At 47.8% G+C, this 58,760-nt stretch overlaps 7 protein-coding genes across 7 annotated transcripts; 1 reads left to right on the plus strand and 6 right to left on the minus strand.

Moving 5' to 3' along the window:
• Nucleotides 1-1,762: 1,762 nt before the first annotated feature.
• On the minus strand, nt 1,763-5,452 carry KCTD14 (potassium channel tetramerization domain containing 14; the record flags this gene model as incomplete). The annotated part of the gene is made up of 2 exons (XM_084225743.1): nt 1,763-2,434; nt 5,393-5,452. 2 exons carry the CDS (start codon nt 5,450-5,452, stop codon nt 1,763-1,765), a joined length of 732 nt encoding a protein of 243 aa, XP_084081869.1.
• Nucleotides 5,453-11,142: 5,690 nt separating this feature from the next.
• On the minus strand, nt 11,143-11,538 carry LOC311166785 (mid1-interacting protein 1A-like; the record flags this gene model as incomplete). Its single annotated transcript, XM_084226950.1, has 1 exon — nt 11,143-11,538. One exon carries the CDS (start codon nt 11,536-11,538, stop codon nt 11,143-11,145), a length of 396 nt encoding a protein of 131 aa, XP_084083076.1.
• Nucleotides 11,539-15,879: 4,341 nt separating this feature from the next.
• On the minus strand, nt 15,880-16,996 carry LOC311166441 (mid1-interacting protein 1A-like). Its single transcript, XM_084226405.1, has 2 exons — nt 16,543-16,996; nt 15,880-16,257 (listed from the first exon to the last, which is right to left on the minus strand). The coding sequence occupies exon 1, from the start codon at nt 16,960-16,962 to the stop codon at nt 16,561-16,563; it is 402 nt and encodes a 133-aa protein (XP_084082531.1). The 5' UTR covers nt 16,963-16,996; the 3' UTR covers nt 15,880-16,257; nt 16,543-16,560.
• A 6,536-nt stretch (nt 16,997-23,532) lies between these two features.
• LOC311166442 (mid1-interacting protein 1A-like) lies at nt 23,533-24,654 on the plus strand. Its single transcript, XM_084226406.1, has 2 exons — nt 23,533-23,992; nt 24,278-24,654. Exon 1 carries the CDS (start codon nt 23,573-23,575, stop codon nt 23,972-23,974), a length of 402 nt encoding a protein of 133 aa, XP_084082532.1. The 5' UTR covers nt 23,533-23,572; the 3' UTR covers nt 23,975-23,992; nt 24,278-24,654.
• Nucleotides 24,655-27,667: 3,013 nt separating this feature from the next.
• Nucleotides 27,668-30,005, minus strand: NDUFC2 (NADH:ubiquinone oxidoreductase subunit C2). Its single transcript, XM_084201400.1, has 3 exons — nt 29,775-30,005; nt 28,732-28,878; nt 27,668-27,903 (listed from the first exon to the last, which is right to left on the minus strand). Exons 1-3 carry the CDS (start codon nt 29,911-29,913, stop codon nt 27,854-27,856), a joined length of 336 nt encoding a protein of 111 aa, XP_084057526.1. The 5' UTR covers nt 29,914-30,005; the 3' UTR covers nt 27,668-27,853.
• A 2,336-nt stretch (nt 30,006-32,341) lies between these two features.
• On the minus strand, nt 32,342-43,376 carry ALG8 (ALG8 alpha-1,3-glucosyltransferase; the record flags this gene model as incomplete). Its single annotated transcript, XM_084226436.1, has 13 exons — nt 32,342-32,875; nt 34,122-34,194; nt 34,599-34,696; nt 35,377-35,516; nt 35,944-36,083; nt 36,369-36,489; nt 36,601-36,704; nt 37,293-37,419; nt 37,939-38,006; nt 39,330-39,439; nt 40,875-41,068; nt 42,359-42,437; nt 43,297-43,376. 13 exons carry the CDS (start codon nt 43,374-43,376, stop codon nt 32,644-32,646), a joined length of 1,566 nt encoding a protein of 521 aa, XP_084082562.1. The 3' UTR covers nt 32,342-32,643.
• A 6,043-nt stretch (nt 43,377-49,419) lies between these two features.
• KCTD21 (potassium channel tetramerization domain containing 21) lies at nt 49,420-50,324 on the minus strand (the record flags this gene model as incomplete). The annotated part of the gene is made up of 1 exon (XM_084226109.1): nt 49,420-50,324. The coding sequence occupies exon 1, from the start codon at nt 50,200-50,202 to the stop codon at nt 49,420-49,422; it is 783 nt and encodes a 260-aa protein (XP_084082235.1). The 5' UTR covers nt 50,203-50,324.
• Nucleotides 50,325-58,760: the final 8,436 nt, after the last annotated feature.

Genomic DNA, 58,760 nt, shown 5'->3' on the forward strand with positions numbered 1-58,760 from the left:
TCATCAGACTTGTGCTCCAAACCCTTCCCCAGCTCCACTGCCCTTCTCCAGGACACTCCTGGCCTTCAGTGTCCTTCTTGGAGCGAGGGGCCCCAAACTGAACCCAGGATTCGAGTGGGTGCCAATTAAAGTTTCTCATGGCTCCAATCCTGTAGACTTAAGAGGTTGTCTGGTGTGAGGCTTTAACTATTCAATACTGAGATTTTTTTTCTCCTGATATCTAATTTTCATCTCTGTTGTTGCGACTTAAGCCAGTTTCCCCACCCTTAGCATGGACAAAGTGAAACAGATCTCTTTAAAGCAGCCTTTTGTCTACTGGGAGACCTCCTCAATCCCTCTTCTTCCAGGCTGAGCACCACCAACCACTTGGTCAGGATCAAAAGAGCCTATTTCATAAACCTCTCAGGCACTGACTGTGTCCATTCTTACCAAGGTTATGAGTGTGAGAGATCTCAGAGTCCCTTCACACCTGCAGCAGAGCTGCCCTGCAGCCGCTGGAGTGACTCACGACTGTCACTGGGGGGAGGTCCGTGCTAGGATAAGCACATCTGAAACACAGCTTAATTAGGAATGGTTCAAATCTGTTACCCTAAAGACAAAACTTCAGGTCTTTAGAATTCAGGGATCTTGAGGGGAAAATGTCAGTAAATAAAGCACTTCTGCATAATTCAAGTTTTTTTTTTTTATTTATTTATTTGAAATCCCAGGGACCCTTCTATGATTCTATTGTTACTGTCCTTGACTGGAAGAAATCCATCTTCCAAGAAGTAAAGGAAATGTGGTCTTTATCAAATCAGCCATTATGATTCTGAGAGTGATTAAACCCAATCCATTTCCAGTATAAAAATAAACTTTCAAACTCTAAGATTTTTTAAAACACCTTGTAGAATGCAACTTGTGTTCAGTAAAAGAGAATCTGCAGGCTGTTGCTTCAGTACCACTTCCTTCCCACCAAATCATGGCAGGTTTTCCCAATTCTTCCAGGAGCTTATGTAGTTAGAAATAGCATCATCATAATAATGAGCGTCATAAGAAAAAGATTAAGATTGTGTGGTCTGAAAGAGGAGTGTGCATCCTTAGATTATAAACTCCTCACATCAGCGATTGTATTTTTGCCTTTTGTTGATCCTGGACCATAGCTGAGGTTCTCTGTCTTTCCTTCAGAACAAATAATAAATAATGGTAATAAATACACTGACTAGAGAGTAGGCTGTCTGCTGGAGAAAGAAGAAGCGATCATAGGACACTGAATCCTTCCTTTTAACCCAGATTATAGTGTAGAAAGGCAGGAGAAGAATAGCTTTGGCCTTCCCATTTAGAAACCAAATTTAATTTGAGTGTATGGTAATATCATTGTTTCAGTCAGGATTTCCAGATATGTGGCCTGTTCTCATCTGCACTGAGAGAGCAACTCTACATGTCCACAAGACATATTTGGGATTATTAATTTCCCTTAGGTTGAGTGAGGTTGGCTCAATTCACAGATCCATCTCTTTGAACTGAATGAATAGTAAACAACACTGAAGAGTAAAATTCCTCCTTTTTCTGGAGCCTTTTAAAACCTCTAAAAAGTTATCCCCTAGACCTCAAGTAAAGTGGCTCTTAAGTGTTCTTTGATATGGAAAACAGCCAAAGGAGATCATTTTGTTGGCCTGTGCATTTCTTCCTGTCCCTCTGGTAGCTCGTGGTTTATTCTCCACAGTCCAGGTTAATTTGTTCCAGTGATTGCTTTCTGATGTTCCCTATCAATGGTGGCACTTTGCTACCACCAGGTGAACAGGAACTTGTAGAAGAAGTCGTGCGATTTGAAGCGAAAACCTTTTTCAGCAATATGGGGCTGAAAGGATATTTTATACCCTTTGGCTTCAACATCCATTTGAATGCAGTCCAGCAGATCAGAAATACTGGGCACAGCCTTCCAGGGGCCAAACTTCACCACGGATTTTTTATCCATGTCCAAACTGTTCAGGGCATCCTGACACCTGGCTGCGTCCTCCTCAGTTCTGACCACGCATACGATGACGCTGGACTGTCGGGACGCAACCGCTTCCGCCCTCGCGATGCGGATCATCAGCTCAATGTTCTCACTGTAGTTGGGCACACGAGCCAGAAACTGCCTCCTCGCCACGAGCTCCCCAAAGATCTGTGGGGAGTCCTCAAGCTGCTTGATCAAAGGCTCTATGTCATAGAACAACGCCTCCTTGTAGACGTCCTGGATGCACTGGGTGGGCACTTGGTTACTGCGCAGGTACTCCAAGATGTATTTGAAGTAGGTGCCTGGCCTGTCGATGAAGAACCTCCCTTCAGAGTCAGTCCTGAGTTTGGGCTGGCCAGTGAACATCTCTGCCAGCTTGGAGCCAGGGTGTTTCTTCAAAGTGCTCAGTGTTGTCGTGTACATCTCCCCGCCAACATTTAACTCCACAATTGGTGACAACTGAAAAAAAAAAAAGGTGACAAAAAGCCATGTGCATTATCAGTCTGAGGTCATCAACATGGAAGTGTCAAGGAAAAGATAGATGATTGTGGTTGGATATCACCAAAGGGGTATCGGGTACAGCCAAAGGTTATAAAGAGATTCCATCATCAGAAGGCATGAAAAGACACTTTAATTTTAGAAATCTACAGTTCTTATAGAAACAATGGTGGACCTAAAAGCTGATTGCCTTTAGGAATCTTCTCTCACACTCTTGGTGAACTAGGAATAGCATATTCTGGAGAACGATATCTATAAACAATGGTTACAGAAAGGGAGATAATAATAGTTTTAATTCTTTCCTCTAAGTTTCCCACAGCTTCTAAAATCCTGGGAGAACCATGTCTCTCTCTGTTCAGAGGATATGTAATTACTACAGTTGGAGGATGGAATGATGGTGTGAAGAGCAGTATGAACTCCCATTTTATGGGTATCAGATGGGAACCTCCACCTGATTTATTGCAAAAAGCAGATGCAGAATGCTAATACAGCTCTCACCACCAGAGCAGCAGAGACTTGGACATTTCTAAATGGATAAGTCCTCACCTCATCTTTGGAATGTAGGAAAGTGTCATTTTCCTGGTGGGAAAGAGGGAAAAGAAGTACCCTGCCCAGGAAAGCTAGGAGTGACTACAGGATTGATCTCCTGAGTCACTCACAAGCATTGTCCCTGTGGGCCACCTACAGCAAGAGCAGTACCTGAGCTCTCACCCACCCCATGTGCAGAGGGACAAAGATAGAGGCCAAAGCTGTGCCACTTCATTTTTATAATCTGAACGGTTCTTTCCTCTTCTAAGGTGAAACTAAAGCTCTTTAAACTTTATAAATAGGTGGAATTGGCTTGCACTCATCTGGGAGTTCAGCTACAAACACTGAAGTAAGACATAAAAATCCATCATGTCAGAGGTGCAGGACAGAAGCTGTTTAGCAAAGCACCTAAATATGTATGATGGCTTTAGTTAGGATGTAAAGGAGATATTCCATGCAACTGACATGGACCTAAGAGGGAAAAATGTAAAGATTGTGTGTTTGTTTGCATTTTTTTAACCCTCTGTATAAACACCACTGTGTGAATTGAAGGAGGCCTGAATACCTGGAAAGCTGGACTTTTTAAATTGACCTTCCTGTATGTTCAGTTCTGAAAAATATTACTAGCTTCCCTTTGCACTTGGTCATTTTATGTAGTACTCAGCAGATGAGAAGAAAAGGGAAGAAAGAAAGACGTTTCTTTTCCTCCTGCCGGCACTACTGTAATTCAAGTCACAAGCCAGGCCAGGGCCACACCTGCCATTGGGAAGGCGTGAGTCAATAAACAGGCCTATTTTCCAGGAGCTCAACTGCACTTTCTTGGATCTGATCATGAAAGGAGCTGCCTCAGTGCTGCTGGTCACATGCTTCAGGTGAAGTGTGTACTTAAGTGCTTAGCTGGATCACATGGGTACAGACCCACGGGATGACGCGAGCTGATCTCACAGCACACACCAAGAGAAGGGGGGGCTCTTCTGCCCTGTCCTGTTCTTGTACCTTTCTGTGTGCTCTCTTGCCCACCTCATGCCAGCTCTGCTTTTCTTTCATCTTAGTGAGCTGGATTGGCTGACAGAGGATTAAACAAGTGCAGAGCTGACAAAAGGATGGGACTAGGAACTGACAGCCTCATCCAATGGGAAAACTTCCCTTTAAACAGGAGCAAACTATCAGATTTAGCAAAAATTTACTCAGACCCTAAGCAAGCCAGGGGAGGAACAGGAGATTCAGGCCAAAGACCCCACTGGAATATTGCTTTGCACTATTGTAGATAGTTTCATTTCAAGAGCAATCATTTACACTTGGGTCAAGTCCAAGACTGTCTTGTGATTTCCACCTACTGAAAAACACAGCCCAAAGCTGTTTCTGTAGTCTAGTCTCTCCCTAGAAGATTTGCTGTTAGTGCAAGAGCTACCAACAGCACTCCCCACCAGGGACCATTTGACAGGAGAGTCTCAGGCTTTTGAGCCTTTGCTCCTTTTTCAGATGGCAGGTCAGATGTTTCATACTGTTTGCCACTAATACAAATGGATAACATGTTATTCCTTAATACAGTAGCCCAACTAACTTCATGTTCTTGCATCTTGATTAATGGTTTTAGCCTGCCGTCAAAGTGGTTCCCAGTGGACTGGAAGTACTGGAACCAGCTGATTCCCAGATCTGTAAATAGCCAGCAAGATGACACTCAGGAAAGTCATTCCATCTATTTGTGCCCCGGTTTGCTAATCTATAAAACAGTTACTTCCATAGGGAAGCATTTTGCAACTTACATCTGAAAAGTGCAAGGTAGGAAGGTTGGGTTTTCTTAATACAGAGAAGTCTGCAGAAGAGATTGTTCAGCTTTAGCCAAGAAAACAAATTGGTTAGCAATAGACTGAGGGCAGAGAAGAGTAAAAAGAAATAATCTCATCACTGATTTCCACCTAGTAACATGCTGCTTGTCTGAGACTGCCATTAATTTTCCTTATAGCTAGAAAAACTGCTGGTCCCACCTGATGATCCTGCATGTCAACAACACAGGGCGGCTTTGGCATCATTAGAGACTCATAAGACTTGCTGAAAACCCCAAAACCTACAACAAGCTTATATTTAGAGAACTGACCAATTAAAGTTCATATTAATTGAATTCCATTTCTTGCCAAAGGTGAAGAACCTCTCTGGTAATTTACTGTTGTCAGATCTAGCATGTCTGTGAGAGACCTGGCTCTCCTGTAACACAACAGGTGTACACAGGCACAGCTTTTTAACTAGAATCTTCTTCTTAGGGATATATTTGGCGAGGCCTGGTGTCTTCAGATTAGCATATGGGAGAAAAAAACCCACTCAAATGTAGCCCAACAGGGGTGCTTTATCCTGCAGGAGGGAATTATGCCCTTGAGGACATACCTTACTCACCATATGCAGGCTGCCGGTGACCTGCTTCCCAAGGGGTTTGTGCTCCGATGAAATGCTCATCTTCCCCGGGAGCTGAGGACTCAGCTGTTTAGGAAAACCTGCTGCTCAGTGCTGGTGTCCTACCCCACACGCAGGATGGCTCCTAGCTGTGCTCCAATCCTCTTTTGCTTGGTCTTTCTTCCTTGGGTGAGCTTTCCCCGGCTCGCAGCCCAGCTGCTGCCACGGAGGTTCCAGTTTGTCCCAGGCAGAGTCCTGGTTCTAGCTGCAGGTGTAGGGAGAGGGGAGGGGACAGCCTGAAAGCGGAAGTATTTGCTCATTAGTTTTCTGGCAACCAGCAAGGTGCAGGGTGGACTCGGGCAGGCTGCCAGCACGCACCTCGTGTGCTGCTGTCTGAGCGGTGACTGAGGGCTGAATAATCCCTTCCAAGGGAGGCGCCTCCAATGAGCCCCGTGAGGTGTGCCTGTGTGTCCACCTCTGCCTTGACAACTGCTTGTATCAAAACCAGTAAACATTTTCACAGCTAGTTGGCCTCCATGCACTGCTGCTTTAAAGCACATTTTATCCCAAACAATTTCACCGATCCCATTTTTCACTCACACTGATGACAGATCTACAGGGTGTCTACAATCTGTCCGAGGTGGTGCCATTTTCGTCCTCACCCGTACAATCTCTGGGCACTGAGTAATTTGTGCAAGGTAAATAAAACCAAACCTCAATCTCTACTTGAGCATAAACTCTTCAATTGGCCATAAATATTTGATTATTATCTTTGCATGACATTGTTTTCTAATATCCTGTATCCACCAAATATAGAATGTGGACAGCACAGATTTAGTGGTTATGAGACTATCATAGAATCAAAACACTCACAAGGATGTAGTGAAGGTGAACTTGAAAGTACTTAAAGGGGGACTTATAAAAAAAGGAGAGTGAATTTTTGACTGAGTACATCATGACAGGACAAGGGGGAACAGCTTGAAGATAAAAGAGGAGAGATTTAGATTAGATATGAGGAAGACATTCTTTACTGTGAGAGTGATGAGATGCTGGCACAGGTGGAGAAAGCTGTGGATTCCCCATTCCTGGAAATGTTAAAGGCCTGGTTAAATGGGGCTTTTAACCTGTTCCAGTGGAAGTCTGTACCCCCATGTCCCTACTTATGACAGGGGTTGGGGAGGGAGGGTTGGAACTTTGAGTTCCTTCCCAGTCCAAACCATTCTGACCATTCTGTGATTCTATGATGGTTCTCTGTCTGTGTTAATTTATTAAACACAGAACAGCCTGTCTGTGTTAATTTATTAAACACAGATTTATTACATCAGATCTAGCCTAAATAACCTCTCCAGAACCAGACCACAGCCATTCAGGGTCTCCTTTATTTCATTCCAGATGATTCTAAGTTCCTTCCATGTATGTCTTCAGGGCACTCATCACTTCTGTGTCATTGTTTCATTCTGGCGGCAAAATTCCCATGGGCATGATTGTCCAGAGATGTAACTTAATGTTTGTAATGAGAGACAATATCTTTTATTAGATCAGCTGATACAGATGGATAAAATTATCCATGTTTTAGGGCACACGAGGCATTCCCATGTCTGTCAGATTCTGCTTCAGCTTTCTTGGGGTCTTTTTTCCATTTTTTTTCCAGTTTCTGTTGGTCTAAGAAAAGATGTTATCTCCTCTACTAACCTTGCCTCACTCTCTTTTGTTTCAAGATGCTTCCCTTCGCCAGAAACCAAAAGAAAAAGCTCAGACAAATACAACGCTTCTTAAAAATTTTCCTGGGGGAGATGTTAATTATGAAAATTGATGGCATGGTATATAAGGAAATAATTTGCACAAAATCTGCATTGTGCTCGTGGACACCAGCTTTCTTGCTTTTGAATACCCCAGGGGTTTTGCTGGATCTGTATCCTCTCAGAGGACAGCATTGATCTGAGCAAGAGGTTGAGGCACAGAGGGAAAAACAGAATTTAGATTGATTCACTTCCCTTGAACCCTGTCCTCGTGAAAGGCTCCATCAAAGCTGGGCCCAGACTTTGAATGCTTTGTGCATTTGGGTAAACCTATCCTTGAAGCCATCTTACATTTTGCTTTTGGTTCTCTTAAGCATCCTCAGGGATCCTCAATGATAACCTCTGTCTGAGTTATCTCTGCTGCTTTGAATAGAAGTGCTTGAATTTTCCCTTTACCAGACCAGCAGAACTGGTAGTGCTGGATGTACCAGTGAGGGACCCCAGGTGCTTGGGACCCCAGGTTTTGTGACTTGCAATAAATTTTAAAAGATTAATGCGTACTGGAAAACAGGGAGACCTGGAAGATCTGTGTGTCCTGGACACCTAAGGGGTGCAAATCCCATTCTTTGGTCTGGCTTATATAGATGTTTCAGATAATATCCTGGATATAGCTGACAGAGTTCACATCCACTATGTCTTCAATGCTGGAGGTGGTAACCTTTCCTTCTGCAGCTGCAGAACTGGAAAGATGGGTGGACCATCGCCTCTCTGCTCACACAAGCTTTTCACTCGGGCAGAGTGAAGGGCAGTAGATGAGTTTACCTTGCTCATCTGAGAGATTTCCCCAAATCAGAATCAAGGGCAGCTAATGGCATGCAATTCCGCAACAGAAATCCTTACCACTTTAGCAAAATGAATAGTTGCCAGCTCAGAGAGTCCACAACTCTCTTCTACTGCTACACCAACCATGGCTAGTCCTTCAGTGTGATGAACATACTGGTCTAGTTCCTCTGCCCACAGTAGTGTAAAAGGGATATTTCCAAGCCTGTAAGCTCTTTCAGGCAGGGACCATCCTTTCCCTGTTTTTTCATGAAAGAATTAGCCTGTGCCTGGACCTTGGATGAGCAACCACAATATGAATCATAAGAATAATCATAGTACTGCTTGGAAATTTGGTTTTGCCAAAGAAGAATAACTTGACAGTGACTTTGTGGGTAATAATTATGTGCTTTTTGAAAATTTTATAAGTATTTATATAGCATGAGCTGGAACATCTCAGTGCTGATACATTCATTTACTCAAAGAGCGATGAGGTACTGGCACAGGTTTCCCAGAGAAGTTATGGCTGCCCCACCCCTTGAAGTGTTCAAGGTTAGGTTGGATGGGGCCTTGATAAAACTGACCCAGTAGGTTACATCTCTGCCCATGGCAGGGGGGTTTGGTACTGGGAGATCTGTAAGGTCCCTTCCAACCTAAACCTCTCCGTGATTCTGTGACTGTGCGTCAGTTTGGAAAATAGTACTATCCATAAAAATATTTATAAAGTATTTATTTCTTTAATATATTGAATTGGCAGCCTCTGATTAAGAGACCCAGCAATTCAAGAACCACTCCTAAATCAAACACCATGTGCTGTGCAAACATTGTCAGCATTCCTAGCTGGTGCCTTCCAGCCATTTCTCAGCTCCACCCACATTCTCAGGATGAACAGCGGAAGGCTTGTATCTGAGATCTCAGCTGCCACAGTACATTCCACTGTTAAACAGCACAACAATTTTTCTCTTTTATTTTCTGTGCAATTAGAGTTTCACTAAAATAAAAGCAAGGCAGGAAGGTCCTGCTCTTGACTTCCTTTTACAGTGCTGTGGATCTTCACTTGCTGCCGAGCAATCAGGACCCCGCTAAAGGGGTCAACATGAATACATGAGCAAGGCATGGAGCTGCCTGGAGGTGAGTGGAGGAAAGAGGCATACCATCTGCAGAGCATCTGTTCATTTTAGATGGAGGATTTTGGAGCTGATGAGACTCAGATTTCAGCCTGAAGGATGTTATTTCATTTTTGTGATACGGCAGATTCAGAGAGCACCTGTAGCAACACGAACAACACAACCAGAACCTGCAGCACCAGGGCGGGGTGGCAATCCTCCTCTCACCACAGATGTTCAGAGATCTCCAATTTTATAATCAAAAGTGGAAAGTTGATGGAGAACCAGTGTTTGTTCAGCCAAAGGAGCACTATTTTAACAGCTAAGGTTTTTTTAAAATGTCCTGAACCGGCAAGGGGACACTTTCCTCTAGTGCCCAGCTCAGTAGGATTTCCCAAGGGTGCTGTGTCTGGGAGGGAATGAGTCCCTTGGAGGTGGGACTCAACCTGTCCTGAAGGCTCCAACCTGCTTGTGAAGAGCTCGCAGCTCCTGCCCACCCACCCAGTGAGGGCTTTGTCGCTGGTTTTCCCACAGTTCACAGGGATCAGAAGTGAGCAGAAGTGCCTTCCTGCTCCAGCTGAGCATCCCCACCTCCCCCTCTGTCCCCAGCTCTGGAGTATGTCATGGCCAAGCAAGGAGGAGCAAAATCTGTTTTGCTGGGGCTTGTGAGGATTCCAACAGGTTATTCACAGGAGAGGACACGGTGCTAGGAATCCAGGAGAGAAGGGGATGTTGTGGGAAGGAGGGAAGGATGCTGGGCGCAGGCTGGGATTCAGCTCCAAGCACAGAATGATGGCAGGATTACACTGAGGTTTTGCAAGGTGGGAGAGACAGAGAGCTGGGGGAACATTAATCTCAAAGCCCTGCCAAATAAACCCAGCTCATCTCCCTGCACTGAAGCCTGGCCTTGGTGGCCAAGATCCTTCACCCGTGTGTGCTGGGGGACGGTAGTTCAAGTGACAGCTGGTAGGAAGCACAGGACACACGAGGCTTTGCATTTTATTTACATTTCCAAAGAGAACAGTTTGGAGGGGTTTAGGCACACACAGAAAAAAGCATCGCTTCAAAGTTACAGATGCCTTTTACAAAGTAACTACACAAACCACTCATTTCTGCCCCGCAGAAATCCCCCTGGGACAGGAGGTAAAACGAAGCAGGAAGCTTGCTGGCAGGATAGACCACGGGACAAGTCAGATGGTACAGACAGCACCCAGCAAGCAGACTGCCAAGCTCTGTGCTGCCCACGAAGGACACTCCTCTGTGGGACTTGATGCAGGAGAAGAAGTGCCACTGGGCTTGTAGAACAGACCCTGTGGGGATAACGCACGCGGTCAGGATGTCCTCATTCCTGTCTGGGTGTCTTCCTAAATAAGGATAAAGTCCTGTTAATGCCCTCTGTTGTTGCTATCATTTTTCTATGCTCTTCATTTCACTGCAATGACCTTGGCCATGAGCCCCATCTCTGACGGATCACAGGGTTGTCTCCCCAAGGGGCCTCAGGGGATGAAAGTCCTACCAGCATGAAGAGCGGTTTTGCTTTTCAGGCTAGGGGAAGACTGAAGTGTATGAGCTATTTGCAGGTGGTGTACCAAAGTTATTTGGAAACCTTGAAAGGGCCAAACCTTGAAAGTGCCAAACTCCTCCCTAAAAATGACTGTTGCATTTTTTCGTCAGAGAAAAAAAGAGAAATAACTGGAGCACCAGTGTCTGGCAGCTCCTGGAGCCCAGTCATGGTATTTCAACCACTCATCCCTTTTGTCCCTGTGATCACTTGTGTCTGGCCAGCAGCAGAAAGACATTGCCTGTGCTGCAAACTTGGAGCCTTAGGGACAGTGTGGAGCTCACCGAGTTCCTTTGTTAACTGACACAGCTTGCACCAATGGCAATTGAGAAAGACAAATCCAGGAGGATGTTTCTGTTGAGCAATGAAGTGCAGACTCAGAACTCCTGGGATTTGGGGGTGTGATGCAAACATTATAACACCACACAGCTGATGGGGCATGAGGATGAAGTATGTTACCCCTCAGCCAGCTCTTCCTTGGCACTGTGTGTCCCCCAAGCTCTTACCTCAGAGATGGGAAGTGAAGGCTCAAGAGCTGGACTGGTCTTCACTAAGGTTGATCTGCTCCAGGATCTGGCTGTACCTCCGGGTCAGGGCTTTGGTGTTTTTGGTGAGGTCTGTCAGAACTTGCTGCAGGCCATTAACATGATGGGACAGGCGCTCTTCCAGATTGCTGTCTGTCCCCTCATCTAAGGCTGGGTCTGTGTCGGTGTCGGCACCGCTCGGGCTCTGGTCACCGACAGAGGCCAGGCCTTTCTCCACCATGGGCTTGATGGCCTTGAGGAGCTGGTAGCGCTCGTAGAGGTCCGTGTGGCTCTCAGCATCCGCGGCTGCCCCCTCCTGCTGCGGGAAGACCCCTCGCAGCAGGCTGGGGAACATCACCTCCTGCTCCATCTTCTGTGTGGCTGAGAAGTACTGCTCCATGGCCTTCTCCTGCAGCTCTGGCACTGCTGCTCTGGGCTCTTCTGACAGTGTCACCTGCTCCCTGTGGCTCTGCGGGGGCTTTTTATGCAGTGCTGGGGCACGTCCCTCCCCTGCCAGCCCCGGATGGGCTGGATGGCCACGGGGCTGCGCTTGGCTCCAGCCCAGCTGGGGCTCAGCTACACCATGTCCCTGGCTCTGTGCAATCTCTTCCGAGCCTCCCCGTGGCCTTTACCCGAGCTGGCTGGGGGTCCCACTGCAGCCCTGTGCTCTGAGTGTGGCGGTGAGGAGGTGCCTGGGGTCTGCCAGGTACTTTCCAATCCTGCCCTGTCACCATTGTCCTTACTTCTGCCGGAGGCCCACAATGGTGAGTTCAGCCCCTTCCCCCAGGGCAGACAGGTTGCAGGCAGCACCGTGGGCAAGCTGCCTTGATCTGGGCAGTTTTGAGGAGTGGAGAAGGTGAACAAGTTATGGGTTTATCCAGAGAAGGTGAATTTCTCAAGTGCTCTGCCTGAAAACACACCTTCTCCTGTGCTGGCCCTGGGGGGGGGGTCCCACCCAGCCCAACTGTGGCAGCTGGCCTAGAGAGCAATGCTGCTAAAAGAAGGTGATAATGAACAGGTGATACTTGTCTGAAGGTGCTTGCCCCAAACTGCTTATTAAAGGAGACTAATATGACCAGCAGCATGATTTAAAAGTGACTAGGGAGTTAGAAAAGGTTTTTTTTAAAATTCAGAAGTTGTCAGCCTGAGGAAAAGCATGGAAGTTCCAAGACTGAAGGAGGGTCCTTGGAGGGGCAATGACAGGAATCAGAGATGTGGGACCCACCCCAAAGCAGCCCTACTTTGAAGTATTCCAACCTCCATTGAGACCTGGCAGAGCATCCTCCTGGTCAGGTGCTGTGAGCAGCCTGCAGCCAGCTCCTGGGCTGACAGCAAAGGGGGCACGAGGCAGGGACAGAGACAGTGCTGGAGAGGCTGGAAGGTAGCTCTAGAGACAATCTGCTTCAACAACTGCTCAAGCAAGGTCAACAGTGGGACCATGGATATTGGATATCTCTGAGAATGAAGATTCCAGCCCCTTTCTGGGTAACCTGTGACAGTGTTTGAACACCTTCAGTTTTAGGGAAAAAATAAAGGTTTTCTCATGTTTAGATGGGATTTACTTTGTGTTTCATGTTGTGCCTGTCACTCTTTTTCTGCCCTGTCACTGAAGACCAGTAGGAAGATTCTGGAGTCATCTCTTGACATCCATCACATCTTTACAAGCACTGATCAGAACTTTCTTAGCCTTCTCTTTCCAAATCTGGACACCACCAGCTCTCTCATATAGAAGATACTCCTTCTATCATCTTTTTGACCCTTTACTGGACTCTCTCCAGTATGTCCATGTCTCTCTTGTACCAGAGTGACCAGAACTGGATACAGCACACCAGGTGAGGCTTCATCAGGGCTGAGCAGATGGGAAAGATGCCCTCCTTCTACTGTCTTTGCCCTGAGCACACCTTGCTGGCTCACAGACAAATTCCCTGACCACAGAGCCAGACGAGGGATGAGTGGGTATGAATGTGTGGGTTGCTTTCCCCCAGCATCTGCCCAGAAAAATGGTAGGCAGCAGCCAGGGCACAGATAAGGCCAGGGCACCCCAAAAATTGAAAGGCAAGGGTGTACAAGCAGTGAACCTGCCCTGTGGAAAGGGAGGGGAACTGGCAGCCCCCCATTGTTAGGGCTGGGCAGGAGTTGTGATTAGGATGTCTGGGACAGGTTAGAGAAGGGAATATGGGGTTTTCTACTCATTCAGAGTTTTGGGTGAAAACTGTGCTTTATCTCTTTTCTTCCTCACACTGAGCCCAGTGCCAGGTCACTGCTCTCTCATGGCTATGATGTCCCTAAACAGATTTAGAAGGAGTGCTGCCACTCTGATTTGCTTGAACAATCTGGAAGAAGAAGATCTTTCCCCGTGCTGGCCAGCAACAGTGTGGGTGCCCTGGGAGCCTGTCCAGGGCAGCACAGAGCCAGCACCTCCTGCCACGCCAGAGATGCCTGATCTGCCCTGTCTGCCAACATCCCGCTGGGACCAGGGCAGAACCCTCCTACCAGCAGTGGCCAGCAGCAGTGGCCAGCAGCAGGGCCCCGTCAGGCCTTGGCACACCCCGGGGCAGCGTGATGCAATGCCCTGCAATCAGAGCAGGCAGAAGGTTCCTGTGGCACACCCGGCTCGGAGCCAGCTGGAGGGACAGAGGCTCTCAGAGAGAGACCCACGGGTCCTGGGGGATGCAAGCGGCCCACAAGACGTCAGCAAGCCCTTCCAGCTGCCCCAGGTCACAGGCCTTTGGGGACATCCTGCGTCTCCCACTGGTCATGTTCAACAGCCGTGGCCAGTGCTTCACCCTGTGTCCTGCTGGGACACTTCCCTGGGGCACCACGAGCCTCTCCAGCTGCTGAGCGCTGCCCAAGCCCAGAGCCATGGCTGCAGGGGACTGCAGGTGTCCCTCACTGTGACACCAGCGGGCTTTGACCCCAGCCAGCCACCAAGGCCCACACAGCCACTCACTCACTGCCACACCAGCAGGATCAGAGAGTGAATCAAGGGCAAGAAAAGCTGTGGGCTGATATAAAACCAATGTAATAGGGAAAGCAAAACCCACGCATGCAAACAGAGCAAAGGAATTCATTCACCATTATCCATGGGCAGGTGCATGTTCAGCAATCCCAGGACTGCAGGGTCCATCACAGGTAATGGTGACCTCAGAAGACAGGCCTTCATTCCAAGTGTGGCTCCCTTCTTCCTTCTCCAACCCAATTATATACTGATGTCATATGGTCTGGAATATCCCTTGGGTTGGTTGGGATCAGTTATCCCATCGGTACCTCCTCCCAAGTTCCCATGTGCTGCAGTCCCTAAACCAGAGTGGCACCACAGAAACGAGAAAAGAAAATGAGCTCCACAGCTGCCTAAACCAGCACAGCCAGCCATGCTCTGCAGGGGACACAGATCCCATCCTTGAGCAACAGCAGATAAACAACCAGAGGGATGTCGCCCCCTCCATGGTCCTCTCCTCACCAGGAACCAGTCGCCATCCATTCCTTATGGTTCAACACCTGCCTCAGCAAACAGCATGGAGACCAGAGAGATCCAAAGGCAGAGCTCCATCCTGCCCCACGCAGAGGTGCCACTGCAATGGGGATGGCCCAGGTCTCTCCCAGTGTGCCCATCGTGCTCCATTTCCCCTGGATAAGACAGGGCTGCAGCATTGCTCAGGCTGAGGAGAGACACGGAGAGCAGATCAGCTCTGAAACCCTCACTCTGGCTGGAGGGAATTGTGTTTGCCCTCCTTTGGGGAACTTGCTGATTGGCAGCTGCTTTCCTAGAAAAGCAGGACTCCTGGGTGCTGGCACAGTCAGCTCTTTGGGTCTCTGTGGCCACAGAGGCGGTGTTTGGGCAATCTGTCCTCAACTCACCGTCCTCCTGGGGAGCCCACCCCAGGCCATGGCTCAGCAGAGGGGAAATGTCACCTCATGTATCTCCAAATGACCCCTGTTGTCCCCAGAAGCTCCTGCTGACACATCTCCCGTGACTCTGGTTGCCCCAAACCCCTCAGAACTGTCCCTGTCCCCCCTTGATCCTGGCCAGGACCCTTTCAGAGAGGGCACTTCTGGCTCTGGCCTCAGCTGCCTCCTCCAGAGCCCCCAGTCCCCTCAGCCGTTCACACCACCACAGCTGGCTGGAGACCCTGTCCCTGCTGCCCACACTGGGGCAGGACAAGCCCAAGCCAGAGTGGTCTCAGCAGCTGAGAGAAATGGCCTGATCAGGAGAGAGGAGATGGGAACCTCCAGTGCATCCTAGGGCTGGGGTGTCTGGACATGGAGCTGGGGTCTTGAGGGAGGCTGCTGCCTAGCGGGGCTGAGACCCACAGCTCTGCTGCCCCTCGCTGTTGCGTGACTGGGCCCAGTGTTGGGCAGACCCACATTTTGCTGTGCACAGCAATCAGGCATCAGCTTTTGTGGTGCTGCTGCCAACAAAAGGAAGAAACATTTCAGCCTGAGGCTGGTGACACAAAGGAACAGGTTGCCCACTGACTTTGCACAGGCCCTGAGGTTCAACACAGTTCTGAGCTACCTGGGCTGGTGTAAGATGTCCCAACACAGAGCAGGGCATTGCACTAGGTGGTCTGTGAAGATCCCTTCCAACCCAAACAATCCCATGACTTGGGGATTCTTTGTCCCGTTCACACTCCCCAGCATTGCCCTGGAAAGATCCCACCCCGCAGAGCCAGTGTCCCCTGCCCCTCCCTGGGCATTCCACGAGTGAAAGCAGCACACTGACAACACCGGCTTCCCAGGGATTCTTTTATTAGCAGAAACAAGGGGGAATGCCCTTGGAGTCCAGGTACCAGCTGGAAAAGGGCTTGGCAATCTCCAGGGACTGTTGGAGGTCGGGGCCTCATCACAACACTCCCAACTTGGTGCCACTCTTTGAAAATAAAGAGGAGGCCACGGGCCTGCAGCTCTTCCAATGGCCTCGTCAGCCCCGCCGGATGCTTCTTCCCATGAGGATGAGGCACCACCTGGTTCCGCAGCGGCCACAACCATCTCCGGTGTCGCTGCCGGTGCCGGGAGATCCGATCAGCTGCCACGGAGCGGGGAATGCCAGCGGGACTGGGGAGAGCCTGCAGCGGCCAGCGACGGGGACATCTTGTGCTTCCCGACACCAGCACCTGTCCTGCAACAGCAGCATTCCTTAACTCCAAGGATCATCCCAGGGGGACACAAGGATCATCAGCCCTGACTTCCCAGACTCTGAAACCCTGCAGCCTCTGCACAGAGAAATGGGACGGGCTCCCTCCTCCAGCATGGAGAGGGATATCCACCCCCCGCTGAGGGGACAGATCCCGTTCCAAGACCCTTCCCAGCACGTCCCCTCCCCTGCACTGCTGGGCACCTCTCCCAACAGGGAGGCCGCCCAAGGCCTTGCTGTCCCCAGACCCTGCATGTCCCCAGGTCTTACCTGGTGGCCAGGACAGGGTCACCAGCTGGGCTGGCCCTCGCTGAGGTTGATCTGCTCCAGGATCTGGCTGTACCTCCGGGTCAGGGCGTTGGTGTCCCTGGTGAGGTGGGTGAGGACCTGCTGCAGGCCAGTCAGGTGGTGGGACAGGCGCTCCTCGAGCTGGGCATCCTCGGCCTCGTTGCTGTCCAAGGATGTGTCCCCGTCGGCGTCGGCACCGCTCGGGCTCTGGTCACCGACAGAGGCCAGGCCTTTCTCCACCATGGGCTTGATGGCCTTGAGGAGCTGGTAGCGCTCGTAGAGGTCCGTGCGGCTCTCTGCAGCCGGGGCTGCCCCCTCCTGCTGCGGGAAGACCCCTCGCAGCAGGCTGGGGAACATCACCTCCTGCTCCATCTTCTGCGTGGCTGAAAAGTACTGCTCCATGGCCTTCTCCTGCAGCTCTGGCACTGCTGCTCTGGGCTCTTCTGACAGTGTCACCTGCTCCCTGGATCTGCGGGGGCTTTTTATGCAGTGCTGGGGCACATCCCTCCCCTGCTGTCCTCCCCTGCCAGCCCTGGTTGGGCTGGATGGCCTTGGGGTCGGGCTTGGCTCCTGCCCAGCGGGGGCTTGGCCAGGCTGTGTCCCTTGCTCTGTGCAATCTTTCCTGGCCCAGCCTCCCCGTGGCCTTCACCCGAGCTGGCCGGGGGTGCTGCTGCCTCCCCATGCCAGGAGCTACCGGGGGGTAGCAAGGAGGAGAGGGGCCCAGGCCGTCTCCCATCCTGTCCTGGATTATCTCAATCCCCCTACATGTTCTGTACTGGGCCCTCTGGCTGTGGGTCCAGCTCCTGTGCCCAGTTTGGGAAGGGGCTGCAGGGGACCGTCACCTCCCCTGGTTCCTGCTGCCACGCGCTCAGGACATGAACACTCCAGGGACATTGAGCAACCCCTGTAGCACGCATTGGGAAATCTGGAACACACTGGAAATACACTGGAACATTGTCCCACTGGGGGTCTGGGGACAGTGGAGCCTGCTGGTGTCCAGAGATTTGGGTGCCCAGAAACATCCAACGCCCCCGACCTCCCTCTGAGCTCAGCAGGGATGTGGACAGGGACAGGGACCTGACTCCATGATGTCTAACTCCGGTGGCAGCAGCACAGGGCCATTCCTTCCCCACAGGGGATTGTGGACATGGGCTCCCTGCATTGTCCCAGTTCTGGCAGAGCAAAAGGCACAGCCAGGGCACCAGCCATCATTGCCTGTCCCTGCCTGTCCCTGTGGCGTGTGGCAGTCAGGGCAATTGGTTCCGTTTGGGGGAAGGCTGTGGGGTACCTGGTTCCTTTTGCAACCTTTGGTGCTGGCAGCTCTCCCTCTGTCCCCCTGTGTCCCAGCCCTGCCAGGCGCCCTTTCCCCACCATTTCCTCACCTGTCCTCGCCACCTCTCTTGTCCCTTTCCTTGTCTCCTGGCATCTCTGTGTGTCCTGCCTTGGGGCCCATTGCTGCACCGAGGAGTGTGGCTGCTGCTGGCCCCGTGCAGGTGCCAGGCAGAGCCTTGGCCACCTCAGGGCACCTGCAGAGCTTCCTGGAGGTGCAGGCACATCACAGGGCACTGGGGACAGAGGGACACAGGGCATGCTTTCCCTTCCTGCTCCCCCCACTGCCTCACAAGCTGCTCACAGTGAGAATGGCAGAATGTTTGGGGCTGACAGGGGCTCAGCAGACTCTGACAACTCCACAGCTCCTCATCCTTGGGACATAAACGATTGCCAAATCCTCGCTGTGCCTTTGGGGACCTCATCCGCCAAAATTGCCACCCCACACCCCCACATCTTGCTGGGAGACACTGGGGAGAGCTGGGGAGCTGGGGAGCCACTGCCAGCAGGGATGTCCGGAGAGCCACTGCCTGCAGGGATGTCCGGAGCAGGAGGACAAGGACTGCTGCTGGAGCACAGCACAGCCACCATGGTGTTCCAGCATGGCTGGGTTTGGGCTGAGATGAACTGGGGTGCCCAGCCCTGGTTTGGGACCTAGGGAGGCTGCTCAGGACCACCAGGGCCCTCAGGAGCTGCACTGATATCCTCAGGTCTCTGCTGCCACAGACCCCCAGATTTGGGCACGCTTAGCCCTGACCTGTGCCCCCCCTGAGGGTCCAGCCCTAACCTCAGCTCAATGTGCAGGTTGTGCCACCACATGTGTCCCCAGGTGTCTCTGTATCATCCCAGGCACATCCTCCTGTCTTATCCCTCTGTGGCACCAAGAGAAGGGAGTGTGGCACCATGCTCAGCACATGGAACTGGGAGGAGAAGGAAGAGGGGCACGGTCAGAGTGACAGCAGTCATCTTGCCAAGTAACCATGGCACACAATGGGGCCCTGCTCTCCTGCAGGGGACGGAACACCTGAGTGCCAATGGCAAGGGGTGAATGAATTCCTTCTTTTGCTTCGCTTACTTGTGCAGCTTTTACTTTTCCTGTGCAGCTGACTTCATTTCCACCCACGGGCTTTCTGTCTTTTACTCTTCCTGATTCTCTCCCTCATCCCTCCTCGGGGGAGTGACAGAGCAGCTGAGTGGGGCTGAGTTGCCAACAGGGCTCAAATCATGATATCCACAGTGAAGCTCCATCCCTGGGGCAGATGTGTCCTACCCTGAGGCCACCCTGGGGGGACACTATCATGTGTCTGAACATTCAGGAAGCTCCATGGTGGCCCAGAAGTCCTGAGAGCATGGGGCTGCCAATGTGTGCACACTTCAGTGCAGCACTGGGCAGCCTGGCATGCCAGGAGCACCCAGAAAGGGAGAATGGGAGCAGTGGGTTCAGGTCTGAGGGGGAGAGGGCAGGTAGCAGAATGGGCACCTGGCTGGGCTATGAGGGGACAGTGGGAGGGGACAGTGGGAGAGCTGCCAACACTGAGGGTTGCAAAAGGGAGGAAGGACCCCATGGCCTTTCCCAAAATAGAACCAATTCCTCCAGTTGCCACATTCTGCAAGATAAGAAAGGGACAGGAGTTCTGGCCCTTGGCCAGCCATGGAGTGGGGTTGATGCACTGGGACCCCCAGGCCAGGTCAGGCAAAAGCCTCAGGGAGTCTGGGCCAGGAGCCAGGGCTGACAGCAAGGTGCTCGGGTCCTATCCTATCCTATCCTAGCCTAGCCTAGCCTAGCCTAGCCTAGCCTAGCCTAGCCTATCCCAACTCCCCACCATGTTCAGTTTTGGGGTCCTGTGGGAGTGGATCTACCTCCTGCTCCCTGGTGTGGCCAGGCTGTAGGCAGTGGTGCTGCTGGGGATGTCCCCTCTCCCCCTCCTTGCTGCCGTGCACTCAGGATGTGAGCACACCAGGGACCTTGAGCCAGCTCTGTCCATGACTGCCAGCCTGAACATGGCAGCAGACTCTGGTGTGGAACGCCTCCCTGGTCATGCTCTGATGCATGGAATCCTGCATGGGCCATGAGGACATGCCATGGGAAGGAGAGGGGATCAAATGCCACAAGGGGAACTGCATCCATGGGACTGAGCTTCACTGCCTAAGGGTAGCACAGATGGTGCCACGTTCCCACCCATCACTCCCATTCTGGAGCAGAGGCTATGGCTGGTCAATGGCCAGGGCTCCTGTCCCTTCTTATCTTGCAGTATGTGGCAATTGGAGGAATTGGTTCTATTTTGGGAAAGGTCAGGGGGTCCTTCCTCCCTTTTGCAACCATCAGTGTTGGCAGCTCTCCCACTGTCCCCTCCCACTGTCCCCTAATAGCCCAGCCAGGTGCCCATTCTGCCACCTGCCCTCTCCCCCTCAGACCTGAACCCACTGATCCTCTTCTCCCTAATGAGGTCCCCAGAGGCACAGGGAGGATTTGGCAATCGTTTATGTCCCAAGGATGAGGAGCTGTGGAGCTGTCAGAGTCTGCTGAGCCCCTGTCAGCCCCAAACATTCTGCCATGCTCACTGTGAGCAGCTTGTGAGGCAGTGGGGGGAGCAGGAAGGGAAAGCATGCCCTGTGTCCCTCTGTCCCCAGTGCCCTGTGATGTGCCTGCACCTCCAGGAAGCTCTGCAGGTGCCCTGAGGTGGCCAAGGCTCTGCCTGGGCCAGCAGCAGCCACACTCCTTGGTGCAGCAATGGGCCCAAGGCAGGACATACAGAGATGCCAGGAGACAAGGAAAGGGACTCACATCCAGAGTGCACGGCAGCAAGGAGGGGGAGAGGGGACGTCCCCAGCAGCACCACTGCCTACAGCCTGGCCACACCAGGGAGCAGGAGCTGGATCCACTCCCACAGGACCCCAAAACTGAACATGGTGGGGGGTTGGGATAGGCTAGGCTAGGCTAGGCTAGGCTAGGCTAGGCTAGGCTAGGATAGGATAGGATAGGATAGGATAGGATAGGATAGGATAGGACCCGAGCACCTTGCTGTCAGCCCTGGCTCCTGGCCCAGACTCCCTGAGGCTTTTGCCTGACCTGGCCTGGGACCCCCAGGGAATCAACCCCACTCCATGGCTGGCCAAGGGCCAGGGCTCCTGTCCCTTTCTTATCTTGCAGAATGTGGCAACTGGAGGAATTGGTTCTATTTTGGGAAAGGCCATGGGGTCTTTCCTCCCTTTTGCAACCCTCAGTGTTGGCAGCTCTCCCACTGTCCCCTCCCACTGTCCCCTCATAGCCCAGCCAGGTGCCCATTCTGCTACCTGCCCTCTCCCCCTCAGACCTGAACCCACTGCTCCCATTCTCCCTTTCTGGGTGCTCCTGGCATGCCAGGCTGCCCAGTGCTGCACTGAAGTGTGCACACATTGGCAGCCCCATGCTCTCAGGACTTCTGGGCCACCATGGAGCTTCCTGAATGTTCAGACACATGATAGTGTCCCCCCAGGGTGGCCTCAGGGTAGGACACATCTGCCCCAGGGATGGAGCTTCACTGTGGATATCATGATTTGAGCCCTGTTGGCAACTCAGCCCCACTCAGCTGCTCTGTCACTCCCCCGAGGAGGGATGAGGGAGAGAATCAGGAAGAGTAAAAGACAGAAAGCCCGTGGGTGGAAATGAAGTCAGCTGCACAGGAAAAGTAAAAGCTGCACAAGTAAGCGAAGCAAAAGAAGGAATTCATTCACCCCTTGCCATTGGCACTCAGGTGTTCCGTCCCCTGCAGGAGAGCAGGGCCCCATTGTGTGCCATGGTTACTTGGCAAGATGACTGCTGTCACTCTGACCGTGCCCCTCTTCCTTCTCCTCCCAGTTCCATGTGCTGAGCATGGTGCCACACTCCCTTCTCTTGGTGCCACAGAGGGATAAGACAGGAGGATGTGCCTGGGATGATACAGAGACACCTGGGGACACATGTGGTGGCACAACCTGCACATTGAGCTGAGGCTGGGGCTGGACCCTCAAGGGGGCCACAGGTCAGGGCTAAGCGTGCCCAAATCTGGGGGTCTGTGGCAGCAGAGACCTGAGGATATCAGTGCAGCTCCTGGGGGCCCTGGTGGTCCTGAGCAGCCTCCCTAGGTCCCAAACCAGGGCTGGGCACCCCAGTTCATCTCAGCCCAAACCCAGCCATGCTGGAACACCATGGTGGCTGTGCTGTGCTCCAGCAGCAGTCCTTGTCCTCCTGCTCCGGACATCCCTGCAGGCAGTGGCTCTCCGGACATCCCTGCTGGCAGTGGCTCCCCAGCTCCCCAGCTCTCCCCAGTGTCTCCCAGCAAGATGTGGGGGTGTGGGGTGGCAATTTTGGCGGATGAGGTCCCCAAAGGCACAGCGAGGATTTGGCAATCGTTTATGTCCCAAGGATGAGGAGCTGTGGAGTTGTCAGAGTCTGCTGAGCCCCTGTCAGCCCCAAACATTCTGCCATGCTCATTGTGAGCAGCTTGTGAGGCAGTGGGGGGAGCAGGAAGGCAAAGCATGCCCTGTGTCCCTCTGTCCCCAGTGCCCTGTGATGTGCCTGCACCTCCAGGAAGCTCTGCAGGTGCCCTGGGGTGGCCAAGGCTCTGCCTGGCACCTGCACGGGGCCAGCAGCAGCCACACTCCTCGGTGCAGCAATGGGCCCCAAGGCAGGACACACAGAGATGCCAGGAGACAAGGAAAGGGACAAGAGAGGTGGCGAGGACAGGTGAGGAAATGGTGGGGAAAGGGCGCCTGGCAGGGCTGGGACACAGGGGGACAGAGGGAGAGCTGCCAGCACCAAGGGTTGCAAAAGGAACCAGGTACCCCACAGCCTTCCCCCAAACGGAACCAATTGCCCTGACTGCCACACGCCACAGGGACAGGCAGGGACAGGCAATGATGGCTGGTGCCCTGGCTGTGCCTTTTGCTCTGCCAGAACTGGGACAATGCAGGGAGCCCATGTCCACAATCCCCTGTGGGGAAGGAATGGCCCTGTGCTGCTGCCACCGGAGTTAGACATCATGGAGTCAGGTCCCTGTCCCTGTCCACATCCCTGCTGAGCTCAGAGGGAGGTCGGGGGCGTTGGATGTTTCTGGGCACCCAAATCTCTGGACACCAGCAGGCTCCACTGTCCCCAGACCCCCAGTGGGACAATGTTCCAGTGTATTTCCAGTGTGTTCCAGATTTCCCAATGCGTGCTACAGGGGTTGCTCAATGTCCCTGGAGTGTTCACATCCTGAGCGTGTGGCAGCAGGAACCAGGGGAGGTGACGGTCCCCTGCAGCCTTCCCAAACTGGGCACAGGAGCTGGACCCACAGCCAGAGGGCCCAGTACAGAACGTGTAGGGGGATTGAGATAATACAGGACAGGATGGGAGACGGCCTGGGCCCCTCTCCTCCTTGCTACCCCCCGGTAGCTCCTGGCATGGGGAGGCAGCAGCACCCCCGGCCAGCTCGGGTGAAGGCCACGGGGAGGCTGGGCCAGGAAAGATTGCACAGAGCAAGGGACACAGCCTGGCCAAGCCCCCGCTGGGCAGGAGCCAAGCCCGACCCCAAGGCCATCCAGCCCAACCAGGGCTGGCAGGGGAGGACAGCAGGGGAGGGACGTGCCCCAGCACTGCATAAAAAGCCCCCGCAGGGCCAGGGAGCAGGTGACACTGTCAGAAGAGCCCAGAGCAGCAGTGCCAGAGCTGCAGGAGAAGGCCATGGAGCAGTACTTCTCAGCCACACAGAAGATGGAGCAGGAGGTGATGTTCCCCAGCCTGCTGCGAGGGGTCTTCCCGCAGCAGGAGGGGGCAGCCCCGGCTGCAGAGAGCCGCACGGACCTCTACGAGCGCTACCAGCTCCTCAAGGCCATCAAGCCCATGGTGGAGAAAGGCCTGGCCTCTGTCGGTGACCAGAGCCCGAGCGGTGCCGACGCCGACGGGGACACATCCTTGGACAGCAACGAGGCCAAGGATGCCCAGCTCGAGGAGCGCCTGTCCCACCACCTGACTGGCCTGCAGCAGGTCCTCACCCACCTCACCAGGGACACCAACGCCCTGACCCGGAGGTACAGCCAGATCCTGGAGCAGATCAACCTCAGCGAGGGCCAGCCCAGCTGGTGACCCTGTCCTGGCCACCAGGTAAGACCTGGGGACATGCAGGGTCTGGGGACAGCAAGGCCTTGGGCGGCCTCCCTGTTGGGAGAGGTGCCCAGCAGTGCAGGGCAGGGGACGTGCTGGGAAGGGTCTTGGAACGGGATCTGTCCCCTCAGCGGGGGGTGGATATCCCTCTCCGTGCTGGAGGAGGGAGCCCGTCCCATTTCTCTGTGCAGAGGCTGCAGGGTTTCAGAGTCTGGGAAGTCAGGGCTGATGGTCCTTGTGTCCCCCTGGGATGATCCTTGGAGTTAAGGAATGCTGCTGTTGCAGGACAGGTGCTGGTGTCGGGAAGCACAAGATGTCCCCGTCGCTGGCCGCTGCAGGCTCTCCCCAGTCCCGCTGGCATTCCCCGCTCCGTGGCAGCTGATCGGATCTCCCGGCACCGGCAGCGACACCGGAGATGGTTGTGGCCGCTGCGGAACCAGGTGGTGCCTCATCCTCATGGGAAGAAGCATCCAGCGGGGCTGACGAGGCCATTGGAAGAGATGCAGGCCCGTGGCCTCCTCTTTATTTTCAAAGAGTGGCACCAAGTTGGGAGTGTTGTGATGAGGCCCCGACCTCCAACAGTCCCTGGAGATTGCCAAGCCCTTTTCCAGCTGGTACCTGGACTCCAAGGGCATTCCCCCTTGTTTCTGCTAATAAAAGAATCCCTGGGAAGCCGGTGTTGTCAGTGTGCTGCTTTCACTCATGGAATGCCCAGGGAGGGGCAGGGGACACTGGCTCTGGGGGGTGGGATCTTTCCAGGGCAATGCTGGGGAATGTGAACGGGACAAAGAATCCCCAGGTCATGGGATTGTTTGGGTTGGAAGGGATCTTCACAGACCACCTAGTCCAATGCCCTGCTCTGTGCTGGGACATCTTGCACCAGCCCAGGTAGCTCAGAACTGTGTTGAACCTCAGGGCCTGTGCAAAGTCAGTGGGCAACCTGTTCCTTTGTGTCACCAGCCTCAGGCTGAAATGTTTCTTCCTTTTGTTGGCAGCAGCACCACAAAAGCTGATGCCTGATTGCTGTGCACAGCAAAATGTGGGTCTGCCCAACACTGGGCCCAGTCACGCAACAGTGAGGGGCAGCAGAGCTGTGGGTCTCAGCCCCGCTAGGCAGCAGCCTCCCTCAAGACCCCAGCTCCATGTCCAGACACCCCAGCCCTAGGATGCACTGGAGGTTCCCATCTCCTCTCTCCTGATCAGGCCATTTCTCTCAGCTGCTGAGACCACTCTGGCTTGGGCTTGTCCTGCCCCAGTGTGGGCAGCAGGGACAGGGTCTCCAGCCAGCTGTGGTGGTGTGAACGGCTGAGAGGACTGGGGGCTCTGGAGGAGGCAGCTGAGGCCAGAGCCAGAAGTGCCCTCTCTGAAAGGGTCCTGGCCAGGATCAAGGGGGGACAGGGACAGTTCTGAGGGGTTTTGGGCAACCAGAGTCACGGGAGATGTGTCAGCAGGAGCTTCTGGGGACAACGTGGGGTCATTTGGAGATACATGAGGTGACATTTCCCCTCTGCTGAGCCATGGCCTGGGGTGGGATCCCCAGGAGGACGGTGAGTTGAGGACAGATTGCCCAAACACCACCTCTGTGGCCACAGAGACCCAAGGAGCTGACTGTGCCAGCACCCAGGAGTCCTGCTTTTCTAGGAAAGCAGCTGCCAATCAGCAAGTTCCCCAAAGGAGGGCAAACACAATTCCCTCCAGCCAGAGTGAGGGTTTCAGAGCTGATCTGCTCTCCGTGTCTCTCCTCAGCCTGAGCAATGCTGCAGCCCTGTCTTATCCAGAGGAAATGGAGCACGATGGGCACACTGGGAGAGACCTGGGCCATCCCCATTGCAGTGGCACCTCTGCGTGGGGCAGGATGGAGCTCTGCCTTTGGATCTCTCTGGTCTCCATGCTGTTTGCTGAGGCAGGTGTTGAACCATAAGGAATGGATGGCGACTGGTTCCTGGTGAGGAGAGGACCATGGAGGGGGCGACATCCCTCTGGTTGTTTATCTGCTGTTGCTCAAGGATGGGATCTGTGTCCCCTGCAGAGCATGGCTGGCTGTGCTGGTTTAGGCAGCTGTGGAGCTCATTTTCTTTTCTCGTTTCTGTGGTGCCACTCTGGTTTAGGGACTGCAGCACATGGGAACTTGGGAGGAGGTACCGGTGGGATAACTGATCCCAACCAACCCAAGGGATATTCCAGACCATATGACATCAGTATATAATTGGGTTGGAGAAGGAAGAAGGGAGCCACACTTGGAATGAAGGCCTGTCTTCTGAGGTCACAATTACCTGTGATGGACCCTGCAGTCCTGGGATTGCTGAACATCTACCTGCCCATGGATAATGGTGAATGAATTCCTTTGCTCTGTTTGCATGCGTGGGTTTTGCTTTCCCTATTACATTGGTTTTATATCAGCCCACAGCTTTTCTTGCCCTTGATTCACTCTCTGATCCTGCTGGTGTGGCAGTGAGTGAGTGGCTGTGTGGGCCTTGGTGGCTGGCTGGGGTCAAAGCCCGCTGGTGTCACAGTGAGGGACACCTGCAGTCCCCTGCAGCCATGGCTCTGGGCTTGGGCAGCGCTCAGCAGCTGGAGAGGCTCGTGGTGCCCCAGGGAAGTGTCCCAGCAGGACACAGGGTGAAGCACTGGCCACGGCTGTTGAACATGACCAGTGGGAGACGCAGGATGTCCCCAAAGGCCTGTGACCTGGGGCAGCTGGAAGGGCTTGCTGACGTCTTGTGGGCCGCTTGCATCCCCCAGGACCCGTGGGTCTCTCTCTGAGAGCCTCTGTCCCTCCAGCTGGCTCCGAGCCGGGTGTGCCACAGGAACCTTCTGCCTGCTCTGATTGCAGGGCATTGCATCACGCTGCCCCGGGGTGTGCCAAGGCCTGACGGGGCCCTGCTGCTGGCCACTGCTGCTGGCCACTGCTGGTAGGAGGGTTCTGCCCTGGTCCCAGCGGGATGTTGGCAGACAGGGCAGATCAGGCATCTCTGGCGTGGCAGGAGGTGCTGGCTCTGTGCTGCCCTGGACAGGCTCCCAGGGCACCCACACTGTTGCTGGCCAGCACGGGGAAAGATCTTCTTCTTCCAGATTGTTCAAGCAAATCAGAGTGGCAGCACTCCTTCTAAATCTGTTTAGGGACATCATAGCCATGAGAGAGCAGTGACCTGGCACTGGGCTCAGTGTGAGGAAGAAAAGACATAAAGCACAGTTTTCACCCAAAATATTGAATTAGTAAAAAACCCCCAAACCCAAATCAACATAACATCCTCACCCCCCAAATATGGTCAGTGTTTGGATTCAGGAGCCAGCAACCAAGTGGGACAACAGAAAGGTTGGATCCTTATTATCAGCAAAGAAAAAGCAACATAATAATAAAAAGCATAGAGATGGAATTAATTAGGGACAGCATGTATTTTTTTAGCTGTTCAGAAAGAATTTCACAGTGAAACTTTGGCTACAGCATCTACAGGGGCTGGCCAAGAACATGCTCAATGGTCAGGAGAAATGCCACTGAGAAATAAATAATATGAACTTACAGAACTGCTCTCTGGGTTTTCTACAATATATGATGTATGAACAACTTTCCATTCTTGCAATTAAACCAACTGAAAAAACCATTAACCAAAATTATTATTCAGTTACAAGTATCAGTCATCCACGTACTGACAAATCAGAAAGGAATACAGGAGCTAACAATTAAACAATAACTATTTAATCAAGCTTTTATTACATGAAAGTTTCATGTAATTTTATTATATGAAAGTGAAACTTTATTACATAAAGTTTCATCTTTTAATCCATGGACGGTTCAAGAGTTGCAGCCACCTTGCTGAAGTTCTCAGGATGGCAGGAATTCTTTCTGTGATGTGTCGCCAGTCAGCGAATTGGCTGGAAATCCTCCAAGAGCTGCCCTATTCTTTTCTTTTCTGCAAGAGGTGGGAAAACCTAATCAGCATTTGAGATTGATTCAGAAGATGTTTCATATTAAGTCTTTGATGTTAAAAAAGCCACCAAAAATCTGATTTTTGCTTCCCACAGCAAACTATTAGCTTGCTCTTGTAACTATATGCACAATTTTTTTTTTTTTTCTTCCATATGGCTCTCCACAGTATTCCCTGTGGAGGAATCTCAGTAGTTACGGTTTTTTATTTCTACATACTCCTTCCGACATGACACGATGCAGACCACAATCCAACAGCCAGAGTCACCCAATGGAAAATGGACAATTTTCACCCAAATTTGTCATTGCATCGCTGGGCTCAGTGACTACATTTAGTAAAAAGCACCCTGTTCTTCACCATTGCTCTAAGTCAACACCAATTCAGGTTTCCTGCCATTCCTATTTATTCTTTTTTCACCTGTTCTGCTTATTTTGTGAATATTCATCATGAGATTTCTTAATCTACATGCAACAGGCATTTTACAGGAATAGACAGTACAATTGTGAAGTTAGAAGAATAAAACCTGTGATTTCTAATTTCCATTATTTCTTCTTCAGTGGTACAAGTTTGGTCTATCCTTTTTTTTTTTTTTTTGACTCTGCTACTTTTATACTAAAATGTGCTTTTAGGAGGAAGAGGTGGTCATCAATGTGTTATCAACAGCTTGATAACAACATCTATTTTTACATTAGAAAATCCTTTAGCCTTCTGCAATTTAGATTGTGAATGAGCAGGGAAGCCTTAGCCCAGCAAAATCTCTGCACACAGGTTATGGCAGGCTGAGGTCTCTCCTAAAATACCAGCTGACTGTACCTGTTGGTGGCTCGAAGTCCACTGGATGGTGCCTGATGTACTCAAGCAGCTCTCTATCCACCTTGGCATGCATGTATTCAGCACGTTTCACCAGATGGTAGCCCACAAAGCAGCCCAGGGTAGCTAGCAGGACCTGCCGGTGAATACCTGCAGCAGGAGGAGAGAGGAACTGTCCCCACCTCTCCAAGCTCCCTGTGGGCCTCAGGCAGGGCCCCACTTTCCCCACACCCCCCAGGCACTCCTCTCCTCCTGCTCTGTCCCTGCCAAGGTCCCTGCAGTACCCACACCTCCCATGGCCCCTGCCAGACCCCACTTTCCTCAGGGCTCCCTCCCCTTCCCACCACCCGTACCCCTCAGGGAGTCACCTCAGATCCCCTCCACCTCCAAACGATGTCCCTTTCCCAGCCCCTTCCAACCCTCCAAATCCCTCACTTCAGGGCTCCCACCCCTTAAATCACACAGAGAACTCCCTTCCCCTCCAACAGGCCCCCCGAACTCAGGGCTCCCTCTCTTGCCCTCCCCGCGTCATTTATCCCTCCGTGACCCCAAGCCCCACACACCCCTTCCCCAGGCCCACCTACTCCCTCTATCTCCCCATTCCCTTACCTCAGCGCTCCCTCCCCTTCCCCAGTCCCTACATCCCTCTCGGTCACCCCAAATCCCACATACCCGCTCCTTCAGCCCCCAAACCTCCTATAGCCCCTCACTCCTGGTTGTTTCCCCTTCCCTCCCCTTTACTTATCCTTCAGAGTGACCCCAAATCCCACACTCCCCTTTCTCAGGCCCACATATTCCTTTTACCCACCCCTAGCCTCGGATCTCGGGGCTTCCTCCTCATCCCCAGCCCCTGTAACCCTCAAGGTCACCCCAAATCCGCCCGCCCGCCCCCAGTTCCTCATTCCTAGCTGTTTCCCCTTTCCCCCTTCATTTATCCCTCAGTGACCCCAAACCCCACACAGCCCTTTCCCCAGCTCCTCACCTCCTCCCTCCCCTCGCACCCCGCTCCGTTCCCCCTCCCCTCAGGCTCCCCCGTCCCCCCGCACCGGCTCCGAAGATGGGGCGCTGGTTAAAGGCGTTGTCCATCAGCGCCACCATCCATCCCCCGAACCCGAGCCACACCGAGCCCTTGTTGAGGAGCGGCGGCGGCGGCAGCGACCGCGACTCGTCGGGCAGGAACACCATGGCTGCCGCCCGCCGAAGGTGACCGGGGGGAGCGGTGCGGCAGCAGCGCCTTCCCCCGCCGGCCCGCGCCTTGCTCCCGCGTTCCGCTGCCTTCCCCGTTTATGGCTATTTTACCAAAACCCCGCCCCAAAATCCAACTCCCCAGCCCACAAACCCATCCCCGCCCCAAATTCCCGGGCTGAGCGGCCTTAGCCGGGTCGGGGAGGGGATTCCTGCAGCCCTAACCCCGCTGGGTGAGTTAGCCCCGCTGCAGGGCCAGCGAGGCCGGCCAGGAAGTAAATAATGGGGTTAATTAAGCACTAAAATCGAACGCAATTAATTTTCAGAGCTCAGATTAAATTCTGACACCTAACCTCTAGTGTTAGTTTTTTCGGTTTTAATTAATACGAAATCACATTAAATCATCTACCACGGTAGCAGGATTGACGGATCCATTAAAGAAACCTGCATAAACACAACACATAACAGGTCCCAAAGGCTTCTCAGCCTCTTTCCTAAAAATGTATTGTTTAGCCTTTGTCCGTGAGAGGAAAGCTCCTGTCTTTACAAAGAGTTGGATGGGTGAAGGTATGGGTGTTAAAGTCTTTGAAATGGGTCTTCATGTCTCTACTGACTTGGGGCAGCAGGTTTGTTGCAGAGCCCTGACACCTTGGCTCCTGAAACAGACAAGGGGCTGCACAAGCCTGAACCTCGGAGCTTTGGGGTAAAACAGCAGGTTCAAGGGGGCAATACGTGGTAGGGGTTCGGGAAGGCTGTACCTTCCTAATGCCTCAGCAATGGGGAAAGGAAGAGGGCAACGTGTGCCCGGGAGTTTGGGAACAAAGGAGGCTGAACCCTCTGAAACCTCGAGAGAGAAAACCTTGTGGGAGCATGCCCCAGTGGACTCTTCCTCTTAATTCAAATAAAGCTGAAGGACTCAGATTTTAGGACATAAACCTCTGGCATTTGTGGATTTTCATGATATCTGTAGAGGAGGAAGCTGGGCAGTTGCTGCTCTACAGCGGGAGATGCTTCAATTGAACCTGGGATTGTTGGGAATGTACAATGGTGATGCATAGCCACTTCCACAGTCATGCCCTGGCTTAACTTCACAGAATCATGGAATGGTTTGGGTTGGAAGGGACCTAAATGGTCATCTACTCCCAACAGCCTGCCATAGGCAGGGAGAGCTTCCACTGGACCAGCTTGCTCTATCCAACCCAGCTTTGAACACTTCCAGGGATGGCACACCCATAGCTTCGCTGTGTGGCTTCGTCATGGAGGATTTCAGGATGTGCAAAGGCATGGCTGGGGAAGAGTTTGTAGAGTTTTTTTGCACATTACCATTTCCTACACAGGAGAGCACAGTAGACAGAGAAACACAAGCATTGTGGATGCCTCACCCTGAGCAGAGGTTGGAGCTGAGATAAAATACAGGTTTAAGAAGCATTGTGGCACCACTGGCAGCCACAGCAGCTAAAACAATATGGCAAAGCCCTTGGTAGTGTAAAAAAAGCAGAAACTATGAGAAAATAATGAAATCCAGAGGGAGAATGTCTTGAATATGAACTCACTGGCAGTGAACACTTTAAATGTACAAAGTATTTGGTTACAGAAACAACCACAGTGATTAATTTACCTGTTGCCCTGACAAGAGCCACTCTAAAATATTTTAAACACCCCAGACATTCAAAGAACTCAAAAAGCAGAACTACCCCCTTGGCTATCCTTGATGAAGGGGTCCCATACTTCAGCTAACATAGAAGAAAGTTCAAAAACTACTGTCAAAAATAGTTATAGTAGTAATAGAAAAATCCATCCCTCTCTCCTCCCAGTTTTATGTCAGCACTGGAGTCCAAAGCAGACCCCAACATCAGAGCAACATCTTCTAGGGATGGTTATGTAGGGTTTAAAAGGTGTAACTATTTACTGCAGAAATAACTGCTATCCTTTAAGGAACATGATTCCATCGAGGCAGAAATCTATCTTTTCCTTAAGTCATTACAGGAACTGCGGACATTTTATCTTTTGTTAGAGTTGTAGAATTTTAAATGAATTACAAATACAGGAAATGCAGCCACATTATCTGGCACATTTAATAGCATTAAAATACTTCTTCATTTGAGGAGCATGCCTCAATTTGGTCATCTGGTCTACAAAAGAAGAGCTACTAGAAGAATATGAAAATCTATTTGCAAAGTATCTATGAAACAAGGAGATGAACAGGACATGGACATAGTAAAATTTGATATTTGAGTGTGCAAAGCACCTCAGGACAAGTTTCCAGCTACATGCCACATCCTTAGTTGCGTGGGTGTCTCTCAAAAGCAGGTTTTAGACAGGAGCAGAAATAATGCAAATACTCAAACAAAAAATACCAAATTTTTAATTTACAAATTCCATAGAACACAATTACAATGCTCTCCTACACAACAATCACCCCTTGTAATTTGCCACAGCAACTTCTATTCAAATACAAACCATAACGGGAAAATCAGGCAGTTTTTCCTCAGGACAGAAGTCTGGACCTTTTTAAGCTTCACAGTTTACCCCAAGCTCTGCCTGTCACTATGACAGTGCTTCTGATCAGAGGTATCCTCGCTGGGCAGTACAGGAGTGTTGGAAGAAGAGCTCCCGTGTGGTGATGGCACACGTATACTGTGTCTCTTCTTGAATGGCCTTGTAAGAACCCCTCACTGTGCAGGAATCCCCTCCAAGGGGTATCCTGGGACTGGTCCCAGCACTGTGACTTTACTCAGCCTTTTGTCTGACAGGAACTCTCTCAGTCAAGACAGAGACGTAGAGTTTCAGCCAAGCGTATGTGATTCCCAGAGCACAGTACACAGAGGTCAGCAACAGGGGGACAAAAGGGAAGTGCTGTTTCCAGGAGGTCAGGGGAAATATGATTTCACAGAAGATTTCCAAGGGCACTAGTTGGATGAGGTAGATTGTTTCAAGCCAGTTAAGTAGAGGTTTCTCTCTCCTGTCAAGAGATATTAAAAAAGAGGTAGTGTTAAAATACATGTTAACTAAAAATAACGATTGTTTTTCAACTATCCCAGTGCAAAAAGAATCTCCCATTAGATCACAGTAATGGTTTAAATAACAAGTTAAAGAGTTTCAGAAGGAAAAACCAGTGTGATAACCAAGAATACAGCTCAATGTCCTTATCAAGTTCCAGAACGCCTTGGAAGCCTAAGGAGAAACCTCATCAATTGCTCTGCTTCACCTCACTCTGTTCAGTGAACAACTAAACAGCCCTTTGTACAAAGACTTGTTCCACCAAAGTTGTTCTACAACAGAAGACTGGAAATGTCAGATTTTTTAAAGCTCTTTCCCCAAGCTTTCTGTAGGATGGACTTTTCTGTGAGGTATCTCTCTTGCAAAGGACACTGATGGCAGGAGTTTACTGCAAGTAGTTTAAAGGGAATTTAATGTTTTGGCAAGTTAAAACCAAGAAACTTGCAAAAGCTCCCTCTCTTACCAAAAACTAAGCTTCTATAGAGTTTTTTAGCTAGAGCTCTTGAAACAGAATGACTGAACTCTTAAATAAAGAAAATCACCTACAAAAGTAGATGCCTGAGATACTGAATACATGTTAACAGTACTTCATTACAGCTCGGGTTTGCCCTCAAAAGTTTGGGAAAGAGCGAAGTGGGGACTGCAGGGGTTATAAGGATAAGCACTGTCTTTGGCCAAGTGGTAAGAGATCCACAGGCTGTGAAACTACACAGGGTGACTTTGGCAATTGCATGTTCTGCCAACTAAATACTTGTGGTTTTGTTGACAAATTACAGCTTGCAAATGAACGGTATTTACAACCTGTCCTTTCCACACATTAAAATACTAATACTTGAAAAATCCACAGTACAATAAGATAAACAATCTGCAGACAAAGCACTAGTAGCAAATGCTAGAATACCAAATTAAACTCTCAGAGGTTACAGCATCACAACTCCATGCTTAAGCAGAGCATGAGGCAGGTGGGGAACTAGAGCCTCCTGGGACTAACTGGGCAGCTGTCACAATAACCAGGACGGGCTGCAATAATCCTAATTTAAGCACTGCCTCCTGAGAACAGAGGAAGCAGCATCTTTTGACTAGTAACACCTTAATTTGACTCCTCAGCATCAGTTTTCTGTGCTGCTTGTCCCTTATGACAATGGCTGTTCCCAACACCAGAAGAAATGCTGTCGTCCCTGGCACTGAGATCAAATTTCTTTAATTACCTGAATAGAGATTTCAATGAAGAGAAGCTATAAACAGTAAACAGCAGCATAAGCAGTATTTTAATTGGAAGTTCTGAAAAAACAAAGAACATTATGTACTTTTAAAATTAATTATAAAATACTTTTGCCATAGATATATTGTAGTATCTTTAAATCTTACTAGTCACATTTGCATTATCTGGCTTTAATTTCTCCAGACCTACATGTTTTACTGCTTAGGATACCTAAAAATAAGCATAAACATTTACTAAAGCAAATGCCAAGCATTTGCAATACACTTACTTCAATTATGTATAAACATACTGAACACATCAATTATAATTACTATTTGAGATAGCCCTACAAATAAGATTTTCCTTTTCTAAAAAAACACAAACAACTGGAAAGGTGACTAAAGCAAAAATGACAACTAAATCAAGACTATTGAGCTCTATGTTGCAAATTGTATAAAAATTAACTAATAGAAGAACATTTTACCTGGTGTTGTGAACAACAATGGAAAAAGTGAGAAATGCCCTGTTGTTGCCAGAATCAAGTAGATGCCAGCATCTTTGGCTCTCTGGATAGACAACAAGCTAAAAATGGCAATAATTCGTTATACTTTTGTCTTTTAGCAAAGAAACCCAATTTCAGCAGAACACTATTCAATTGACTTAAGACTCAAGAACAAGTCAAACAGTTTCACAGTATCCCCATCCCTGCTAACACTGGACCTGTGATGAAGTCTCCTGCTTCTAAACCATGTGGCCTCAGAGATAAAAACACAGGAGAAAAATCAGCCAGGATACCCTCTCTCAGAAAACCACACACCCACTGAACGAAACTATCAGCAAGGCCCAGCACAAAAGAGCTTAAACATCACTAAATCTCTTAGGAAGGAATATACAGTTTGTAGCAATACTGGTCAGGCAGTTTATGAACTACAGCTTCAGTTCTACCCTAGGCAGGCATGAAGCTCTTTTGGTAGAAACTGTGTACTGCTCTGGTCAAGCACAGTGCAGAAGATTCCTTTCCTCAGCTGGCTCCTGAGCAATCTATCCAGCATTTTACAATATGAACCACAGCACCCATGAAGGTTTGAACTGTGCCCGAAATTAATTTACTTTAAGTGCGCTACACTGTTACAGCTTAAGGCATTCTATGAAAGAGTTCCTCTTCTGAAATATACTGAAAACAAAGTGATTCCCTTTGAGGATTCCGCAACAAGTGGCTGCAGGTTCAGTTTGGCCAACTACTTTGTACCAAATTTGCTTACCTTAAAGGTAGAATAGCAAGGAGTATTGCTTTCTCATGCACATGCCAGCCAAACATGAAGGAGCTCAATGCACAAAGAACAAGGCACTGAAGAAAGCCTCGGGGCCCTTGAGGTTTAAACCAAAGACAGAAAACAGAGGGCTAGAAACAACAGGCAAAAACAGGACTTCAGTGAAAAGTCTGGCAATCCTGAAGACAAGACATTGTCCAGATTTGTCAATGTTACTAAACACCACTGCACCCAGGTTGTGTTTGTGTGGCACAAGCATTATACTGCACTGGAAGAAATCAATACATTTGGATGTACGAGAAGAGACTGAAGGATTTTTGTTGAAATATCAGGAGGGAAAAGCAGACTGAAAGACCACAGCTAATTCCCCACTATTTGTATTGCATGCAAAAATTGTCTGCCAATCTAAGCCGCTAAATACATTTTATCAGCTACTACATACTAGTAACAATGTATCTGTTGCCCTAGAATTAAAATTCATATGAAGTGCATACTATCAATTAAAACCAACTGGGGACAAAATAGAAAAAAATTTCAAAAACCATTAGTTGCTCTTACCAATATAGCTATAAAAGTACAGATTAATGTTGCCAGTGGAGTCACTGAAGGGAGGACAGTGTGCTGAAACTCCTGAACCAGCCCCCCTGTCATGGAGGCTTTAGGGATTTTCGTACCATCAAGAAAATTGCACTTTAACCCTAAAAACAAAACATAAAAAAGCACAAACTGAAAAATGCTAATGAAGAAAATTAAGTAGCTGAACAAAGTACATAGCCAAGTCTTTTCTTTTTTTAAAAGATGGCAGAGGGAAGCGATTGATCTCTGATCTACTGCTGGTAATTTATGCACTGGATTATGTGGACAACCATACAATTTATGGCAATCTGAAAACTAGTTACTGCCTACATTTCAAACGGGCAAGACTAAAATCCAGAGAGCTCGATCCGCAAACAGGCACCAAAAAGCAAGATTAACATACTGACCGAGAATTGTCAGTGCTTTATCCATGGCATTATACAAAGCCCAGAAGTTGGGGGCCCAGTAGGCATGGCAGAGACCTCGCTTGAAAGGGAAGAGCCGTGAAATGACTTGAGGCAGCTGACCCTACAGAAAACAAGACCAAAGAAAAGGCCACTTTAGATGAAACATGGTTTATATTTTTATAACAAAATTTTCTAACTGTTCAGGGGAATAACGTGAAAAAGGGGTTATTACCAATACTAGGAAGGGTCCCAGTGAAAGAGCAGAAACAAGACAGACAATCAGTCCCAAAAGAGTTACATGAAGAAAGCTGAAACTTCTCCACTTCAGGGATCCATCTACAAGAAACAAAGATTAAAGAAACAGCTCCTGTGGGAAGTGGAAAGGGAGACAAAGCATTCTTCACTGACAAGGAATTGCTAGCACCTATCTAAAAGGGGCACACAGCTCTTTTATGTCAATATATTCATTTTCTTCCTTCAACAGCTGGCAATTTTTTTCCCCACGTTGCAGCTCCTGCATTATACAAGCTTTCAGTATTTTCCAAATTTACCTTCCCTGTTCACATGAGGAGTCTCAGGCATGCTTCAATGCTAAAAACTGGGGAGAAACTCAAAGAAGGTCTTTGAAATAGTTTTGAATACTGTCTAATTGTTCCATATCCAGAATAATACTTATGGCTTCCAAGTGCCACCTGCAGCTTGTTCATGTTGATTTTTCTTAGCAAAGAACTCTTAACAGAACAGGAATTTTACAAAACAAATCTATTTCAAAGATCCTTCAAGATCCTAACAATTCTGCTCTCAAGCAGAATTTTTGTTTGAGCCATTTTGTTCCAATTCTATCTGCCAAGTCTTGAGTGCTCCCCTAGTTGCAGTGATTAACACAACTCCCCCCAAAAGCCAGTGAGGAAAACCCCATCTTACCTGCATTATTTGCAGTAAAGCAGTAGGATCGTAACAAATAAATGCCATATGCTGGGGCCACATACATGTAGATGTGTTTGAAATGCAGAAGAACAGCAAAAAGAAGAGCACCCTCCAAATACCTTTTCTGAAAGAAAACAAAACAAAACCAAACCTAAGCTTTTCTCTTTGTAGTCACTTTTAATGATCCTCTGTTGTACTCCTAAGGTGATGGGACATTTATTATAAGTATTAAAAAGGGTATTTACTTCAAATTACAAATTCAGTAGTGTTATGCGTAACAGGTATGGACAAGGAACTATCCTGTCACAAAATCACCTCTTCACAGCCTCAGAAGTATGCTTTCTAAGGACTGGTGATTTGGAAGACAAAATGCCAATAAATTATGCCACATTGCTCAGACGTAACACTGAATATGGCTTTCTTATGGCGAAATATAGCTTTCTTATTGCAGCATCAGCAAGCAAGCAATTATGGTGAGTTTCAAGTTTTTCTCTTTGCCACAAGCTCAATAAATGATTAGACATCCAGCTTCACACAGCTCAACATGAAGCCACTACCACTGCCCACAACATGAGCAGCACTATGAATTGAGTTAATGCACCCAAAATATACATGGCAATAAACCCGAGTCACTTGGCTTTACCTGACACAGCCGAGCAACAGAAAGAAGCATCAGCCCAAAGAGGAAGCCATTGTACTGGAAGTGAATATCTGAACTTGAGTCAAGGAATAAAGCAAGCTTTCTTTACTACTACATGTTCTGGAGAACATGTAGTTTTGAGGAATAAATTAAAATTAAAATAGAATTTAAATCAATAAAGCATCCCTAAATTCACAGCACATAGATACAAGTCATTATTTAACCTTACCTCCAAGTGAGACACAAATTACACTAATGCTGGCATATTACCTTGATGAAATGAAACACAACAATCTACACATATATTGTGCAAATTTTATAATATAAAACAAAAAAGGTTAAATCTCCGCTTTTAAAGTTAAAGGTATTAGTTTCTGCCACACATTGGTTAGTGGATGGTGACAACAGCTGTCACTTTTCTACCACTTCTAAGTAGGCAATATACACAAGAACTATGACAAAGAAAATGAAGTCTTCTTTCAAATGCACAGCAGGAACTGCAATTTCCAGAGTTATTTTCATACAGGATATGGAAGGCATTCAGAGAAAGCCAGGAAGATCCTCAGAGGACTGAAGCACCTCTGCTATGGAGACAGGCTGAGATAGCTGGGGTTATTTCAGCCTGAAAAAGGGCAGACACTGTGGAGAACATGTAGTTCCTTTAGAAGGTGCTCTAAGAGAGTTGGACAGGGACTTTTGAATAAGAGGGCAAGGGGGAATGGTTTTAAACTAAGAGGTGAGATTTAGATTGGATATTAGGAAAAAATTCTTTATTGTGAGAGTGATAAGGGACTGGCACAGGTTGCCCAGAGAAGTTGTGGATGCCCCATTCCTGGAAGCATTTAAGGTCAGGCTGAATGAAGCTTTGAGCAACCTGGTCTAGTGCAAGGTGCCCCTGCTAAGGCAGGGGGTTGGAACTAAGTGATCTTTAAGGTCCTGTCCAAACCAAACCACTCTACAATTCCATGAATGTTCTTTAGAAGAAATTCCTAATTTCCAAATAAAGTTATACAAATTGAATACACTCTGAATCTTAAATCACTTTGAAGATTTTCTTTGCCACAGGACAAACTTGGAACCACACCCAGAACCCAGAACCACTCTGCTAATACTCCTGTAGGTGTGCAGAGGAGGAACAGCCAGCAGAAGAGGCACACTGCTGCCAGACTGGTTGGTCCTCTTCCATTTCTGGCAAATTGGACCAAGGACTAACTTCCCTTTTGCCAAACAGTAATTCTAATGAAAACAAGGTTATCTAACTAATCCCAGAAACAAACCCAGCAGTGTTACTTGCTATGACAGCAATAATAATATAGGATTGTGCCACACATTGTAAGAGGCTGTTAAAAAAACCAAACAAACCACGAACAACCCACAATGGTTTCAGAGGATACGATCCACAATTAACAACCCAAAATTCCACAAGAGCAGAACAGCAAGAATAAATGTTGGTTTTTCCAGGATATCCTTTGAAGCTCGTTTTCCATTTACACATCTGCAGCACCTAAACAAGAGCAGAAGAAACAGAAGCTTTAATTCAAACTTACAAGCAAAAACATTGTTGGTTATAAGAGTTAAGAGCTGCACTTACTCTGAAGTTTGCCATTTTACCAGGATGCAAGGCAACAATAACATTCTTGCTAAATTCATCAAAGGCAGACAGTATCATGAACAAAGTCAAGTAAAAAAAGGATTTTCAATTTCAATAGCTGCGGTGTGTTCCACATGCTAAAGCTGCCATTATGTAACAGCCTCAGGTTCAAGTCTCCCATTCAGTAAGTGTAAAGCTGTCATAGCCTGCTTGCCATCATGAGCAGTGTATTGCTACTTTTGGAAACAACATAGAGAGCTGTATTTAAGGTCCTCAGCTGGACATGAACCCCTCCCTGGCTACTGCTGCCCCCTGATATGAGTTATTTCTGTTGGTTAAAAACAACTTAATACTTCTTAGTGTGAAGCAATATGGTTCATATGACTTCTGAAACAAGTCTTAAATCACATTAAAAAGTTATAGATCATCTGTGTTGAAATGCTATTAGCACAACCTCCCTGCCATGAGCAAAACACCTTGAACTAGACTGGGCTGCTCAAATCCCCATCTAACCTGGCCTTGAATTTTTCCAGGCAGAGAGCATTTACCACCTCTCTAGGCAAAATGACCCTGTGCAGATACCAGTCCTGAGCCTCCAGCCTCACATTTATACATCTGTGAGTCAAAACAGTAAAAGGAAAAGAAATCATAATGCAAGGCTAGCTAGCATAAAGAAAATAAATAAAGGAGCTTAGGCACGGCTCCAGTCAGAGAATTTCCTACCCAGGTTTTCAGCAGAAAGAATAAGATTATGAAGACTCTTATGGCCAAATCATTAAGGTAGGCAATGTATTTCTCAGAACACCACCCCCCCCCCCCCCCAACTCTTTAAGGACAAGGCAAGTAATTCTTCATAAAGTCAGGCCTCACTGAAAGCATCCAATCCTAATTATATCAGACTTGGAATAATCAGTTTATAATCAAAAACAGTGGAGAAATTTTGCATATTTGATGATACTGCCATTTTGTGACAGATTTCCTTTATGCTTCTAGAAGAACAGAGTAATCAGAAAAGTAACAAGAAAAAGCTTGTTCTGAGCACACCAGCTGTCCTACAACTCCTACAAAATGAGTTCAGTGACAGAAGCAAACCCAGGTATAACGTATGAAACAGCAGCTGGTGTCCAAGTGCTTGCAAATCCATCACATGTAGTGCAAGTGTATCTCCAAGAAGAACCGGTTATCTTGTGTTCAGCAGTGTATTCCAAGGTTCTCCTTGAACAGGTTCAAGCAACTCTGGCATTTCCCTTCCTTTACAAGCTTATTTGTACAAATAGTTATTTGTTGTGGCTACAGAACAAGCCCACAAATGAAGGACTGTCCCTAAAATCAGAACATTAAGACTTACTCATGAACTGCATATATGAAGAGGGTATCTGTAAAGATGACAGAAAGCCTTTGGAAGAAGATGGTTGCAGGACTGGTGTAATTCAAGTTTTCAACAACCAACATCTGGGGGTCAAAGTACTTGGCAATGTGAGAAAGTACATATTCAAACCAAGCAAAAAATGGTGGATAATCCAGGGTCCATTCCGAGGTCGCCTGAAGACAAAATAAGATTAAATAGTTGATAACAAACCATGCTGTTTGCAGTCCTTCAGGTACAGCTCACTGCAGCAAACCAGCTAAGGCATTTTCTCTCAGTACCCTCTCTGTAACTCAAACCACTCCACAATCAGTAGCCAGCTCTGTGGTGTTTTAAGCTGTTCTCCTGCAGTACTGGTAGAGATGTAACATTTCCTAATTAGCAGAAAAGATTAAAGAGCATCTTATGCACCTGCACTTAATCAGTATATAACTGTTATCTATAAATCTATTTACAGTAATAGGGCCATTATTACAAAATCTCAGTAAAATAGCTCAGAGCCAATATTTGTCTATACTGGAGTGGTCACCAACACAATCAGCCTTGCTCCAGCCTCAAAATTACTTTCACTCATCAGTTAGCAAGTCTTAACTCTCAATTGTATCAAGATCAAATGGTATTATTGATCTCTTCCCATAAGGACAGTTGCTATGCCCTGACCAAGAATTAACTCCTTGGCTGTGGAAATAGGAGAGGAAGAGGCATGAACAGAGCAGGCTGGGATGGGCTATATTTTTCAGTGAGCATGTTCCCAAATGCTTATGCTGTACAGATGAAAGGCATCCTATGTTTTGGCACAGGGTAAATGCTGGCATTATACAAATTTGTTTGTAAAACAGTCCTTGGATCAATCCTACAAAGTTCTGACCTACACAAATCTTTACTTCTAGATGCTTATGTGTAATACTAGACACTACAGTATCTATCTATCTATCCATCCATCCATCCCTGTACTCCAGCAGATACCAGGGGACAGATTAAAACCCAATTAGGTAGGCTGAGTCTATGACAAACCTAAATGTGATTTGTCTAGATAAAAATCAATGCATGCTACTAGCACACCAGCAAAGGCTCAAAACTTTAATAAGTGATTGATTTCATAATGGAAAGACATATATACCCATTAGCATGACTCACTCTTTATTCTGGTAACTGTGTATCACCAATGAGAAGAGCACAGACACCAGCATTTTAAGAGTAAAATGCAACTTGCTCTGGTGCTACACAGCCTTTCCAATAACCCAAGTGCCTTAATTGCTTTTCCCATTTTGCCTTCGTAAGTCCTTGCAGCTTCCCCAGCTAACTTTCATTTTTCAGCTAAATGCTACACAAGGCCAGCAAATTGTGAGTGGCATCTTTTTGTCCCACTATATGACAGTCACCAACCATCCCTTCCAGCATTCACAAGGTCTGTCATACCCAATGCGCTTGTAAGTCACACAAAAACACCCCAAACATGTCCTTACCTCGAAGTACCACTGAGAGAGGGGCAAGTTGTGGGTGATGGCAAGCCAGTTCCTATGGACTTCAAAATCTGTGGAGTAACTAAAGAAGGTGCATGTTAAGAGTTACATACATGCATGCACTAAGAAGGGAAAGAATTAACAGCACATCAATCACCACCTGCAGATAAGAAGGAAGCCACTCTGTTTATCAGCTCTAGGACAACACTGCAATCAAGTAACAGAAACAGTAACAACTCCAGAATTTTGTGCCAAAGATGTATCAAAGAATGGTTTCGGTTCGGAGGGACTCTAAAGACCATCTCGTTCCAACCACCCTGCCACGGGCAGGGACACCTTCCACCAGAGACCAGGTTTCTCAAAGCCCCATCCTACTTGGCCTAGAGCATTTCCAGGGACCGGGTATGCACAGATTCTCTGGGCAGCCTGTGCCAGTGTCTCATCAACCTCACAGTAAAGATTTTTCTCCTGACGCCTGATCTAAATCTCTCATTTTATTTAGTCCTCCTTGTCCTATGACTGACCATGCAAAAACTCACTAATACAGGTGCTTATAGGGTAAGAACTATTTATAGCTTGGCTTTTTCGGACAGTTAATGTGAAATTCCAAGTTCTAACTGAAGTTTAATAGCAATTAGTTCGGGGTTTTTCTCAGTATAAAAACTTAAAATGACAAAGCATTAATGTTTCAGCACACTTTCAGCCTTCCCGAACACCAGCCAGCCGGAACGGGCCAGGAGGGCTTCCAAAGAGGAAAGGAAAGCTGTGCCACGCGGCGGAGGCGGCGCCGCCTCGCTTCCCTCACGAACCCGGGAGTCATATGGACTTTCAGGGCCTCCTCAGGACCGCGGAGCCACGCTGCCCGGCCGCCCTCGGGGGTTCGCGACAGCCCTACGCCACCCGCCCCCGTCCCCGTCCCGTCCCGTCGGGAAGCTCCTTACTAGGCGGGGATGAGGAGGCACTTGAGGAAGGACACGCCGAGCGCCAGCGCGCGGAACCAGCCGCGGCCGCCTGCCGCCATGGCGCGCGCCCCCTACCCCGCGCATGCGCCGCGCCCGCCACGCAGGTTTGAAGCGCGCGCGCCCGCCGCGCTCGCGGCGTCGGGAGCCGGGCGCCGGGCTGCGCGTGCGCGGGGAGGGCGGGGCTCCGTGAGGCGCCGGAACGGGAGCGAGTTGGGAGGGAGGGAATTTAGGTTGGGTATCAGAAATTCTTTGCTGTGAAGGTGGTGAGGCACTGGCATAGGAAACGGTTAATTATTAGCCTGCACGAACACAGATAAAGAATTCAATAAGAGAACGCCTGAGACCAAAAATCAGTACTGGATCAAGAGGCGCGGGAAGAATGAGTGCATGGACTGAGGGTATAGGAGCTCAGGGGCTTCTTTGTTGACCGTCCTTCTGTGCAGACACCCAGCCTGAGCTGACCTGCTGCTGCACCAGGCTATTACTATTTACTTTTAGAAATCCAGCACCTGAGACTGCTAGGGAAGCTCGGGTTGAGCCCGAAGGAGGAGGAAGCATGCCTGGGAGTGAGTGTGGGTGAGCGAGGAGTTGGTTGGTGCTGCGAGGCCACCCAGCCTCCCCCGGGCAGAAGCTGCTTTAAAGTACACCAGCTTAGCTCTGCTCCAGGGAGGTGCCACCTCCAACCTGTGTGGCTGGTGTCCAAGTCAGCTTCCAGGTACAAAGTGCTCTTTCAGAGGAACAGGCTCAATTTTTAAAAATACCTTCCTGCCAGCCTGGAGGGTGGATGCATAAAAGGCTGATGCCTTTTTAGCTTCCTTACAGCAAACCTCCATCTGTCTAAGAATAGTATCTTGTAGGAGCTGCATGGAATCATACACTTAAAATGTTCAATTTTTATTTTCCTGTACAGCAGCAATGTCTTATTTGCTCAAGCTCAGGAACTAGAGACAAGTCTAACAGTAGTAATGCATCAGGGTTTAAGAAGGGGGTCCTCACTGGAAAAACAAATCCTCTGTTTTTAAATGTTTGAAACGCAAATGAGCTAATGCATTTTAAATGGTTTTCATTATTTACAAAGGCTTGTTCATCCAAGTTTTGTACAACGGCACTAATTCTTAGGGACCTTCTTGCAATTCCCAGCCACTCCCTCCCAGGTCGAGGTAAGCATTACAAGGAGGCAGTGGTAAAAGAAAGGGAAAGCTACAAGCGCAGCAAGCATCACTCATGCTTTTTTCTCAAGAAATATGTCAGGCAGAGCACCTCCTGCTTCATGCACATTTTATTTACTATACATTTATTTATCTAATATACATATTAGTAACAGTTCATAGAAGGAGTTAAAAGCAGAGGAATGCAATCAGATTTTTAAATGTGACAGCCCTACAGGCCCTCTCTGAAGGTGGTAAGCAACGAAAACCCATCTTTTCACACTTTTCAAAAGCACGGCTTTTAGTGAGTTGAGGTCCAAATTCTGATCAATGGGAAAATCCCACAATTAGGAGTTGGAGCATGAAAATACTGAGGGGAATGCCCAGAGGATGAGGAGAAAAGAAATTATTACAGCCCTCCCCTATAGCTCCTTTTCTTTTTTTTTTCTGAATTCCCAGGGAAAACATTCCTTCTGTTATTCCCAGGTGAACCTGTGAGCTTGATCTGGACATTTATATGCAATGAGCCCTTCTTGCACAGACTATCTGTGACTATCTGTACTAAATCACATGTGAGACTGTTCCTGGGAGGGCCCCATATTAGCACTTCTTGTACCCGGCATGTTTGTGTCCATCAGCATGTAGACGCAGAATGGAAGTTAAATGTTTTAAAATACATGGAAATTCTGAGCAGAGGCACCAAGTTCTACAGGATGGGGTGAAAATAAAACTGCCCAGAGGAGTCTTTTTCATAACTTCTTCATTTATCTGTGAACTATCAGAAGTTCCTAGGCTTATTTTCCAGTCTATGGCTGAAGGCAGTATTTATCACTTCCACCAACCTTGTATACAGACTCCACCAGCCTTTCCACCTCGCTTTTTATTCCTGGGAATAAATGTGATTGACTGCAGATATTTGCTGCATGTGAACTCAAGCAGCAATTTATACTCAACAACACAGTTATAAAGTTCTAAGTACAGCAGTGCAAATGCTTGGTGATTTGAAGCACATGCAAATTGAAGCAAAGCTGACTGCTCCTGAGAAGCTACTAACATAAGTCTTGGCATGACCCATATTTAAAGTGCATAATAGAAGATAAAAACTGGAAAGGACCAGTAAATCATTCTAATCAAAGACTCTTGTAGCAAATCTTTGTCTCCATTGTTATCTTGCTGGTTTTTTTTCTCCTGAACACATCAAGATATTTTTATTCTCCCCCTTCTAAATCATGAATTTCTTGCTAGTGAATTCTTTCAGATCTAACTTTTTACAACTACTTCTTTTATTTCTTTGCCAATGCCTGCAGAAACAAACACTCCTCACATCAACTCCTCCCTTTAACAGCTGTATAAACTAAGTATCTCTTATTATTTATATACAGTATCAGTCTCATCATTGTAACTGGACATGGTTAGCTATTTAATAGATATCAAACCTAAAAATACATAAAGAAACCTATGAGTGATTCTTTCTGCAGTCCATTAAGATGTTTTGTAATAGTCTTTTTGCCATGTAAGAAATACCACTATGCTATGCACATGTCCAGATCTGAGAATGCCATTAGACTGCAGGTAAAATCTTGTTTATTATCTGTCCTGGCTCTGGTATTCTTCTCCTCTAACACTACAACACTACTGAACACTCTATTCAGCGGTCATTGAGGAAAAAAAAATAAGGCCATTAAAAAAAAAATTTGCAGAGCTTGGCCTCATTTTGTACACTAAGGTATTGAGAGAGACAGGCACATGGCAGAATCAGGAGTTGTGCACCAAGATGTACAAGAAAACAGACACAAATCTTTAAGGGAAGAAACTGTAATTAGATCCTTTCCAGGAAAAAAAAATGTTTGTTCTGAGAATGAATATTCCACTCAGCAGTGAAATAATTTCTAGATGTTACTGTTAATAAATGCCAAGTGCTCTTCATGACTAGTGATGGGGTTGTGCTATACTTAGCATGGCTTTGTGCATGTTTGCTTCTCTTTAATTCAGGAAATCTCTTGAGAAGAATCATTATCAGCGCTGTTGACTGGCAAACAAAAGCAAGTTACACCTCCAGGGCTCAGAAAAAGAAGGTAAACAAAAAACAGCTATTCAGATAAAATGCAAACAAATGCTCTGGAGAGAGAATGTTCCTATAAACAGTCATTATATCGTAACTCACAGACTGCAGAATTCGGGAGCAGCTATAAATTGAGCTTAGTGTGGAGTCTGAAATAGCAGCTGCATTTGTAGAACATACGTTTGACTGCAATCACAAGTGATTCACTTACCGCCCATTTCCAGCACAAACAGTACCTCATACTTAAGGATGTTTATTGTGCTTAGCAAGTTTGAGGTACATCAGGTTTTTCTGTTCCTTTCAAAGCATGGCTTCAGTCATATCTTTGTACTGGTTGGAAATTTTGCATCTCTCTATGTATATAAAAAGAGATATTTTGCATCTCAATGTCTGTTAATAAATGACAGAGATGTGGGGCCAGCTGTACTTTTTACTGACCTAGTTGCATGAGCACAAATAAATGTGTATTCAATTTGTTCATCTTCTACATAACAGACTCATGGGTTAAAGTACTCCAGGTGAAGATCTGAGTCCAGTTCTCTCCTTTTACAGACTCCTCTTACTTGCCTTTCACCAAGAAAAATGCGGTAATGATAAAACTCTCCCACGGAATATTTTATTTTGCTGAAACAGAATGGAGCAGAACTGATCCAGAGCTCTAAAGGGTGTAGGTCAGACCCCCTCCACCCTTCAAAATGAGATCCAAGCCCACTGCTCTTACCTTTGGATAAATTCAAGGTGACAGGAAACAAATTTCTACTGGTATTATTTTAGTCATACAAGAGCTCTGGTTATAGATCATTTAAAATCTACTCTTGAGGGTGTGGGTTAAAAAGAAATACCGTCAACAGTCCCCAAAATCTGTTATCATAAATTCAGCAACAGCACATCTGTTTCAAGTCACAGATTTGATGAAAGAGGGTTCATTTTACAGATCATAATTGTATTACCAGCACAGATCATCCCTGTCAATGTCCAGCTGACCAGCCAGCTCGTTCTTTGTAATTCTGGACTGGGATGGAAAAAAAAAAAAAAAAAAAAAAAGAGTTCTTCCTAATGCAACTAAATATAGAAGAACATGGTGACTCAAACTGGAATTTGGTCACAAAATCCTGTTTACAATCCTCAAAATACACAAAATTTGCCACATTTAGTGGTTCTGAGGGCTTCAAGCCCAATCAGTGCTTTCTGACAACATGGTCCCACGCATATCATGCTGGTTTAGTACCAAGTCAGACAAAGGGCAGTCGTTTGTAACAACTGCAGAATGTGCATTTTACCCATGAGCATGCTGATTTGTGTTGTTCATGCAGTCACAGTTTGGGACAGTACAAATATATTGATCACACTGGTTTTTTTACAAGAAAAAAAGCTTCTTTATGCTTGTTCACAGGTCAGCTTAATGTGACAGAGTATTTACTTCAGGAAACAAGAACATGCGCATTACTGAGCTTTGCAGCCTTGTGCTAGAAACCTCTGGAAACACTAAACCTCTAAATGCAAAACTTAGTTATTGCATTTTCCCTTCTATCTCATTAAAGATACCTGAAAAGGTTCCAGAGGGTCTCTCATGCACTCATAGCATTCTGGTTAGGGAAATACAGTTAAGATACTTTAAAACAGAATTAGCCACATCTTGAAATTGTGCCACATCTTGAAATGTGGCACAAATGATGTTTAGAGACAACATGCAGCTAGTGAGTTATGATCTTCATTACAGCACAGACCAGGTGTGTAGGGAAGAGTTTGACCTCTGGTTTCCCACTGCTTTCCCTCTGGCAAGCTCACACTGAAGCAAAGCAAGCAGGTAAAATTCTTTTAGTGACCTGACCATTTCACAAAGACAAAAAAAGGCTCAGTGAACCATGATAAGAGAAACGACCCTTTGTTTTTGCAATGAAAAATATTAGGTGTAACCTGGTGAGAATGTTGTCCTTTCAAATGAAATCCGTCCTACTCAGACAGCATCCCATGCATTCCAGGCACTGCTGAAGGGAGATATGCCCAAAAGAGGCTCAAATGTTTAAAAGATGTTTGGGGGCCTCTGCCCCAAAATCTGTCTTCCCATTAGAAAGTTTCAGCAGCATCCTCCAGACAAATATTAACATTGTAAGAGAAAGAAAAGGACTAGTTGTCTCAGATGCCTTTGGAATGTAAAAGTAAAGATTTAATCTTCTTGGTTTGTAATAATACCATTCTCTCTTCTATGGCTTCCTTGTCACATTATTCCAACACGGCTTCCCTGAAAGCACAATAAAGCAGGGGCTTCCACAGAGGGTTGAGAATAAAACCCAAGCCAGCTTCACAGAAATCCTTTGTTAAACCCAAAGAGATGGGATCCCTCACTCATTTGCAACTTGTACCATCCTTTAAAGATGTCTTGAGTGCATGTGGGAAGGCTTCTCCTCCGCAGATCCAAAGCTTCTTGAATGCTCTGCACAGGTGATACAGCAAGGCATGGCAAATGTGCTCCTAGGGCTGTCTGCTGCACTACAGCTCCATGGTATCTTTCACTGCATCCATTCTCCAGATACGTTTCAAATCATGGTTACCGAACTCTCGCATCCCCTGGCAATGCGGGTTAAGGATCACCCATTTTCCAACTGGAAAACGTAGAGACGACAGAAGTTAAGTGATTTTCCCCAGAATTGTACAGCAGGTCAGAGGCAGAGTCAGAGCCAGTCCTTAATTCAGGCGCTAGACAATATTGCTTCTATCTGGAATATGGACATATTCTGGAAGGTCGTATTGGTAAGTACATTAAAGGAAAATCACCTCCTTGTTAGTGACTCTTAATCCAGATAAGCATGATTCTGAATTAGGCTGTAAGTGTTTTTTAAAGGGAAACACTTAACCTGTGTTATCTCCATGCTAGCACCACAACAGCCATTCCTATTTGTACCGAATTAGACGAATAATCTTATTATTCATGAAATCTGAAGTATGTGGATGAGCAGAATCTATGCAGAAACCATCACTCATGGCTATTTTCAGCACTTCTTCCACAAACACCTGAAAACTATTGATTTGCTTATTATCTGGCACCACCCAAAGTCTCTTCAAGTTCTGCCTGGTATACTCCTCTTCAGGAAGGCCTTCCACACTTGCAACCCAGTCTAAGGTCAAGTGGTTGGGGTCTTGCAGGTTACTGGATATTGAGGAAAGGTTTCCATTGAAACAGTAGTACAGTTTGGAACCAAGAAGCTTCAGGAACAGGCACGACGTGGAGAAGATACGAGCACTGAACACTTCCATGTTGGAGGAAGACAGGCTGTAAATCTGGGGTGCTTCTCGGACAGTGAAGTGAACAGTCTGGGTCTTCTGATCGAGGGTGATGTTGAGCATGGCATTTTTCTCTGCTTTAGAAAGCTCTACCTCCTTCTCCTGCAAGGCCTCAATCAAGGGCTGAATTTGATAAAAATCTACTTCCCGTCGCAGTAAGCCCATTTCCTGAAAATCTTCGGGAAGATCCAAGTGAGAAGTTCGTAAAAAGTTCAGGATATAGCGGAAGATTTTGCCATCTCTGTCAATAAAGCAGTTGCCTTGGCTGTCCTTCTTTGTTGGTATCTTCCCACTAAACATGGCCCCCAGCATGGAGTCTGGAAAGCTAGTCAGAGTGGACAGAGAGGTGGTATAGAGTTTTCCTCCAACATTGAGCGTGATAGGTTCTGACATGATGGAAAAGTCACCGTGCTGGGACTAATTCTAAAAAAAAAAAAAATTGAAAAAAAAAATCCAACACCATGCATTTAGTTGCATTAATCTTTTTGAAAGGTTAAACTACAGAGATAAATAGTACTAAATATATGAGGGTAACCATGTGGCAAAAAATCACCATAGAAATTAGCAGTGAGGAATTATTTTTTGAGGTTGTGTCTTGAGAACAAGCATAAGGATGTTTTTTCTCCTAATTTAAACATGATCTTGTCTAATTCAGTTTAGTGCCAGAAATCATGAGTCTTCCAAACCTTTACAATTGTGCTAAAAGTGAATCTCTCCCACCAATACCTACAACAAGGGCTGACTTCAAAGTAGCATTCTGGGCTTGTATGATCTCATTTCCCTCACAAACAGAGAATTTAGAGGATGCAAAGAAGGAAAGGACAAGAATTTGACACAACCCAACTTCTACCATAGTGTCTAAGGCTATGATTAAAGTAACAAAGCAGTTCAGCAGAATCCCCTGACGTATGTCTGAGTGCAGTCAGCATAGCAGGGACCCAGACAGCAGTTGCTGCCGTAAGCACACGACAGTCTGTGGTTCCTTTCATTAAAAATAATCACCAGACTTTCTCCTCCCATTGTGCTTTACCCTAGAAACCATTTTGTAATTATTTGGGGCCATATTTCAGTTGACATTGTTTCCATGCCAAGCCTTGCTGTCAGCTGACATGAACTAAGGATGTGATTTTACAGTGCAGTTAAGCCATAGGAAGGGGCGTGCATAATCTCCCCTTGCCCTCCACCATACTATCTTCCTCCCTTATGCCACCTCTGGCACTCATCTGATCCAACAGTGAGTCAGTTTAGGGAGAAAACACAACATTTTCTATTCAGCATGCTTTGCTGTATGTTGGAACTGGACCAATGCCAGGGCTGGGGCAAGGGAAAAGAAAGGAGCTGTCTCCACTGCAGTTCAGCTCAGCTGTCTTGTGCAGGTGGACCATTATTCCTACTACCTGAGGACCTGCAAACCAGTTTTTCCTTGTTTGCTGAATCTAAATTAACCAACAGTTCAGCAGCAAACCCACAGTGTTTGGTTACAGAGGGCAGGAGGTAGCTCTTGCTGTAGTAACTACAGCCATTCAACAGAAAGCTACCAAGCAGCTCCCTTAAAATTGAACTTAAATGCATTTTCCTAACTAGTAATGGAATAATCATAGACACTACCCACTATTATCAGCTCTGGAGTCACAGCAAAATGCAGATAGGGAGAAGGTCATCTGTGCTGGAATATCAATTCTTTAATTGCTGCTAAAACCCAGATAATATTGCAAATGGCATCTCTAGACAGCAGCACATTTTGCTGAGAAAAACTGGCCCAACCGATGACAGATAATTAACAGATCAAAGGAGAGCCTGTCCTTAACTTGTTGTTTAAGACATTCCACTTTGTTCCTTAGCCCTTGGCACACAGCCTATTTCCCACTGGACAATAATGGAAAGATGCAGATCTCTAAATCTAGAGTATCCCTCCGTCCCACGCATCCAGAAAACTGACAAATAAAGATGCATGTGTAGGCCAACACAACAACACATGCATTGATGACCACAGACCATCCTTGTGACTAACCTCAGCCAAATATACTCCAAAAAACACCTATCTGTTCCAGTGCTAAACTCCCCTTGGCACTGTAGTCTCAGCATACTTCCCACTCTTGAAGACTTCAACCCAGTTTAGAGTCAAGAGCTGTTTAAACCTGATCATGTGGAGGCTTCAACTGATCTAATTCTGTAGCACGAGTGGCTGCCATGAATTGTTCCCCTAAGGGCTTGCAATATGTCTGCAAAAGCATTGCTACAAGAACAATCAGGCATTCCCAAAAGCAGCTAAAATGGATTTTACTTTTTTTCACATTTCATCAAACAGAAAAAGCTTCCCCATACCTCCCTACAAATAACACAGCCTGTAGAAGCAGGACTGATAGTGACTCCAAAAGCCATGTTCATTGCTTCCCACCTCTGTTGCCTTTCAAACTGCTGTAGACTAAACAACCTGTTCTTCCTTCATAGGTGAAGCTTTCAGATTTTTGAGCCCACACCTGCTTATTTACACCATGAGAGTTTTTCCTCAAGCTGTCTGCCAGACTTAGTCAAACACAGAGCAAGATGTTTCCCTTGATGTGTCTGTGACAAGGCTTCACTTGGCAGAGCTCATGGTCAAGAGTCACAACCCAAAGACCACCATGCAGCTCAAAGACACAGATCTTCATTGCAAGCTCATCATCCATCCCAGGTTTACTCTGATCCAACACCTCACGATAGCCTGAATGAGAGGCAGATGACTCAGTCCAATCTGTACAGATAACATTTAAATCTCCTGTAACTGTTTTCTTATCAGCAGTCCAAAAGGGATGTCGCCAACAAAATATGGCAGTAACATGAACTCTCTGAAGCTGAAGACTGTATCTACGCTGGCGACAACAGCATCAGAAATCAAGCCAAGCCTTAGCTCTGGAGCTGGAAGAGTAGCACGGAGATTGGGAGCCTCTCAGCGTGTGGGCTCTGCTCCTCTCCCACCTCTGGGCATTGCTCAGACACATGTCCTGGACAGCCCATTCTGCTTGTGGCTATTCTGCACTCTAAAGCCCCATACAGACTGGATTTCCCTCTCCCAGGACACCAGCCTGCTCTGATTTTGAACCTGCCCATCACCCCTGCACTAGATTAAATTTTAAACATTTAACAAGGCAAATATGTTGCCCATGGATAAGGCTGGAGGATAACTATTCCTCAGCTGTTATTCCTAATTGTCTTCTTTTAACTAATTCATCCCATTTCTTAGAGGTTTATATCCTCATAGTGTGAAGATGAATCAGAGAGTCTGGGAACCTCAGGAGAGCCAAAAACGTGAGCACAAATGAGCACAAATGTCTACTGGATTTATCATCAACCTGGATTTAATTGACCAACCAACATAATTGACAGTACCTGGAGAAAGTCAGTCTTTGCTGCTTTTTTCCCAAAAAACCTGTTTATTAAAAAGTGCTTTTCATAAACCTGTAAAAATTGAATGAAATGGGTTGTAAGTTTTCTCTCTTTAATCATTCAACCACAGTTTGCAGCCTCTAGGATGGTTTTTTAAGCCAGGGTGCTTTCCTAATGCAATATAAAGGTTGTCCAGGAATGCAGCATGAAAATCACTTCTTCTGGGCAAGATTTCCAGAAAGAGAAGGCACCTAGAGCATCTGATCTTGGACATGGGAGGCCACTGGTCTAGTGGAAGGTGTCCCTGCCCACGGGGAGGGGGTAGGGGGGTGGATTGGAACTAAATGATCTTTAAGGTCCCTTCCAACCCAAACCATTCCATGATTGTATGATTCTATAACCTGCTGTCACCAAGGAGAATACAAATTGGGTTATGGTTCTTGGAAGCAGAGAATTACCGTAAAGTATTTTGTGTAGCTCTTCCCCAAGTAGCATTTAAAATTCATTCAAATTAGGTCAGCTAGAGATCTAATTTGACAGCTGAAGATGCAAATTTGGCTGAAGAACACAAGATTTATTTTGTGCTTCTAAGAGCAACCTGTATTTAAGTACCTCTTTTAATATCATGGAGGGGGGGAAAGTCTACATTTGATTTGAAGTCATGATCTTACTGTGTGATGTAAATTGAGAGAAACCAGCAGTGCATGGTCAGCTTTATGAAAAAGTCAAACTCCTGAACCAAAACTGCTGTCTGAGCATCTAAGCATTTCAACTGACCACAGCTTGTAAATTTTAACTTGGGTTTTACTCCTAGGAGCATCTTCAACAGCTGCATAGAGAATATTTCTGCAACAATCCTCTATCCCATGAGTTCAGTTCAGCAAAGAACTGGTTCGAAGCCGGGAGAATGATGGGGATTGACACAGCAGGAAGGTATGCAAGTATGCAAAATGACAAAAGCAAACTGTTTTCACTGATCAATGCCTTCAAGTATTTAGAACCATCATCATCATACCACTTTGTTTCATAATCATTTTGAATGTAGAACAGCTTTGGATAAGCTTATTTTCCCCTCTCCTGTATTCAAAACATTTAAGAGAGCTTTAATTAGCTAATAAATAAAATTCTGTACACATAATTTAACTGAATGCCTGTTTCACCCAACCTGGCAAAAACCCACAAGTGTACAGTAATCATCAAAATAAAAAAAAACCCCATCAGCCATGCCTTGCCAATGTAAGTAAAATGTAAACAAATGGCACAAATATTACTATGTTTTTAACCACTGAAAGATACATACAACTGAAATCTATCCTTTTCAGCAACAAGAATGAAGTTTAATAGAAAGTCTAAAGTTATAGATGTTTATATGGTTGTCAAAAGATAGCCATAGCTCTCTCTATATATACATATATATACAATTTTAAACAAGATTTTAATTGGGAAAGTAAATTGATTGCCAACACACATTTCACTTTAAAAATGCCAGGGAAAAAAAATGAATCAATCCTTCTGGATTTCAGAGGCAATGCCCAAGATGTGGATAACCGGCTGATCCTAGTGTCATTCAGGGGATTTAATTAATGAGATTAATTAAACACAGAACAGCAAAGCAAGAGCAATCTGTAATTTGGTTGAAGAGGATCATGTTGAGTTGTTAAGGTTTCTAAAGCTCATCTTACAGGCTGCTTAGGGCCTTACACTTGGTATTAAAAGCATTAAAATTGTAGCATCTCCTGAAATACAAGTTAACATATGCTGTTACAGAAATAGAGTTTTTGCTGCAAGATTACAAAGTCACTGTTTTTAATGGTTTCAATTTCATGGAATCACACAATTATAGAATGGCTTGGGTTGGAAGGGACCCTACAGATTATCTTGTTCCAACCCTCGCCCCATGGGCAAGGACACATTTCAGTAGACATGGCTGCTCAAAGTCCTATCCGACCTGGCCTTAAACACTTCCAGGGATGGGGCAGCCACAGGTTCTCTGTGTAGCCTGTACCAGTGCCTCCTAGCCTTATGTCTAAAGTATTAAAGTATTGCATGGCTGGTTAATTTTACCATGTAGCCTTCAATAGTTCACCTGTGAAATATCCCTCAACAACCAAAACTTGGAAAATCTGTACATAAGACAGTGAAATATGTGCAGCTGCTGTAAGAAGTAGTTGAAGACTAAAAATGAACTGCAAAATATACACACAGGAAAAAGAAACGAAAAATAAAAAAAAAGAAGGAATTAATTATTTAGTCTGATGCAATGAATGATGCCTAAGTAGCAACAGAATTAAAGCAGCCAGGGATCATTTCTGCTAAGCATCAAGAAGAGCACCAGACTAAAAACCTCTCTGGCTTTTTGAGTATTGCCCAAGAGAGCTGGTGAAAGCCACATCAAGTAGACAAATGTTACAAGAGACAGATCAGGTAGTGCTTTATAGGAAGTAATTCTGCCTTGGGAGGGTTAGGATTGATTTCACCTCAGAAGGAAGTATGAAAAACGAAATAGCTGGGCACCTCTTTGGCTGCTGGAGACTTTAAATGGGATTCAGCAAAAGATGGTTGTTGCAGGATGGGGCTCCAGTCTGCTCCATTAGAGCATATTAACTGTGAACACACAATCAGGCAATGATGCTCCTTCCTGTCTGAAGCTCATTCTGCTTTGGGTTTCACCCACATGTACATTTTGCTCCACTGTGTCTTTCTGAAATTCATGTTTTGGTCTGAGGTAAAAATTCCAGTTTCTACAAAACACCGGAGCCCTGAGAAAGCAAGCAAGCAAACAAACAAACAAACCCGCATAAAGTTGAGAACTCCAGACCTGGACACAGCCAAGCCCATGGCGCTTGCTGCAACTCTACCTGCAGAACAGTTCTGTGCCTTGTCCATTCTCAAGGGGACAACCTTGTGGAGGAAATCCAAAACCTACAAGCTTGTGCCTTTCTGTGTTATGGGGCTGCAAACAAGGCACTTTGAAGCCTAGAAGTCACTTCTTGAAAGACAAGATAAAAATAATAATAATAAAGTAACTAAAGGGGGAAGGCAGAAACAACAAAAAAATAGTACTTAAGGGTTAAAAAAAAACCCGAACAAACCACACCTCAACTGACCCCTTACCTAGCTTTCAGCAGACGGTAGGCAACAATGAGAGCTGAGTTTTAGGAAGAATATTGGACCAAATCCTTTGCAAGGATAGATTCGCCCTTCCCTTCATATATCCCTGATGTACATTTACTTAGCTCGGCTCATCCTTTACGATCGAAAGTTAAACATTTGCAATACAGCCTCTGCACCCTATATGCTTATTTATGGCAATCTTAGAGAGGAAATCCCATGTTTTCCCATCGCTGCAGAACGGACCCACCTGATTTTGGACACTTACTTAATATGAACCCGTCCAACTGAGCAGCACGTAAGAGGCTTAAATTCAGGCCGTGAAGCAGAGCATGACGTGCCTGCCAGGAGCAATAGATTCCAAAATGAAGCGCCTGCGGGGCGCCACAGCAGCTTTTTGTTTCGGGACTATTGTAGTGCCTCTGGAAATTTCCAGCAGGCGTTTGGGGAAAGGCCGCTCACCCCGAGGCTGGCACGGGGGACGTGGCGACGAGCTCTGGGAGGGGACTCAAATTCCCAGCAGGCGTGAGGCAGGAAACGACAGGTCACCCTTCCTTTCCCTTCTCTTCTTGCAACAGAATTGCTATCGATCTGCCGGCGGCTGCAATGCTGGGAGAGAGACATACTGAGTATCCACCTTCGGAGCGCAGCTGCTTATCTGCCACTTATTTATATTTAATTTATATTTCATTTTCTAACCCTGCTTTGTTATGCATAGAAACGCTGTTCTGCCAGTGAGCCGCAGGAGGGATGGGGAAGCGTGAACGGGAGTTTCGTAACAGCCCTGGTCTGTTGTGGGTACGATGGCGTGTGTCCATCCCTTTCCAAACCTGCACCTCCACGCCCTTGAGCATCTCCTGGGCTGCTTGCTTAGGGATGCAGCTGAATGCAGGAGGCTTCGCGTAGGTTCTCTGCAGATGCTGAACTTACGCATAAAGAGAAGGGGTAACGGAGGCGGAGGTGGGGAAATAGAGCAAGTGCGCAACTAGTAAAAGCAAGGAGTGATATAAAGCAAAGGTCAAGTTCCTCCTGAGAGAAGAGGAACAAAAGCAGCAGCGCACAGCAGGGAGCAGGAGAACGAAAAGAAGGTTAAGTGCTGCCGAAGGAGAACGGCTGACGACAAGATGGAGGGGGAGAGGGAGTGCAGAGCCACAGGGATGCGGCTGCAGCCCGGTCTGGAGAGTAAAAGCCCAAGTGCTGCAGTGCTCAGCGCTCTCCTGATGACCTTCAACACCCGTAGGCTCACGGGCTGCTGGGTGGGCAGTGCAGATGGTCAGGAGGGCACTGCCACCGCCTGCCAGAAAGGAGCCTGCCTGGGGTCTCAGGGCAGTGGGAGCATCACTTTTCCTTCCAAGCTGATGGAACCCTTTGTGCAGTCCAATATAATATGCCAGTTCTGGCAGAGGTTTTCACTGATTTTCAATGTCCTCTCCCAGCACTCATTTAAGTATCACTTGGCATGCCTGGAATATCTTCCAGATACTCTTTATTTCCTTCATGGACCACTTTATTTTGTCCCTGAACAACTTCACGGCACACGTGGTAGCCACCACCTGCTTGATGGACACACGGGGTGGTTCAACAATCCAGTTTCCACCTCATCTCCCACTGACACCATTGTTTCCAGAGCATCCCTGCAATTAGAGGGCAGCTAATTCCCAGTACAGATGCTGCCGCACCAGAGCAAAACCCACTCAGAAATCACGCTAACAAGGTAGGCATCACCCAAAATTAGACCCTCTGGAGGGCATGTATCACGCCCATCACCCAGCTGGACCCAGCTGGCTGCATGTCCCGGGTGTGGGCATACAGGGCTTAGATTCACTGTGAATACTTAAATTTCGGAGATGTTCCATTAGAAGGGGGCAGGGGAATGTGCAAAGTTTGCAGAGCGGCGCTGAACCCGACCCTGTTAGGGACAATCGGAGGTACGGCTCCTCCCTGCATAGCCAGGCGCTGACAATACTCAGTTAGCTTAAAATGCTAAAAAAACCTCCCAAATTCCCCTTCAGAAGGGGCTCACCCGTCCTTCCCGCATCCCACAGCGGACCACCTGCGCGGCTCCCGGCCGCCGGTCCCCGCTTCCTTCCCGTGTCTCAGTTTCCTCCCTCTCGGGGAATTCCGCTGGGGGTGCCCCCGGCCCTCCCCACGCCCCCTAGCCGGCTGGATCCCCCCCCAGCACCGCCGGGGACCGACCTGCGCCCCCTCCAGCCGCCGAGCTCCGCCGCTGGCCGAGAGGCGGAGGGAGGCGGAGGAAGCGGGGGGCGCGGCGCTCCCGGCACGGCTCGGCCCGGCCCGCTGGGAGATGTAGTTTCGCCGCCGCCCTCGGCCCAGCCCAGTGCTGCCCCGGGACTGCGGCTCGCAGCCGGCCACGCCGCATCCCGGCCCCGGCCGGAGGTAACGCGGGGCGGGCGGAAGGGAAAGGGGTGCAGGAGCAGCGGGGCGCTCAGGGGTTTTGGTGATCGCAGGGAAGG

Source organism: Fringilla coelebs (assembly GCF_963513975.1).
Source record: "Fringilla coelebs genome assembly, chromosome: 2".
NCBI lineage: Eukaryota > Metazoa > Chordata > Aves > Passeriformes > Fringillidae > Fringilla > Fringilla coelebs.

Excerpts from the sequence above, each read along its gene's own strand:
- LOC311166442 (XM_084226406.1), top strand. The coding sequence starts at position 23,573 with ATGGAGCAGTACTTCTCAGCCACACAGAAGATGGAGCAGGAGGTGATG.
- LOC311166441 (XM_084226405.1), bottom strand. The coding sequence starts at position 16,962 with ATGGAGCAGTACTTTTCAGCCACGCAGAAGATGGAGCAGGAGGTGATG.
- NDUFC2 (XM_084201400.1), bottom strand. The coding sequence starts at position 29,913 with ATGGTGTTCCTGCCCGACGAGTCGCGGTCGCTGCCGCCGCCGCCGCTC. Across the intron at positions 28,879-29,774 it reads GCGCCCCATCTTCGGAGCCG|GTATTCACCGGCAGGTCCTG; the intron begins GTGCGGGGGGAC and ends CTCCTGCTGCAG. Across the intron at positions 27,904-28,731 it reads GGACTTCGAGCCACCAACAG|AAAAGAAAAGAATAGGGCAG; the intron begins GTACAGTCAGCT and ends CACCTCTTGCAG.